General features: G+C 36.2%; 4 protein-coding genes across 4 annotated transcripts; 1 reads left to right on the top strand and 3 right to left on the bottom strand.

Annotated features, from left to right (window-relative positions):
• The first annotated feature begins 17,669 nt into the window (after nt 1–17,669).
• LOC149211777 (uncharacterized) lies at nt 17,670–22,099 on the top strand. The gene is made up of 4 exons (XM_089390473.1): nt 17,670–17,854; nt 17,963–18,110; nt 20,262–20,377; nt 21,077–22,099. Exons 1-4 carry the CDS (start codon nt 17,804–17,806, stop codon nt 21,527–21,529), a joined length of 768 nt encoding a protein of 255 aa, XP_089246599.1. The 5' UTR covers nt 17,670–17,803; the 3' UTR covers nt 21,530–22,099.
• A 10,501-nt stretch (nt 22,100–32,600) lies between these two features.
• Nucleotides 32,601–33,750, bottom strand: LOC149211776 (FRIGIDA-like protein 4a). Its single transcript, XM_089388477.1, has 4 exons — nt 33,642–33,750; nt 33,478–33,545; nt 33,297–33,368; nt 32,601–33,179 (listed from the first exon to the last, which is right to left on the bottom strand). Exons 1-4 carry the CDS (start codon nt 33,748–33,750, stop codon nt 32,601–32,603), a joined length of 828 nt encoding a protein of 275 aa, XP_089244603.1.
• A 9,325-nt stretch (nt 33,751–43,075) lies between these two features.
• Nucleotides 43,076–44,225, bottom strand: LOC149211775 (FRIGIDA-like protein 4b). The gene is made up of 4 exons (XM_089388476.1): nt 44,117–44,225; nt 43,932–44,020; nt 43,772–43,843; nt 43,076–43,654 (listed from the first exon to the last, which is right to left on the bottom strand). The coding sequence occupies exons 1-4, from the start codon at nt 44,223–44,225 to the stop codon at nt 43,076–43,078; spliced, it is 849 nt and encodes a 282-aa protein (XP_089244602.1).
• A 10,429-nt stretch (nt 44,226–54,654) lies between these two features.
• On the bottom strand, nt 54,655–55,804 carry LOC149211774 (FRIGIDA-like protein 4b). Its single transcript, XM_089388475.1, has 4 exons — nt 55,696–55,804; nt 55,532–55,599; nt 55,351–55,422; nt 54,655–55,233 (listed from the first exon to the last, which is right to left on the bottom strand). Exons 1-4 carry the CDS (start codon nt 55,802–55,804, stop codon nt 54,655–54,657), a joined length of 828 nt encoding a protein of 275 aa, XP_089244601.1.
• Nucleotides 55,805–60,948: the final 5,144 nt, after the last annotated feature.

The following is a 60,948-nucleotide window of genomic DNA, read 5'->3' as shown; positions in this document are numbered from 1 at the left end:
ATGGGTTTTTGAATGAATAGAGTAGCATTGTGTGTGTGTGTGTGTTTGTGTTTTTTTTTTGTGGTGAATCCCTCTGAGTCAAAGAGTAAGAATTTTGTATCATGTTTTTCATTTTGATGAATGCAAATCCCTTTTATGTGTGTTCAATACTTTGTTCTCTAAAACTTACGCTGTGTTAAAGATCGTGTGGCAGCATCAGAGTATTGTCTCTGTGTGCAGTTTATATTGTTTTTGGGATTTTGACATAAATATCCTCAACAAGCAAGAAGATCACAAGATGATATTAGTGTGATGATAATACAACTCAGACATTTTTGTTGGAAGTAGAATTAGGGTGGATGAGGTGAGGGATGACTGCCATCAAACGAAACTTCAAATAACAATTACCTGACCCAACTTGAGGGTTCGACTTTGTTGGACTTTGAAACGACGTCTCCGCCCTAAATTTTGATCAGCAAGTAGTGGGAAGCATAAATCCTCCATTATTTTATTTAAGATGACAAACATCTATATTCATTTTTGTACTGTAATACAACTTAACAGGTCCAATGATTCTTTCTTCACAATTCTTCTTTCTTTCAATTTCAATTATCATACTTGAATTGCCGATGCATTTGATATATACGTTCAACCTCGTAATGGTTATATCACCAAGCTATATGATGTCGATGTTCACAAGATTATAAACTTTGCCACAAATTACAGATCTTGATGGTTTAAGGAAAGAAGAAGTGAAGGTTACGGGCATTGATGGTAATTTAAAGAAAGGAGCAATGCAACAATTGGGTAATTTGTTAAATGGAGGAACAGATAAACTGTTATGGATTAAATCTGATTCACAATTTAAAAGCGCTAACAGGGCTAATTAAACATATCCCGTAGGAAGGAATGTCAAGAAAACCACCATTTACATCTTAAAGGAGGAATGAGTGAAAATATTTGTTAGTCGGTAAATGGAGGAAATTTATGACTGACAGAATTGTAATAGATATAAAACTCATCCACAATCGCACATAGTTGCTAATTGCATATATTCACCCAAGAAAATGGTTAAAACAATTCCGTCCAGGAATTTTGAAGAATATGATAATGTATAATTATGAAGAATGTGCGTACAATATTATTAAATTTTTATTTTTATTATTAAATTTTTATTTTTATTATTGATTAATAATAGAAATGTAGAAAGTTTTGAGATTCTTAAAATAAAGAAGAATTATGTATTATGAAATTAAATATCTATCTATATATATATATAAAAGTCAGTGGCACCCTAATACAAAAAGGACTAATTACCTGTTCTTTTAATAAATATAAATAAATCAGATAGTAAAAATGAATTGCAAATAAATATTTTAATTTACTTTTATTAATTTATATATTGAATAAGTTTTCTATTTAAAAAACTATAAAAGGCTATAGTTTGACGTTCCATTTAAATAGGTTAGCAAACTAGTTAGTTTCTCGATCAGGATTCCGATGGCGTGGACATTGGTTACGGAGGTTTAAACGAACTTTAACCTAGAGAGTCTAAACACACTTCGATTTAAGATCTTATGCATGAATTCGTTGAAAACATTAAATAAAGCTATTATGAAATAGTGTATTAAATAGAGTTGAAAAAAAATATTAGAATCAGTATAATCATATGAAAAATATGAATATGGTTGATAGAGGTAAGTTTTATGAATATGGTTGATAGAGGTAAGTTTTATAAATATCACTTGAAAAAATATTGTGATAAAAAAATATTTTACCAATGTACAAATTTATTTTATTAAAGTATGTATAAAAAGGTTATCGGTCAATTATCAAGATTTTGATGGGTAGACATTGGTTAGTGAGTTTTAAACGAACTTTAACATAGAGAGTCTAAAAACACTTCGATTTAAGATTTTAGGCATGAATTCATTGAAAACATTAAATAAAGCTATTACGAAGTAGTATATTAAATAAATTTAAAAGAATATTAGAATTAGTATAATTATATTAAAAATATTAATGTAATTGATACAGTCTGTTGGACACCTAATCCTCAATGGGTTAGTGTGGAAGCTGAATAGACAGAAGGAAGTCCAAGAGACTTTGGGATGTGAAACCCAACGGTTAAACCATGTACTATAAATGTATATGTTTTGTTAATAAAATTGTACTCTCATGTTTTATCTTTCCTATTTGTCTTTGCCATGTGTGTGTCTAACATGGTATCAGAGCATGCATATTCCTGCCCTGCCTAATTACTTTGAGCTATTTGTTTTATGGCCTTTCTGTGTAGAAAATAAACCATTCTGACAGGTCTGTGGATTCTCTATCTACCTCTCTACGCCTCTGCTTTATTTATGTAATAGAAACGTTGGTAATTTCATTACAGTTACTCTCTATGCACTTAAGAAATACCAACATTGACCCTTACCATACCTGCACTCCATACATTCTCTAATAGCGAATTTTTGTCCTCACTTTGAACCTGTTGATGCGTGAGCGCGTTTTCCTCCTCGAATCTATCGCGGGACTAATACTGGGCATCCAACACAGTCTACTAATTTCCAGAGGAGCGTTACCTACATAAATAATGTGAGTTGAATGAATTTTATAACAGAGAAGCAACCCAGATGTCGATATGAGAGGAAAATATTAGACGGTCGATAGCGGCTCTGAGTATGAACAGAGATTTGTTTCAAAAAAAAAAAAAAAAAAAAATGCATCATTGGAATAAAATAATGAGCAATTTCCGACTGAACAGCGTCGACTTGCTGCTGGGAAATCTGCTGCAACTGTGGTTGCGATACTATGTACATTTTTATGGCCTTGCAACCCCTGAATTTAAAGTCCCTATCAAGCTATAATGACACTACGATATAAGCCAAAAACCTGCGTAGTGCATTGAATGCTCTATCTCCTCACCGTTCACTATTTTCTGTGTTGAGGACTGTTGATATTCACCGAAGCAATCTTTGAAGGTTGTTTAGGTCAAGGGATAAGATTTTCAAGGATGTGAATGGAATAGTTTGATTTTCTTGATATAGAAAGAGATAGAATGCAATATTACTGATGATTGATTGTTCAATTTGTTTCTTAAGTTAGATATTGTCTCACAACAATGTATTCGAGTTTGAAATATACCTTGTTTATCACAAACCAAGCTTTGTTATAAATGTTATTTATAGCTATTGCTGCAATAGATACTGACACTGAGATGTTGGTGATTGACCTTGTGGAACTTGGAAATTCATGAGGTTCTTCCAAATCAAATATAGTTTCCTCGCTTGAAAAAGAACACAGCGACACCAAAGTGTTGATTGTCGCTGTCATTTGTATATTAATCTAGCATGAAAGCAAGAAGTTAATCATGCATTTTAATTTGCATATTAATCCATGGTGAAAATATGCAGTTAATATTGGCAACAATTCGTTACTATTTCATTTAATATGCTAAAAGGTATGCTTTCAGTAAATGGTGACATTCTTTTCTGGAAAAGCAATATCAGAATAAAAAAAATGTTCTCTTTAAAAAGGAAAAACTAGTGTCTGGAATGCTCACTATTAGACTGAGCAATGTCAAAAAGTTCTACATTGGTGGGGTTGCGCTTGATATCATCTTGAAAAAGCCTCATGTAATACTCCAAGTCCCATTTGTTTGTTAATCTCCTGCAAAGCTTCCTTTCCTTTCTCGAGTAATGGCACTTCAATGACAGGTTCTGACACGAAATTTGTCTTAAAATATAATAGCTTTGAGGGGTAAATACATTATATCATTTTATCATGGACCATTGCCACAAAGTCATCTAGCTGGCTTTGTTTCACTGTAGTGGCATTTATTTTTAGACATAACAAATACCACCTTGACCTTTCTATGCGAGTGAATTCATTCAATGTACAGAACTTGCATATTGATACAACGTTTGCTGACCCTGCAATAGTAAATGAAAGGCGAGGGCCTACTTCAACTAATATAGTTGATCCAGTCCTGCATTACTATGACCGCCTTGAGGGATTCTGCTCGAGCTTGTCTATTGAGGGAATGAGCATGGACTGAGGAAACATATCTGTCGAGGACGTAATCATACAAATCGATTTTCTAATAAAAAAAAGATGCATAGACTCCTGCATTTCTCGGAAGCAATTATTAAATATTTGTATAAAGTCTGCGGGAGAGGAAGATCCCATGGAAGCTGTAAAATCACTTCATGAATCCATACAACTTTTCATAGTCGATGATTGTGTCTATCTTCGACCCTAACAGATCTCAAGGCCAAAGGCAGAAATTTATGCGTTGTTTTGATAACTGTTATTTTGATATATATATATATATATATATATATATATATATATATATATATATATATATATATATATAGACACGTTGTTTTCATAACTATTGTTTTGACATATATATGTTGTTCAGTTTTGGCACACCACAACAAGCAATTTGCAGTTTATGAGATTATGTACATCTCTTTCTCTGGCGATATGTAATCCGACAATTGGAGCTGTTCCACATGCTATCATCAATGGTTACAAGAATGTATTAGCATTCGCTATTGAACTTGACTATTCTTTTCCACTGGCCGAGAAAGTGAAGAAGTATTTGAAGGACCCAAGCAAGTTTGCAGTTGCTACTGCCCCAGTTGTGGCATTGTATTTAAAACTCACTATAGTTTTTGTCTACGTATATGTGCATTGATTCCTTGATTTGACTGCTGCATAAGAGTTTGGTGGGCTGTATAAAGGCAATGTTTTTTTTGACAAATAAAAGTAATCTTTTGTGGAGAAAAGTTTAGTCGGTTGTATTGTCAGAACATAGTGCTGGTCATGACTAAACTATTATTATTATGTAATGGATTGTAATTGGTGCTTGCTGGTTGCACATTGATCATTTGATGCACATTTATAAAGGATATTGCTAGTGGGTATTACTTTTCTGCATTGAGTAGTAGTTGTGATAAATTTTTAAGGTGTAATTTTGACATTGAAGAAAAAATGGCCAGAATCAATGAAGTATTAGCATTCCTCAAAACTTTGATATTGTCTACTAATCATGACACATTAAAAGTAAGCAAATTTTCTCTCACGAACATTCAGGTCTCTCTACAAAATGCACAAGAGAAAATTGATTTTTTGCAGCTCAAATCTCAGCTACAACAAGAAGAATTAAAATAGAGGAGTCATTCTGAACCTGTTTATATTCACAAGACTGAAACAGAATCCCATAAAGCAGCAAGGTTACATGCAGATGCAAAATTTCAGCTTGCACTTCCCAAGCCCATCATCAGACCTTGGGAAGAGCTTGTCCACAACAAGCACAAAACTAGTGTTGGATATGACAAGGATATGTCCTTTCATATTCCAGACTACTCCAAGCCCATTCAGTTTCAGAGTGTTGGATTCATTCATGACAGTTCACCTCCATCTTTTCCTGATTCTGCCCCTCTTCCACGGCAGCCACAACAAATTGCGAAATGCCAACACTATGATCTAGTTGGCCATATGAAAGATCATTGTTTTGATCTTCATCCATGTAAGCACTGTCATAAAACCAGTCATTCTTCAAACAGATGCTTCAGAAACAAACCTCCTGCAAGAAAAAAGATTAATCTTGGATGGATCGCTTAAAGGCAATGGGCATCAATAGCCAAGAAGATATTCAAGTCACACGCCAGAACTTGTTCTAGAGTATTGAACAGTCTTGCAGTTGAGTTTTCTCCATCATCTCACCTTGTATCAGACAGGAGGGGAAATGATGGTCATCTACAAGCTTCAAATTCACATCAAGCGAGCCTGAGCCACAACCTGCCACACCAGTTTTAGAGTTGTAGCCAGAAACAAAGATGCCCCTGAGCATGCCTTCAGTTGGTAATCTGGGACACTTCCTCTAGCATAAGACTTCAGCTTCTTGCCAATTTTAGAAGAATTCCAAGAACAAAATTGAGAACACTTCCTCTAGCAGAAGACTTGAGCTTCTTGCCAGTTTCAGAAGAATTCCAAGAACAAAATTGAGAACACTTCCTCTAGCAGAAGACTCCATCTTCTCACCAGTTTTGGAAGAGTTCCAAGAATTGCATTAAGCATTCCAAAGTTGTTGGTCATCCTTAAACCATCACAGGTTGATACTTCCCTTTTCAGGTTGAAGTTCTCCCTTTTATGCGGGGTGAGACCTCCCTTTCATGGTTGAAGGTTTCACTCTTCAAAACAATAGGAGCACTTCCTCTAGAAGAATACTTCAGCTTCTTGCTAGTTTTGGAAGAGTTCCGGGAACTGCACTAAGCGTTCCAGTGTTGGTGGTCATCCTTAAACCACCGCCCTTTATACCAACATTTCATAGAGCACATTCAACCTAGTGTTGCTATGCGTTGTTGCACATTTTTTATTACATCTCTCTTCTTGGACTCATACATAACCCTTCAGATTAAGGGGGGCATGTTGGACACCTAATCCTTAATGGGTTAGTGTGGAAGCCGAATAGACAAGAGGAAGTATAAGAGACCTTGGGATGTGAAACCCGATGGTCAAACCATGTACTATAAATGTATATGTTTTGTTAATAAAATTGTACTCTCATGTTTTATCTTTCCTATTTGTCTTTTCCATGTATGTGTCTAACACAGTCGAAAGATTTATAAATATAATTAAAAAAAATTATTGCAATAGCAAGAATGTCTTAATAATACACACATTATTTACCTGATTAAGCATGTATAAAAAAGTTATAGGTCAACTTTAACTTAAGAAAAAAAAAGAATTACAGATCTTATTGGACCATTTTGCTAAATAAAATTTGTTTATATAAATGAATGCTATAAATAACAATAAGGAATTTATCATGGAAGAACTTATTAGAATTGGAATAATCTCAAATCTCTAAAAACTGGTGGGTGGGGAGTCACTTGGCACCAATCTAATTTTTTAATTTATTAAAAGTCAATGCAACCTAACAAACTCTGTAATATACTATAACCGTTCATAAACATTAAGGGTAAGCATATGTTGATCATATTCCTTTGAGAATCAATCTAGAGTCTCAATTAAAAAAAAAATCAATAAATCCTCATCTACATTAAATTAAAATAAAAAACCTTCAACAATAAAACATCAAAAATCTAAACACACTCAAATTTAAATTCTTAAGCATCAATAATTTATTACAATAATTAAAAATTATTAAATAATATTAATTAATTATTATCGTAATTAAAAAATTAGCCCTAATATAGACTATATATTTAATTGTTTTATTTATTGGTATAGTAAAATTATAATGTTATTTGTTTTATTACAAAATAAATTTTGAAATAATATTTTATTTTTATGTTCAATACGATAATTTTGAGGTTAATGTTAATTTTATTTTTTAATACAAATAGTATTACAATAAATTTATTATTTACTATATTTAATTGTTTTATTTATTGGTATAGTAAAATTATAATGTTATTTTTTTATTAGAAAATATATTTTGAAATAATATTTTATTTTTATGTTCAATACGATAATTTTGAGGTTAATGTTAATTTTATTTTTTAATACAAATAGTATTACAATAAATTTATTATTTACTTACTATCAGGGGTTTTTGAGGTTAATATTAATTTTATTTTTTAATACAAATATTATTACAATAAATTTATTATTTACTTACTATTAGTTTTAGTAGATTAATTTTTTAATTAATACTTATACTTAGTGATAATATACCATCTTTAATATAAAGATGGTATTATCTTTTAATATTATATATAAATACATTAAACTAATATATTAAAAATCTAAACACACTCAAATTTAAATTCTTAAACATCAATAATTTATTACAGTAATTGAAAATCATTAAATAATATTAATTAATTATTATCGTAATTAAAAAATTAACCTTAATATAGACTATATATTTAGTTGTTTTATTTATTCGTATAGTAAAATTATAATTCTATTTTTTTATAAGAAAATAAATTTTGAAATAATATTTTATTTTTATGTTCAATACCATAATTTTTGAGGTTAATATTAATTTTATTGTTTAATACAAATAGTATTACAATAAATTTATTATTTACTTACTATTAGTTTTACAATTAATTTTTCAATTAATACTTATACTTAGTAATAATATATAGTTTAATATAAAAATGGTATTATCTTTCAATATTATATATAAATACATTAAACTAATATTTACATTAAAAAATTAAAAAATAGTATGTATATAAGAGAGACACATTATTTCTGGTTTTAATAACTTTTAGTATGTTAATAGTAGGAGGGATTCCCCCAAATAAGCTATAATTTTACTCAATTTTACAAATTTAGTTTTACTTGCATGTTATGTGAGTGAATTTGACTATATTGAACTTGCATGTTATAGAAGTGAATTTGACTATATTGAGGTTGGATAGGGGGACTTAGTCTGTAATGGTTAACTATTTCAGCCATATAACCAATAAGTTGGTAGGGAAAGACTCCACTCTCCATGGTTAGATAAACCATTTTTATATCTGTAAGTATCATTTATCCTTTAGTTATGTTGGAAAGACTCATAGCGCATCCTTTGGGGGATAAAACCTGTTGGGTCACTATGTTATCGAGTTGTGATAATGTCTAAGGAAATAGGTGACTATTTGGACTTTGTAGAAGAAGTATTTGCAGTTTAAGGAGGTCTCAGTTGCGACCCCTTCAGTTTATTGTTTCTTCAGATAGTAGCTGGAACTTGAGTCATACAACTAATACAACTTTATGCCAACAAACTTGATCTTCACTTGGCAATTCCCCTCATGTATAGCGTCTTTAGTTTATTTTTTCTTTAAATAATAGCTGGAACTTGAGTCACACAACTAATATAACTTTATGCCAACAAACTTGATCTTCACTTGGAAATTCCTCTCATGCAAAGTGTCTTACCTTGTATAAGTTACACATGAGATTATTTTAACCTGATCCCCGACATTGTGGGATACTTATGGTTCTTGTGTCACTCTCGTTGGAAGGGAGTATTGGTGAAATTTTTATTAAGGATTAGTAAGAGGGATGGAAGTGTAGACACCTCTTGCTCAGTTGGTAGAGTGTGGCTATAAATTGTGTTTGGAACTTTTTTTCTAAAACTAGAGATTTTTGTAGCACTTTTGAGGGGTGTTTGCATCAATAGAAGCTTTCACTTTGTATATGTCAGCAGTTTTGGAACCAATTTAATTTAGTCAAGATGCCACGTTAACATGATAGAGTTTAGAGGGGATTCATACTATCATGAGAAGGCCTGAAGAGGACAATCTCGCAAGCACCAATATTTGCACTCCTGATCCTATCCAGGAAGAAATTTCTAGAGTTGAGAGTGAGGCTTCATCACATAGATCCCCCCTCTCTAAAACATAAGTGTTGGTGGAATATGTTGATTGTATCTTTGATACAAAGCACACCAAAGGGAGATTCAACTAGTACATGCAAACCATTGATTTATACTCGTAGATGAATTTTGTTTTGGGATGTATATTTTATACTGTTAGATGAAGTTTATTTTAGGATGCACACTAGTTAATAAACATGAGTATAGGGATGGTGCCCTTCTCTCTTTGGAATGCCTCCACAACCACCTGAATTCCATGGATCATAGATTAGATTGTTTACCTCCTATGGAAGCACTCCTAAGGAAAAGGCCAAACCACATATTCGTATTGTTGTGTCTAATTTTGAGCCTTCAGAATAACTTTTCATGTATTTTCTTTACATATTTTCTACTGTAATTCTCTTTAGATAGTACATCTCAGGATTGAACTACAATAATAATTATTTTTTTATCCTCCTTTTGCTTGCTAGCATCTTAGTCGTCTCTTAGGAGGACCCTTTTTTTTGTTATGGTTTGGACTCCCTAGCTAGAGTCTAACATTGACTATTGGTTTTATGATGTAATCTCCAATTTTTAGTTAATATAATATTCACCTTACAAAAAAACAAATTAAAAAAATAGTAACAATAAAGAAAATTAAAATAATTTAATTTACACTTTAATTTTACATCAACTTTATATAGAAATAAAGTAATTGAAAGTATAAATTTTTTTGCATTATCTGTAATTTCAATGTTCTATTTACATATAATATTTGAAACAAAAATATATTAATAACACAAATTATTTTAATGTCAGCAATAATGAAAATAAGTAGGCATATGGGGGGAGCAATGGAGTCTGCTACAGTAGGTTACGGTTAGGGTTTTCTTATTTGCTGCGGCTCTCAAACGGGCCGATGTTCTTCGCCGGGCTCACTCTCCGCTTTCTGTCGCTACTCGCTGCCCTCGGATAACCTGTCGCAGTCGTTGTGCGGAAGCATCTATTCTGAACTGGACTCTCGGGGTTCTATTTCACCCTGTCTCGTAACTGCTCCTCTAGTGGCGTACCTGCGGTCACTGTTGACTGGCTCGAAGGTGTATGCTTCCCGTTTCCTGCGGTTGACAAGAAGGGTTTCTCCATTCCTAGGCGCAGCTGTCACTATGGAGGATCTGGATTTCGTTGATTACTCCGATGACCCGTTGGAAGGGGTTTCCATCTGGCGTACCCCTTTTTCCACATTGACCTGCTTATTCAGCTCCGGTTTCTCTCTGGCTGAACCTTCCTAGCCTCCTGTGGTCCTACCAGACGATCCCCCAACCTGGCCAGCTCTCTCCACTCCGCCGTCTTCTCCGTCCTCACTAGGGTTTGTCTTTGTTTGTTTAAACCCTAACCTTAGTTTAGCCCCCCACTTCTCAGACTCAAATCCTAGTCATCCGCCTCCGAGTACCGAATTTGTTTTGCTCCGTACATTTTCACTTCTTAGGCCCCTCCATCAGGCAGTTACTCTGCTATCCCGCCACTAGCCGGACCCCTCCAATCGTCTGATCTTCCCCCCCACTCGCATAGCCACCTACCTTCCCACTCCTCTCTGGGTCCGTCTCTGAACAGGGTCTCCCTCCCGCCCCCCTCAGGGTACAAAAAAGAAGCAAAAGTGTTTTAAATCCAAGGCTGACGATATTTTTTGCGACTGGAAGAAGACATACAGTGGGGAGAAGCCATGGACTTTGTGGACAGAGTCCTTGTTGGTCGCATCAGAGGAAGAAATTACTCGGCCGTGAGACTAAAGACCTGGGCATCAGAAGTTTGGGGTCACCATCTGGTCGAAATCCCATTCGTGCAGACCTTTGTGAGGGGATGGTTCGCCCTCCGTTTCGCTCGTGCCGACCACACAAATTGGGTCCTACCCTCATACTGGCATTTCGAGCATGCCCCGGTTTTGCTGAAGCGTTGGACACCCCTCTTTGACCCCGAGACTGAACAGATCGGTATTGGACCTGTATGGATTCGACTGCCTAGCCTCCCTCTGCATTACTGGTCTGAAGATATCTTCAAACAGATTGGAAATGCCATCGGCACTTATATGGAATATGATAAATCATATCTGCAAACAGGTATGATGGCCTACGCTACAATTATGATTAATCTCAACGCCAGAAGAGGCCTATTGGAGTACATCACCATCCAATGGCGGGACACATCCCGCAAGCAAATTATTGATTATGAAGGCATTCCCTATCGCTGCTGCAGGTGTCACAAGGCTGGTCACCTCTTCAGGGACTGCCCCCTCCTCCACAAAAAAAGGGGCCCTGAGCAGATTGGAGATCTAGTTACGACGGTGGATGGACCATCACAACCCCTGGAAAAGGATGGAGAACCACCACAGCAGCCGACGAAGGGAGCACCGGGCATTCCAAGAGACGTTCAGGTCACTTCTGCCTCCAAGGCTGCTGATAAGCATCCTGCGGACCCCATTCCTGCCTCGCCTCCACAGCCCATCAGCTCTGGCACCACTCGAGAAGACGCCTCAACCACGGGTATGTTCTTCCCTTCTCCATCATCTACGTTTGTCATATCTCATATTTTTACATCGCACTCTTGCAATGGTATCTCTCCCCTCCCCTTTCCCCCAGGCTCTCTCCAGCTTCCTCCCCGCCCACAGGGCCTACCCCCTCCCTCCTCCCTCCTATGCTCGCTTCCCTTCCCCTCACACTCCCCCTCCCTCTGCACCCCCTCCCTGATATCCTCCCCCTCCCCTTCCCTCCCTTCCCCCCCTCCTCCCTCAATACCCCCCTCTCCCAGCCCTCCATCCCCCCTCCCTCTTCCCCTCGTTACCCTCTGCGGTACAGAGCTAAGGGGAAGGATGTCGACGCAATAGGCATTGAACCTTCTCATACTCCGACCTCTTCTAAATCGGCTAGAGGCCGCCCCTCCCAACTCACTAAGGCCAGACATACAGCGGGGGAGGAAGTCGCTCTAGGGCGACAACAAATGATTGACAGGGCCCTTAGAGCTAGAGGCGGCCCACAACCTACCCCTCCATGAAAGTCCTTTCCTTTAACTATCGAGGGGTTGCTAGTCCCCATAAAAAGGTAGCCCTTCGAAGGATGCTCACCTCGCATGCCCTGGATGTGATCTTTCTCCAGGAGACCCTCTGCCCAGCCGAATCCCTTATCCCCATTCTGCGCTCTTGGCTTCCGAACTGGACTTTCCATGCTTTGGATGCTTTTGGGAGATCCGGGGGTATTGCTATCGGCTTCTGCAACAAATCCTTGGTCCTTCGTAATTCCTTGGGAGGCAGAGGATTCATCGGTCTGGACTTGCTGGATCATGCTCTGAGCACCGAGGTTCAGATTATCAATGTTTACGACCCTTATGTGGACAGAGAACCATTTTGGAGAACCTTGTTGGCTTCTGAACTCTTCCGGGCGGACAATATCATACTGGGAGGAGATTTAAATTTCTCCCTGGGTCACTATGAATCCTGGGGACACTCGGCCTAAGCGGATAACCTGTCCGATTTGATTTCTCCCTTTCTCGAAGATCATCATTGGGTAGACATCCCTCCTGTCAGATTACATTATACCTGGTCCAATAATAGATGTGGTGATCAGGGCCTGGCTAGAAGACTTAAAAAATTCCTCATCAAAGAGGCCTTCCTCACTCTCCTCCCTCGCATTAGACAATGGGTAGGATCCGGGGGATTATCTGACCACAGATCGATCTTCCTCGAAATCTCTGAGAAGAACCCGAGGATTAAAAGCCCCTTTAAATTCAACGCGTCTTGGCTAGAGAATCCCATCTATCACCAGCTCGTATCAGAGTATTGGAGATCGAATCCTATCATGGAAGAGGAGGAGCATACTACTGGTTTCATAAGGAAATTATCCATGCTCAAAAGCCTCTCCAGGAAATGGGCACACTTGAAGCGGATTAATGATGATAGGATTCTGAAGGAGGCCAAACAAGCCATAGCATCATTCGAGGAATCTTCTGATGGCTCCTTCACAGCACCGGGGAACAAGGATCTATATTCTACTCTTATTTCCAGGCGCACACAAATCCTAAGGAAAGAGAAGAGAGCTGGCGCCTTAGGAGTAGAGCCATATGGCTGTCTGAGGGAGACAATAACACCAAATTCTTCCACAAATTTGCTAATGGCAGAAAAGCCATTAACACCATCTAGGAACTCCAAAATGATCAGGGACAGAGGATATCTAATCAGCAGGGTCTGGCTAGACTTGCAATCGAACATTTCAAATCCATTTACAAGGCTCCCGGTATCGCAAACATACTTGATATAATGAGGACTGTTGAACACTTCCCCAGATTTGTGGAACAAGAGGATTCAGAGAACCTGACGATGGCTATATCGAAGGAGGAGCTAGAGGCCACCATCAAATGGTTCAAAAAAGACAAGAGCCCTGGACCGGATGGGTGGACCATCGAATTCTTTATAGCATTTTTTGACATTCTGGGAGATGATCTTCTCATAATCGTGGAGGACAGTAGGAGGAATGGTAGAATTCATGCAGCCATCAAGTCCACTTTCATTGCCCTGATTCCGAAATCTGATTCTCCTACCTCCTTTAACGATTTTCATCCCATCTCTCTCTGCAACGTCCTATATAAAATTATAGCCAAAATTATAGCAAATCGCCTGAAGCCTATACTATCTGATCATATAGCTCCCGAACAATTTTCCTTTCTTCAACATCGACAGATACACGAAGCAATAGCCACTACACAGGAGATCCTCCACACTCTGAAAACTAAGAAACAGAAAGGTATGATCCTCAAGGTAGACCTCTCTAAGGCATTTGATAGGGCAAATTGGCTCTACATCAGATTAATCCTCGCTCATCTTGGCTTCCCTTTTGCCTACATCAAATGGATTATGAGCTGTATCAAAGATGTTTCCTATAGTGTACTCCTTAACGGGGAAGCTAACCCATTCTTCCTATCAGAAAGGGGTCTCAGACAGGGCTGTCCCCTCTCCCCGCTACTCTTCCTCCTCATTATGGAAGGTCTGAGCAGAGCCATCAATGCGGCAAAGGACAGACATCAGCTCACTGGTATCAAGATCTCGAATAATTTTTTTCTGACTCATCTTCTCTTTGTTGATGATGTTCTGATCTTTTTGAATGGAAGTATCAGAGATTCTTCAATTATGTGCAATATATTCAAGCTCTTTCAACAGGCTACGGGTATGATGATAAATGAATATAAATCCTCCATCACCATTATTGGTTGCTCACAGCATGAGGCGATTTATACCACCCAACGTTTCCCCTTTACTTCCCTTAATTTGGATGATGGGCTTAAATATTTGGGCTTCCGTTTAAAGCCCTCGGGTATAGGATTGCAGACTGGACATGGCTCATTGCAAAAGTGGAGAAAAGATTACATATCTGGTACCACAAATATCTATCTAGGGCTGGCAGACTAACTCTCATCAAAGCGGTTATCGAGGCCAAAAGGAATACTTAACAGATTACAAAACACTTGCTGCAGATTCTTATGGAAAGGGAACCAACCTCGAAAAACCTTTGCTTGGGTAAATTGGGATCGCATTGCTATCCCTAAACGCTAGGGTGGATGGGGCATAAAAAGGCTTGACATATTCTCGAAAGCTTTGGCCGCCAAGCTAGGCTGGCATCTTCTCAGCTCTAATAGTCTATGGACCCGGGTGGCACTAGAAAAATACATATGGCCTTCAACTATGGTGGACTGGCTCAGACAGAATCACCCCCCTGCTAGTAATATCTCCAATATATGGAAGGCTATGATGAATGCTCTCCCCATACCGCGTCTTGGTATTACCTGGAGAATTAAGGAAGGAAACGATGTACGCATTGGAAGAGGCCCTTGGGTAGGATGTGTAAATTCTCATAGGTTACCTACTGATTTAATTAGCTACCTGAATGACAGAGGCATCATATACATCAAACATATCGGAGATCATCTCAATACCTCTATCTTTCAACAAGCTTGGAAATCAACCTCTGATCTGAACATTCCTGCACATTGGAGACAAGACTGGCAGCTTTACATTGATGCCCTCACACAGGCCCACATTCGCTTAACAGAGGATCCTGATGAAATCATATGGGGCCTTGCCAAGTCTGGTCTTTACTCCCCAAAATAAGGATACATCAGTCTTATGGAACCTCATAAACCTCAATCTATTGATCCCTCTTTGAAATCCTTCTGGAAACTCAAGGCAACACCTCGCACCCGTCTGTTAATGTGGAACATTCTCTTTGAAAAAATCCCAACGAGTGCCAACCTGATGAAGAGATCTTTCCATGGCCCCTTTCGTTGTCATCTATGTCGTATGGCTGATGAGAACAACGATCATCTCTTCCTGCATTGCCCGTCATCTTTAGAGTTATGGAATGGTTTATCTGTACACTACCCTTCCTTACTCCCCTGGCGAGGTAACAATATCCAAGAGGCTTGGAACTCATGGTGCCTTTCTCATAAAGGCAAAGCCTTGAATTTGCCTCTCCTTGTCACCTGGGCCATTTGGATAGCCAGGAACCAATCCATTTTCAATCTCAGAGAATTGCACTGGCCATCCATCATTCAGCACATAATCGCTGATTATGATCTCCTTCCAGAAGAGGACCCTGTTGCCCCTTAGCGCATCATTTCCCCGGAAATTATTGACAAATCTGAACCATGGGCATACTTTGATGGCTGTGCCTAGGAAGCTGGATGTGGAGGGGGACTGATTTTACACCTGAATCATAATCACAGCTTCAAAATACAGGCTAACTTGGGGATGGGCACGAACAACTTTGCCGAACTCTCCTCTGCAAAACACCTCATACTTTTTTCATTATCTCATCATTGCGCTCATCTGTAGTTATTTGGTGATTCAAAAATCGTTTTCAATTGGCTGAACAATACATCTCAATGCAATGCATATACTCTTAGACATATTCTGAAGGAAGCGCACAGGTTGATAAACATTTTTTACTCTTTTTTCTGTCGTCATATCTACAGGGAACAAAATGCGGAGGCTGACCAACTTTCAAAAGAGGCAACGCATCTTCAGAACAATGTCTGGCTGATACAGGAAGAGATTGATGGTACCCACGATCAATATTACCACAGACCGTTTATAGAACAGGGATATAATTGAGCTCTAAGCTCAGGTTTTTGTTTGGGTTAATTATATAAATATGTATTAGTTTTTTTATCAGTCGACTGTTAAAACAGTTTCATATGCAGACAATCTTAGCACTCTCAATGTACAGAGGACAATATATAATTTTTGTGCTTCTCTTTTCCCTCTAACTGTAGAGGGTAGTTATGATTAACACTGAATACAGACTCCCTGCGAGGAGATCTACCACTCTGCAGTCAAATTTTTGTAATCAGACCTATATGTCTCCTGATAAGGCAAGTAAAGCCTCCATATGCATATGCCTCGGCATCTACAAAATGTAATTTCTTAAGTTAATAGAAATTACGACTTTTTCCAAGGGAAAAAAATAAAATAAAATAAGTAGACATATAATTTATTTAATGCTTAATCTGTAATTGATATATAACATCTTTAAAATATTAATAGCATTTTTGTTTATTTAATGTGGGTTACAAATCAAACATTTGGATATGCATTTTGAGTAAAATATTTTAATATCAAATATATAGAGACAGAGAGCAACATAGTTTTTATTTCATTAATAGGTATTTTCTAATTCAAGGAATGAGAGAAAGTAGAAAATGAGGGGGAAATACATTAACTTTTTAATGTGGAAAATGTAAATCATAAATAAAATATTCAATGTCAATATGTTATATAAAACAAGTAAAAAGACAAAATTATTATAGTTAAAAATTTTTATTAATGTGTTGCTCAAAACCAACATGAATCTATCATTAAGGAGGTTTGCATGTTTAAGGATTTGATCTTTCTCTAGATTTGATAGATGTAGAGTTAAGATGGAGCTATGTTGGTAATTTAATAATTAAATTTATATATTTCATTTTTGTCAATCTGATCAAAACATTAATTTAAAAAATATAAATATATATTTAAGCAGATATGTATGTCTATTTAGAATTGGAAGTTTACCATTTTCATTTATTTAGGTGGAAAAATTAGATAGTGGATGAAAATTTAACCCCATAAAATATCTACGGAATATTTACGCCGTAAGGCGTTTCCCTCTGGGAAGAACTCCCTTATATGCCATCGTGTCCTATTTTCGACCTTTGATCTGATGTGTTAGACGATTGAAAGAAATTATGCCGTTGGATCAGATCAGTATAGTTGAAATTTTAATCGGCGCTGGTTCAACTCCCTGCCCGCTGGAAACCCTTTGCAGAGTAGTGATGGCTTCGCTGGAGTTTCGATTTCCTTGGCATCTTCTTTTTTAGTGATGTCCTCCCGCCGCGGAATGCCAGCTACATCGCCGGAGGGTTGTTGTCACCTATGGTCTGTAATTATGATGTATCGCCGGAGGGCTGTTGTCACCTATGGTCTGTAATTATGATGTACCAGAGATCTGTGATCTAATGCCCAATTCGGTATGGCGCATTCAATCTCTCAATTTATGCAGCGTCTGCCCCGATATTGAGCCAACATCACTAGAATTTCAGGACCTTCTAATTCACTGCGTTGGGTATTTGTTCTAGGTCTGTAACTATTCTTTGTTTTCTCCTGAGGGTTCACGTCAGCGGTTTGATGCTACCATACCTGAAGCAAAGAATGAAAGGGCATACAAACCCCAGGAAGCGCTGCAAATTAACGTCATCGTGGGACGCCCTTCCATCACAGTTTCAGGTTAGTTTTCTATTTTCAAATATCTTGATCTGTAACCAGTTTTTTTCTAGATCCACTTGTTAGCATTTAGAGCACTAGGTTTCCACTACCCTGGCATTCAAGCTTTCATGAAATATGTTTAAAGGGTTTTGTATCCTTCTGGGAAATGGAGAAACCGGTTTGCGTGTAGGTCCAACCAACACTGATATTTACTGGGAAAGATTTTGGTATTAGAAGTGCGACAGAGAGCTCCACCTCTGGTTCAGACAATAGTCAGTCTACGTCTTCCAATATAAAGCCCAAGGAAGAGGGCTCTCGCACTGGCTCACCACCATGGCAACAACGAAAAGAATGCCAACTACATGTTCGAACTTGGAGAGAATTTTACGCCTCGATGTAAGAACACATCTTTCATCACGGTTTTGCTCGTTTGTGATGGGATTTTCCTTTTGGAGTCTTAGATCTAAACGAGGGTTATGTTGCTGATATTAAAATGTAGTTTATAAATAGCCTTTTGACCTGATCTACTCTACTAATCTGGCAAAAATATCTTGTTGTTTTTTTGAAAAAATACTTAGTAAAATGGGTGAAGTTAGGCATTTAGGACTCCAGATTTCTTGTTATTATTATATCTCAACCTAGGTAACATATATAATTCGTGATCAAAATAAAAACAACAAAATCTGGAAATCTTACCCATTTAACTCAGCCACCACTAAAGTTCCTGGGGTGAGTTCGATTCCCAAGCTCATGTACTGTTCTTGGCTTAATGGCTATCTGTAATTTGTAGGAAGAGATTGTAATAAATTGATACAATTATTAAAAATATTGATTTAAAATTTGACTGTCATTTGGCGTATGCATCTATACTGTATACTGCTACTAATTTTTATTTTTTCCATACGGAAATATTTAGTAGGAGCCAATTAGCCTTGGCCCATGTAATTTCACTTGAGCCAATTAGCCTTGGCCCATGTAATTTCACTTGATTTCCTTCCCACGAGATATCATGGTTTATGAAAATAGCTTAAGAAATTTCTCTGGCAGGTTGACTAATAATAGTTCTGCAGGTAACTATTTGACTTATCCAATGAGGTTGCAGGAGCTCCTCAGTCTCTTATGCCTTCCCAAAGTACAAATTCAACACAGAATGAATTTTCGGGAGGGATTGGGACGGGTAACTCTGTTCTCACCTTTGTTGTAGTTTCATTTGGATAAGAAGTTTTATTAGTATACGAGGTGTTCTGGCCCTATAAAGTCAACCAACATCTTGCAGTTGGATATATGGATTCTTGGTACAAGAAATCCAGAACCCATCTCCTCATTTTTTCTCATAGGTTTACGTTTTCATTTTTCTTCTACCCTATGTGTGGATTTTACTCAAAATCCATTGACTGACTATCATAACTATGAATTTCCCGGTGTAAGAAGTTCATAACCCATGGGCATTAGGCCTATTTGAATGATTTTCAATCCCATCTTGATTTAGTTGGCAATTTTTACTTGATTTAGTTGGCAATTTTTACTTCCTTGGCTGCGAGTTAACATCATTTACCCATTACCCATCTGGGCCATTTCTAACTACGTTTCGTGGTGTGAGAAGTTCATAACAACCTATTGGCATTAAGACTTCTTGAATGATATATTATCCCATTTGCATTTAGACAACTGTTTCACTTCCTTGCCAGGCGAGTTACCATCATCTATTCATGATCATACTTAATAAACCCAATTTTATAGACATGATGGATTGGAGGATTTTGAATTTTTGTAATAATCCAAATATTTTACTGCCTCCTTTATGGGATTTGGGTATGGAATCACAAGAAATATGAACTATACTATTTTTTGAGTGCTTTGTTCATGGGTTTTTACCATTGATTTAGACCTAGAAATTGAGCAGACAATTCCACTAAAATTTGCTGCCCTGTTTTTGGGTTTATTACCGGGAATATGAAATCCACTCACGACATTTCCATCTTTCTGTACCATTAAAAATCGAAGAGCCAGTTTGTTTTTTTGTTTTTGGCTTCTTTCTTTTATGTTTTTACTGTGAAACTCCCCTACTAATCTACTCTAGCGAAGGCCTTTTGTCTGATCCACTTAGACACCCCTTGTATTTAAGAGTGCTGAAGGTAGTTAAGGTTTAATACATGTGCTTGTTTGTTGCAGATGTCAGTGAATCTCTTCTTTATGAAGAGAAATGGCATGCATGTGCTGGTCCACTTGTTACTTTGCCTCGTATTGGGGAGAGAGCTTTTCACTTTCCTCAAGGCCACATAGAGCAGGTATGGTGAAATTAATGGAAATGTTGATATGTGTTTCAGGGCAACAACTCAAATTGCATAGGGTTTTGAAAATCTATTGCCAAGGATCTTTCAAAATATAAACAATCTAATCATATTTATTGATTGTGTACACCATAATAGGTTATGCATCAACAAACCAAGGGGTTGATAAGCATATGCCACTGTATAATTACGCTTAAAAGGGTTTAAAATGATATATTGAACGATAAATGGACTGCTGCAATGTTTTAATTTTGATGATAAAATGTAAAATATTTTAATTTCAATTACATATATATTATATATCATTTAACTTTAATATAAATATTTATGGTTAAAATATTTATTTCATTTTATATATATACAATTTAAATTATGAAAATCAACACGTTCTATTTTTCACTCTAAAGAAGTTTGCAGGTCAAAAAATTTGAGATCCTTTTCCAGTGAAAAAAAATTGATCTTTCTCGTTAGATCAATACATCTTCAATGAGACACCTATGGCATGAAGCTAGAGCTGAGCTATCGCATGAAGCGGCTCTATACATATTGTCTGGCAGAAGTTAGGAATCTGATGAAATTTGATTAATTGGTTTTCATATTGTCTGGCAGAAGTTAGGAATATCATCTTTTTGTATATAGCCGCCCCCCTGGTGAAATTCTGACTTCTGCTCCATGTTTCATTGCCTGGTCGAGCAGATTGTCAAGCATATTCAGGAAGCCCCCTTTCTGCACTATGTATTTGACAGAAATTCTCCTTCAGCAAGTTTGAAGAAACAAAGGGATTATGCGGATATGTTTGGAAAGGTAGACAGTTGGGCTAAGACCAGAAATTCTCTGAGAGATATATCTCCTGATGCAGTTATTCTTGTACAAAAGTTGGATCAAGATATCTCTCCTGAAAGTGAAGAACATGTGCTCTGCAATGGGAATGGAAGGCAGAGTTCAGATCAGCAGGGCCGCACAGCTGTTTGGGGTTTGGTCATTCAAGGTAGAAGTGTTGGAGTGAGTGCTTGTTATATTTTGAAGACAACGCAGATTGTTTCAACCATTGGATATTGCACCAGTTTCTGTTTGACAAGAGCAAAGTGCTTTGGTCCAACTCTCCATATCCATTTCCAAGAATCTTGGCTTCTCTCGTCTGCACCATAAGATTTCTCAATACCGATTATTTTTCCATTCATTGAGACATTCACTACAGTTGTCTAGTGCATATATCAATTATCATTGTAATCATAGCTAAGGTCTTACATCATTTACATGGGGAAATTCCAAATTGTGAAACCCTAATGAAAACAAGTACACTATACATTGAGTCTTAGCCTGGTCTACTGTAGTAAACAGACGTAATTCCTTTTTCGTTTCATTAATTAATTCATAATACTGATTCATTCAAATTGGTATTTTGATTGGCTTCCTGTGTTAATTCTCGCTAACTGTGTAATGGTGGGAATTTAGGTGCAACTCTACCCAAAGAAATAGAATAAACCCATTATTTAATCCGTGTTCAAAAGCCCATCTTGAACAGAGACAGACAGAGACAGACAGTAAGTACGTTGTGGCTTTAACATTTCGGTTATGGACCTTCAAATTCTGATTGTAAGCATGTCATGTAATTGGATGTGATGGTGGAGATGCAAATTGCTTGTGAAGTAATGAAGTCTTTATCTTTGAGTGAAATGATAATCCTACTTTCTGTAATCACAAAGTATCGTTGTGATATGATTAATACTCATTGATGTACAAAAATAAAATAAAGTTCATCTTTTATGTCATATGATGATGCTTATTGATGTATTAAGTTGATCATGCTGGAAGTGATCTTCACCTTTTATCATAATTCAAAATTGTCCCATAATTCAAAATTGTTCAAAATTACCCCACGTCTCTGTGGAGATTTTAGGTTCTTTAAAATACAAAATTTAAAAGTTAGTCTCATCTTTGTGTGATATGATAATGCTACTTTTGGTAATCACATAAAAATATCGTTGTTGCAATATGATTACTACTCATTGATGTACAAAACTAAAATAAAGTTGATTTTTAATGTGATATGATAATACTTATTGATGTATTAAGTTGATGATGTTGGAAGTGATCTTCACCTTTTATCATAATTCAGAAGTGTTCAAAATTGTCCCACGTCTATCAAAAGTGTTCAAAATTGTCCCGCGTCTATGTAGAGATTTTAGAGGCTTTAAATTACAAAATTTAAAAGGTTCCCAAATTTTAGAACTGTTGGGGTGTATTTCGTTGGAAATGTAATTTTTCAAAACTATGCTGTTGTAATGTTGTAGTCATTTATTTTAATACTTATTCTATATAAAAATAATATGTATCCTATGTAACAAATTGTCCCCCTCTATGTAGAGATTTTAGAGTCTTTAAATTACAAAATTTAAAAGGTTTAAAAGGTTCCCAAATTGTGTAATTTAAAAGGTTCCCAAATTTGAGAAATGTTGGGCTACTCTAAAATTACAAAATTGGAAAGTTCCCAAATTTGAGAAATGTTGGAACTCTAAAATTACAAAATTTAAAAGGTTCCCAAATTTGAGAAATGTTGGGTTGACTCTAAGACTACAAAATTTAAAAGGGTCCCAAATTTGAGAAATGTTGGACGTATTTTGTTGGAAACATAATTTTTCATAATTATATTGTTGTAGTTATTTCTTTTAATACTTATTCTATATAAAATATGTCTATTCTATTTTAGTACTTATTCTATATAAAATATGTCTCTTAATGCTTATTCTATATAAAATATTTCTCTTATGTAACAAAAGAAAAATTCTATTCTATTTTAAATTTTTTCTATATAAAATATGTCTCTAAAAAGTTTCAAAAGAAAAGAACAAAAGAAAAAGTTTTTTTCTTTTAGGTTTTCAAATATTTGAGAAATCTTCGGCCTATTTTTCTTGGAAATGTGATTAGTTTTGGTCCTCAAATTTGAGAAATGTTCGGTGTATTTTTGTTGGAAATATGATTAGTTTTCAACAACCCTCCAAGAGAACCTTGAAATTTTTGGAGCACCTACACCAGGCCAAGCCACCAACCCTGCCAGGTTCTCCTCAGACAGTTTACCAGCCTTGCCAGGTTCTCAAGTTCTCTTCAAAGAGTTCAATAGTCTCTACTCAAAGAGTTAACAGTCTCAAGCCCTACCAGGTTCCACTCAAAGAGTTTACCAGCCTTGCCAGGTTCTCAGGTTCTCTTCAAAGAGTTCAATAATCTCTACTCAAAGTTTAACAGTCTCAAGCCCTGCGAGGTTCTCACGGTCTCTTCAAAGTGTTCAATAGTCTCTATTTAAAGAGTTTAACAGTCTCAAGGAGCTTAAGGAAGAATCTAAGTTTTCTGTTAAGTAAAAGCAGGTTGCTGCCTTAGTAGGTCAGTCGCAGTATCAAAACGTCACTAAAACTGATCCTTGCGATTGTTGCAACTATTGCGACTAATGCAACTCACAGGTCGCAGAGGTCACGAGTCGAACTTTCCATCTTCGTAAACTTGACCTTCTGAGTTGCAGAGGTCGCAAAGGTTGCAAGATTGCGCCACGCCTCGCCGAGCATAAACATGACTATGCGACTTGCAAGGTTGCACTGTTCACTCAGGGATTGGTATGTGACCATGCGAATGTTGCGACAGGGGCAGGAAGAATCTCGTATTTACTCTTAGGACGACAATAATTGATCTTTGTAGATTCTCTAGACTATTGATTTAGTTGGCAATTTTTACTTCCTTGGCTGCGAGTTACCATCATTTACCCATTACCCATCTGGGCCATCTCTAACTACGTTTCGTGGTGTGAGAAGTTCATAACAACCTATTGGCATTAAGACTTCTTGAATGATATATTATCCCATTTGAATTTATACAACTGTTTCACTTCCTTGCCAGGCGAGTTACCATCATCTATTCATGATCATACTCAATAAACCCAATTTTATAGACATGATGGATTGGAGGATTTTGAATTTTTGTAATAATCCAAATATTTTACTGCCTCCTTTATGGGATTTGAGTATGGAATTACAATAAATATGAACTATACTATTTTTTGAGTGCTTTGTTCATGGGCTTTTACAATTGATTTAGACCTAGAAATTGAGGAGACAATTCCACTAAAATTTGCTGCCCTGTTTTTGGGTTTATTACCGGGAATATGAAATCCACTCACGACATTTCAATCGTTCTGTACCATTAAAAATCGAAGAGCCAATTTGTTTGTTTGTTTTTGGCGTCTTTCTTTTATGTTTTTACTGTGAAACTCCCCTACTAATCTACTCTAGCGAAGGCCTTTTGTCTGATCCACTTAGACACCCCTTGTATTTAAGAGTGCTGAAGGTAGTTAAGGTTTAATACATGTGCTTGTTTGTTGCAGATGTCAGTGAATCTCTTCTTTATGAAGAGATATGGCATGCATGTGCTGGTCCACTTGTTACTTTGCCTCGTATTGGGGAGAGAGCTTTTCACTTTCCTCAAGGCCACATAGAGCAGGTATGGTGAAATTAATGGAAATGTTGATATGTGTTTCAGGGCAACAACTCAAATTGCATAGGGTTTTGAAAATCTATTGCCAATGGATCTTTCAAAATATAAACAATCTAATCATATTTATTGATTGTGTACACCATAATAGGTTATGCATCAACAAACCAAGGGGTTGATAAGCATATGCCACTGTATAATTATGCCGTAAGGCGTTTCCCTCTGGGAAGAACTCCCTTATATGCCACCGTGTCCTATTTTCAACCATTGATCTGATGTGTTAGACGATTAAAAGAGATTGTGCCGTTCGATCAGATCATTATAGTTGGAATTTTAATCAGCGCTGGTTGAAATCCCTGTTTATCTCATGCTGGAGAGATTACCCGCTCGAAACCCTTCGCAGACAGTAGTGATGGCTTCGCTGGAGTTTCGATTTCCTTGGCATCTTCTGATTTTTCTATAGTTATCTGTAGACAAATTTCCTGGCTGCCTGCTCAGTTTGAAAATCCCAATTTAGTGCGGATAGACCGCTTCAATTTTCTGTTCGAGTGCAAAGATCTCCGGGCCCTGAGCGGAATTTTGGATTCCCTCATATCTGAGGGTTTTGTTTTGCCATTCAGTACCCGCAAACAACTTTGCTCTCAGCTGCTCCGTCGAGCCCTTAACGCCAATTCCGTTGTCGAGGCCCAGAGTTTGGTGGATTACACCAAATGCATTGTAGATTTCAGTTTTCATGCCCTCAGGGAAGCAATGTTCGAATTAGGGTTTGGCAAATCCTCGAATGAGAAGATGCTTTATGTTGTGGAGGAGAAGATTTTCAGCTCCATTTTCGATCAAGATCGTCTTTTAGAGGTATTTAATTTACCTCATTTAAGGTTTAGGATTGAATTTTAAAGTTTAGTAGAGATCGACCAGGTTCGTGATTCATATCTTAGAATTTAAACTGCAACGATAGGTTGGGGTTCATGATTTCGGTTTTAAGGATCCATTAACATTGTGTTTAGAGTATAAATGATGTATTTTAAACTGCATATCTGACTTAGGAGTCTAGAGCTTAGACTTGAGAACGCCAACAACAAACGACTCTGTTCTAGAGTGCAGGTTTTAGATTTTATAATTCGAAGGTAGCCGATTGTTAACGTTTAGGATTTATTATTAAAAATGGGGGTTTAGGGTTTAGCGTTTAACGTTTATGTTCAGAAGTTAATGGTTATTAAATTTTGGTGATTTTTAGTATGTGCTGGAGAAAGAGGCAAAGGAGGAGGAGGAAGCTTTGATGAAGTCTAGACTAGCAATTTATCTTGGAAATGGATTGCAATCTAAAGATTCAGAGACCAGTTTGTTGGCACTTAAATTGGCATGCTCCTGCTGCTTCAATTCCAGACTCATTTTTTTCAGGCTTCTACCTATATTTGAGACGACACTCTATCATGAGGATTGTTCCATGCGTGAATACGTGCTGGCATGTCTGATGGATTTGATCTTTATCCACCATTCAACTATTCATTTACAAACTGTCTTCCATTTTATTTCCCCCTTCCTGTATGCTCCAACACCTACCCTTCAGCTTGCGGCTGTTATTGGTTGCGGTAAGTTCTGTTCATCTGTGTCTAGAATACATTTGTTTTGATGCCACATTTGGTGTGGGACTGGCTCTCTTTCCCAAGGGTAATAATCAAATTGTAAATCTCTCCTTGCAGAAAGTTTAAAGCCCTGGTTGCCCTTGTGTTGCACACAGATAGGGCACTCCTTAGACAATTTAATTACCTGCACCAACAAAATTCACAGAAATGGCAGCCAGAATCAGTTATATATGTTCTTTCAAAAATATATGGATTTAATAATGCAAATGAGTTCTTGGTTTATCTCACCTTTGGCACACATTTGAAACAAAATAAGTGGCTACATGCTAATTGCTTCGGCTCCACAACGGCATCTGCACATAGATTTATGGGTAGAAGTTTCAGATTTTGTTTTCTGTTGTTAGAATACAGATAAATCATTGAAATAACAATTTAAAAAAAACGAATATTCTAAGTACCCAGGCATATAGAACAAGTAAGTTCCTTATCGATAGCATATTTTGATGATGCTTGTGTTAAAACTTTGGAAATAGTGGGCATGTTCCCCATTGTTTTCTTTGTAGTATATAATACTGTTTTAATACCATTGGATCCATTAAGATTTGAAAATGGACTCTCTGGAAGGTTATGTCCATAACTGTTGCAAGGAAAGAAACTCACTGATCATTACCTTTTTATAATAATCACCAAAACAAAACAAAGTAGCTTCTATTCAACTACTTCCAGGAACCCATTATTGACAACTTGTTTTCTAAGTAAATCTTTGTCATGTTCTTTATTTTACAGAACTGCAGACTGTGGATGATGGTCTCTACTTTTCTTGATCATCATTGTCCCGCTTAGGCTTATCTTCGTTATTCTCCAGTACCTCAAGCAGGTTCCCAAGATGATCGGTTGAAGGAAACTTGTTGAGATCTGCATAAGCGGATGAATGAAATTACTTAAATGCAAAGTGACAATCTCTAGAGAACAGATTAGAAAGTTATCCATATATCAGGAAATTAACAGCTTGACATATCCATCCCCAATAAGATTTTGTATGAATGACTTAAATTTTACTCTCGATGGAAGCATTGAAGCACTTGTGGCCAGTGGAATGTGTGTCCATGGAGGGTAAGATTTTAGTAACCGTTACCAAACTATTGTGAAATGTATTCTAGAATATCTAGTAAGGATTTGTGACATTGTCTTTTCTAGTGATGGTCACAAATCATGACCACAACAATGCAATTCAGTCAGATCTTTGAGGACCAATGTTCACAATCTATGTTAAACACCATCTGTACAAATCAAAAATAAATGCCCAAAAGGGTTTAAAATGATATATTGAACGATAAATGGACTGCTACAACGTTTTAATTTTGATGGTAAAATGTTAAATATTTTAATTTCAAACATATATATTATATATCATTTAACTTTTTTATAAATTTTTATGGTTAAAATATTTATTTCATTTTATATATACTTTTTTTTGACATTCAAAGATACAATTTAAATTATGAAAATCAACACGTTCTATTTTTCACTCTAAAGAAGTTTGCAGGTGAAAAAATTTGAGATCCTTTTCCAGTGAAAAAAATTGATCTTTCTCGTTAGATCGCGTACTTAAAATGGATCTATACAATTTGATTTTTCTTGACTTAGGTTAGATCCGTACTTAAAATAAATCTATGTTAATTTTACAGATCAAATATATTTTTAATAATATAGTAATATTAAAAAAATTCTATCCTCAACTTAATCTAAATCACTACAGCAAATTAACAATCCACTATCGTAAAAAATGTTAACCACATATTTTCAACCCAACCTAACTCAACTCAACTCAAATTTCAACAGAACGAGCAACTTAGGTTCATGGATGGGCGTTCAGATCTCTCAAATGCAGCACATTTCGAGGCTAGGTCAGTTACGGTTCTGAAACCATGAGGAAATTTTTCACGTACTAAAACATGCGAATCTCTAATTGACTCCAAGTCATTCTCCTGAAATTTGAGATTGACCTATTTATACAGAGAAAAAATAATAATATCCGTCGGTCCATGGGAGTCAGAATTTAATGGCCATAATAGGTCGATCGGAGTCAAAAATTTTAATAGGAGCATCACTCTGAATTCCCTCCCTTTTATCTCACAAATAAAAAAAGACTTGTAAATAAAGTATTTAAGTGGTAGCAACCAAGTATACTGATGGATGCCACAACCAAGTATACTGATAAAATCCTTGATGTATCTCGGGGCACTCCTCAAACAATTTAATTACCTGCACCAACAGAATTCATAGAAATGGCAGCCTGAATCAGTTATATATGTTCTTTCAAAAATATATTGATTTAATAATGAAAATGAGTGCTTGGTTTATCTAACCTTTGGCACACATTTGAAACAAAATAAGTGGCTACACGCTAATTGCTTCGGTTCCACAACGACATCTGCACATAGATTTATGGGTAGAAGTTTCAGATTTTGTTGTCTGTTGTTAGAATACAGATAAATCATTGAAATAACAATGTAAAAAAAAACGATTATTCTAAGTACCCAGGCATATAGAACAAGTAAGTTCCTTATCGATAGCAGATGTTGATGATGCTTGTGTTAAAACTTTGGAAATAGTGGGCATGTTCCCCATTGTTTTCTATGTACTATATAATATTGTTTTAATATCATTGGATCCATTAAGATTTGAAAATGGACTCTGTGGAAGGTTATGTCCATAACTGCTGCAAGGAAAGAAACTCACTGATCATTACCTTTTTATAATAATCACCAAAACAAAACAAAGTAGCTTCTATTCAACTACTTCCAGGAACCCATTAGTGATAACTTGTTTTCTAAGTAAAATCTTTGTCATGTTCTTTATTTTACAGAACTGCAGACTGTGGATGAGGGTCTCTACCTTTCTTGATCATCATTGTCCCACTTAGGTTCATCTTCGTTATTCTCCAGTACCTCAAGTAGGTACCCAAGCTGATCGGTTGAAGGAAACTTGTTGAGATCTGCATAAGAGGATGAATGAAATTACTTAAATGCAAAGTGACAGTCTCTAGAGAACATGTCTTGAATAAGTGGGTATCCTAGGTTTACCTTTTGATGCCTTGGATTCTATTTCAAACTGTGGGAATCCATTACTGAATCTATTCTCGAGGGGGTGAGAAACAATAATAGGTAGTGATGTTGTAGGTACATTTGGGTAAATATCGATTTCTTTCTTTACACCAGCTCTTTCCTTAGGAAAATAAATTTCATTTATAATCAAGCCTTCATAAAACTAGCTGCTATCATATTTCAGGTATCTGGCTCCAGAACATTTCATGTATGGCAAGGTTAATGAGAAGATGGACGTGTATTCCTTTGGAGTAGTTCTTCTAGAGCTAATAACAGGAAGAAAACCAATCAATGACAAGAATCCTAAAGGCCAAGAAAGCTTGGTTATGTGGGTAGGGCTCTAGTGTCCTTGCTTGTTTTGTATTTGATAATTTTGGATTCTTTTGGTTTCTTTGTCTTGGTTCAGAATCTTAATCTCTTGTAAATTTCAAAATTTAGGCAAGGCTGCTTGTTTTGTATTTGATAATTTTGGATTCTTTTGGTTTCTTTGTCTTGGTTCAGAATCCTAATCTCTTGTAAATTTCAAAATTTAGGCAAGGCCATTACTGGCAGCTGGCTCTGTAAAAGAACTTGTAGATCCACTTTTCTAAGATGCTTATGACATGAGGAAGATGAAGAGAATGGTCATTGGTGCAGCATGTTGTCTAAGACAAGGAGCTTAGTTTCGACCTCGAATGAACAAAGTAATTACTCTTATTCTCATTAGTTGCATATGTATGTTTCAGTTTCTGATCTTATGTCAAATTTAGTTGCTTGAAGACATTTCCTTTCCTGTGAGGAGTTAGTGCTAGAATTGTTTTTTCCCATAAGGAAGAATGGCACATGAAATATCGAGTTGATATCCTTATGTCATAGAGTAAAGGGTGTTTAGACCTAGTGTTTAGGGTTGTAATCTAAACATTTGTTTAGTAGTTCAATTTGTAAAATCATCACCCTTAAACAGGTTAGCCCTAAATGCTGATGGTGGATTATGGCAAAATATTCAAAGCCTCAATTGCCAATAATCTATTTTTCCATTAATGAAATATAATATTCTTTGAATATTAGCAAAATAGATTACATCATATCTCAAACCAAAGCTTCAGTATGCAAATTACCCCTCCCTGAATAGGCAAGAAGAGCCAGCATATCTGCTTTCGCTCCAATATCAAGAGAGTATATAGCTTTCCTGAGAATCACTATCCTAGCTGAAATCTAGATTGAAAGATTTGAATTGAAAGCTTTGGTTTCCCCAAATAAAGTGGCTTACCTTTGCATTAAACTGACTTTGTGAAATTTCAAACAATGGATAAATGTTAATGTAAGAACGTGAACTTATTCTTCCTCATTGTTTGTCTGTAACTTATTATTGCATACTTTGAAATTACTACGAGGAGAAGGAGATGACCTACCTTATTGGACCAAGAGGTAATTGACAATGTCCATGGAATTAGATGAATTGATTGAGGATGAATCTGGAGAAAACTCTGGGAGTTGTGACATCCAAACTCATCTATCACTTGCAATGCTTGGAGTTAATGATGGTTTGGTATCAAACAGTTGTCCAGATCAAAGTGTAAATCTTGTACATGAGAGCAGAACATTGGAAGATTATTTCTATGGACAGTATAGCCGTTCAACAAGCTTTGATTGATTTAAATCTACTTCTCTGAGCTTCATAATTTTTCTTACTCCTTGCTTCTCTAAAAGCTTAAATATTTTATACTTGGTGTATTGCTGTGAGCCAATGCCACTACTTAGCTATGTTCAATTTCAATCACTCTCCATATTGGCTGAAGCTGTGTCTGAAGTTGAGTGGAGTCCATGTAAAGTCCCTTGCCAATTCCTTGTATAAATGTGAAAGCCATTAGTGGTCACTCGTTTTCGTGACCCACTGGTGCTCACTAGAGCTGAAAATTTTTCTTGTCCTTGCCTTTGGAGCAATTGTATGTATGTGGAAGGAAAGGCAATTATGATATCGCTATTGATATGCCAAACCATTGTTATGTACTTTTTTAGGTTTGACGATGTGTAACTTATGGTTTAGCTTGGTACATTCTCTTGTATACTAGTTTACTTTGAATTTGTCAATATCATAAGCCCAATAACGATTTAAGTGTATGTATGCATGGTAGAACTGCATTGCGGTTGAACTTTTTCTAAAATTAAGTTGTATTTAAAGAAATATGGTGTCTAGAAAGCATAGAACTCCAAACATCAAATCTCTTTGCTCCTTTTAGGCTTGAACCAACATCTCTTCTAGAGAAATTCAACAATTCTAATTTAATAATCCTATCGGCCTCTCTTTGTACCTTTTGAGACAATTGCTAGTTCTAGATGGGACATATAACTCCAATGTGCTTTGTCCTTGTTACAGAGAACACAAAAATATTAATGCAGGGTATAACAACTATACCACTAGCACTACAAATCATTTCTGCTCAAAAAGGGGGATTTAAATCATGCAACAGCTTAAGAGGGGCAGGGTTCAGTTTCAAAAATAGCCTTACAATTGGACTAATCAAAATAAAATCTGATTCGCTTCATAGGCGTAGAGTAAACAGGTACCAATGAGGTAACATGCAAGTGGACAATTAAATCATATTCAGCACAAGACCAGCCCTTGGCATACAATGCAATTGAAAGTCTTGTGTTATGAGCTCCGAACAAGATCACAAATGATATATTATTCACCAAATTTTAATCTTCCACAAAGAGACAGATTGATCCTCTCTAATTTGTCAAACAAATAAAAAAATACCAAAAGTATGCATGGAATCATCTTTGAACTGTAAACACTATAGTATATAGTAACCTAGGAAAGTGATGAAGCACTCAATACCATACAAAAATAAAATTCCTTAATAGAAGATTCCTTAATAGAAGAAAACACCACTGAAAATTGTTAAAAGCTGCCAAATGAACTTTTCCAATCTTTTAGATTTACAGAAACAAAGTAAAAAAACCTCTTCAAAGCTAAGTGCTTACTACCAGCCACATCCAATAGAAAAGGTTTTATGGGGCCTGATAAGATCAGAACTTTCTTGACCACGATAAGATAAGCACCATACCTACCTAATGTATAAAAGAAGACTGATAAGTTGGAGGAGGGGCAGGCAGTCTACTGCCAAAGTGATGGTTGCTGTAGTTAGTAGAGGAATTGTAAGAATCGGAACCCAATAACGAAGGCCCCATGTTATCTGATGGATACATATATGGCCTTGAGAGCGAGACTGGAGTCCTATTTCCAACACCATAGCCTGCTCCATATAATCCTTGGTTTGATCTGTCATATGCATTTTGGCACTGTAGGTTGTAGGATGTAACACCTGGAGCTGCACCAGAATATTGTACTCTATCCAAAGACCTATAAAAGCTTCTGTCTACACCATTGGAAGAATCATAAAGAGTCGGAGTTCTTTCATCTGCACTTAACGAAGGCATATATACACCAGCATTTCCTCCATTGGCACGAGGACGCTTAGGTTGAGACTTAACAGCACCTGCAGCCCTCTTTCTGTAAGCCTTAGCTTTCTCTAGCTGAGCTACACGCTTTTGAAGAGGATCTGGTGAGAGCTGCGATTCAAGTTTGTGCTCCTTAATGCACTTTATAACAGCTCTGTAAGCAGAAAGCTCTTTTGTATTTACTTCATTCTGTAGTAGCAAATAAAAATATCGGTCAAAAAAGGAACTTCCGATATAACCAACAATACTAAGCCAAAATGATCATCACATAACAAGACATTTTGTATAACAGTAATACAATCGTACTTGTGCAATACTAGAGTTATTCCCGCTTTTTAAACTTGCCTGAGAAGCTTTCTTAGCATCTTTCAGATATTCCTTCAACAAAGGAACAGGTGCAAACTTCTCTGTTAGCCCAAATGCATGAGCAAAGTTGATTGCCTCAATTTGTTTTCAACAAAGGAACAGGTGAAAACTTCTCTGTCACCCCAAATGCATGAGCAAAGTTGACTGCCTCAATTTGTTTTCCACTATTGACCAGGGTTTCTATAACATCTGCATGAAATTGTCACAAAATTTTCAGTTAATCTGAATATTTCACAAACATTTGAAATACCAAAAGACAGTTTACTGTGAAAGAAAAAACAATACAGACAACTTCAACGGATTTGTCAATAAAGATAACAGCTATGCCAGCTTGAGACCATTTTCGTAAGTAAACAATTCCCCACTCATGAAAGGCCTTATGACACTTTACCATAGTGATTAGTTTTGGTCCTCAAATTTGAGAAATGTTCGGTGTATTTTTGTTGGAAATATGATTAGTTTTCAACAACCCTCCAAGAGAACCTTGAAATTTTTTGAAATTTTTGGAGCACCTACACCAGGCCAAGCCACCAACCCTGCCAGGTTCTCCTCAGAGAGTTTACCAGCCTTGCCATGTTCTCAAGTTCTCTTCAAAGAGTTCAATAGTCTCTACTCAAAGAGTTAACAATCTCAAGCCCTACCAGGTTCCACTCAAAGAGTTTACCATCCTTGCCAGGTTCTCAGGTTCTCTTCAAAGAGTTCAATAGTCTCTACTCAAAGTTTAACAGTCTCAAGCCCTGCCAGGTTCTCACGGTCTCTTCAAAGTGTTCAATAGTCTCTACTCAAAGAGTTTAACAGTCTCAAGGAGCTTAAGGAAGAATCTAAGTTTTCTATTAAGTAAAAGCAGGTTGCTTCCTTAGTAGGTCAGTCGCAGTATCAGAACGTCACTAAAACTGATCCTTGCGATTGTTGCAACTATTGCGACTAATGCAACTCACAGGTCGCAGAGGTCACGAGTCGAACTTTCCATCTTCGTAAACTCGACCTTCTGAGTTGCAGTGGTCGCAAAGGTTGCAAGATTGCGCCACGCATCGCCGAGCATAAACATGACTATGCGACTTCCAAGGTTGCACTGTTCACTCAGGGATTGGTATGTGACCATGCAACTGTTGTGACAGGGGCAGGAAGAATCTCGTATTTACTCTTAGGACGACAATAATTGATGACAATAATTGATCTTTGTAGATTCTCTAGACTATTGATTTAGTTGGCAATTTTTACTTCCTTGGCTGTGAGTTACCATCATTTACCCATTACCCATCTGGGCCATCTCTAACTACGTTTTGTGGTGTGAGAAGTTCATAACAACCTATTGGCATTAAGACTTCTTGAATGATATATTATCCCATTTGCATTTAGACAACTGTTTCACTTCCTCGCCAAGCGATTTACCATCATCTATTCATGATCATACTCAATAAACCCAATTTTATAGACATGATGGATTGGAGGATTTTGAATTTTTGTAATAATCCAAATATTTTACTGCCTCCTTTATGGGATTTGAGTATGGAATCACAAGAAATATGAACTATACTATTTTTTGAGTGCTTTGTTCATGGGTTTTTACCATTGATTTAGACCTAGAAATTGAGCAGACAATTCCACTAAAATTTGCTGCCCTGTTTTTGGGTTTATTACCGGGAATATGAAATCCACTCACGACATTTCCATCTTTCTGTACCATTAAAAATCGAAGAGCCAGTTTGTTTGTTTGTTTTTGGCGTCTTTCTTTTATGTTTTTACTGTGAAACTCCCCTACTAATCTACTCTAGCGAAGGCCTTTTGTCTGATCCACTTAGACACCCCTTGTATTTAAGAGTGCTGAAGGTAATTAAGGTTTAATACATGTGCTTGTTTGTTGCAGATGTCAGTGAATCTCTTTTTTATGAAGAGATATGGCATGCATGTTCTGGTCCACTTGTTACTTTGCCTCGTATTGGGGAGAGAGCTTTTCACTTTCCTCAAGGCCACATAGAGCAGGTATGGTGAAATTAATGGAAATGTTGATATGTGTTTCAGGGCAACAACTCAAATTGCATAGGGTTTTGAAAATCTATTGCCAATGGATCTTTCAAAATATAAACAATCTAATCATATTTGTTGATTGTGTACACCATAATAGGTTATGCATCAACAAACCAAGGGGTTGATAAGCATATGCCACTGTATAATTATGCCGTAAGGTGTTTCCCTCTGGGAAGAACTCCCTTATATGCCACCGTGTCCTATTTTCAACCATTGATCTGATGTGTTCGACGATTAAAAGAGATTGTGTCGTTCGATCAGATCATTATAGTTGGAATTTTAATCAGCGCTGGTTGAAATCCCTATTTATCTCATGCTGGAGAGATTACCCGCTCGAAACCCTTCGCAAACAGTAGTGATGGCTTCGTTGGAGTTTCGATTTCCTTGGCATCTTCTGATTTTTCTATAGTTATCTGTAGACAAATTTCCTGGCTGCCTGCTCAGTTTGAAAATCCCAATTTAATGCGGATAGACCGCTTCAATTTTCTGTTCGAGTGCAAAGATCTGCGGGCCCTGAGCGGAATTTTGGATTCCCTCATATCTGAGGGTTTTGTTTTTCCATTCAGTACCCGCAAACAAATTTTCTCTCAGCTGCTCCGTCGAGCCCTTAACGCCAATTCCATTGTCGAGGCCCAGAGTTTGGTGGATTACACTAAATGCATTGTAGATTTCAGTTTTCATGCCCTCAGGGAAGCAATGTTTGAATTAGGGTTTGGCAAATCCTCAAATGAGAAGATGCTTTATGTTGTGGAGGAGAAGATTTGCAGCTCCATTTTCGATCAAGATCGTCTTTTAGAGGTATTTAATTTACCTCATTTAAGGTTTAGGATTGAATTTTAAAGTTCAGTAGAGATCGACCAGGTTCGTGATTCATATCTTAGAATTTAAACTGCAACGATAGGTTGGGGTTCATGATTTCGGTTTTAAGGATCCATTAACATTGTGCTTAGAGTATAAATGATGTATTTTAAACTGCATATCTGACTTAGGAGTCTAGGGTTTAGACTTGAGAACGTCAACAACAAACGACTCTGTTCTAGAGTGCAGGTTTTAGATTTTATAATTCGAAGGTAGCCGATTGTTAAAGTTTAGGATTTATTATTAAAAATGGGGGTTTAGGGTTTAGCGTTTAACTTTTATGTTCAGAAGTTAATGGTTCTTTCATTTTGGTGATTTTTAGTATGTGCTGGAGAAAGAGGCAAAGGAGGAGGAGGAAGCTTTGATGAAGTCTAGACTAGCAATTTATCTTGGAAATGGATTGCAATCTAAAGATTCAGAGACCAGGTTGTTGGCACTTAAATTGGCATGCTCCTGCTGCTTCAATTCCAGACTCATTTTTTTCAGGCTTCTACCTATATTTGAGACGACACTCTATCATGAGGATTGTTCCATGCGTGAATACGTGCTGGCATGTCTGATGGATTTGATCTTTATCCACCATTCAACTATTCGTTTACAAACTGTCTTCCATTTTATTTCCCCCTTCCTGTATGCTCCAACACCTACCCTTCAGCTTGCGGCTGTTATTGGTTGCGGTAAGTTCTGTTCATCTGTGTCTAGAATACATTTGTTTTGATGCCACATTTGGTGTGGGACTGGCTCTCTTTCCCAAGGGTAATAATCAAATTGTAAATCTCTCCTTGCAGAAAGTTTAAAGCCCTGGTTGCCCTTGTGTTGCACACAGATAGGGCACTCCTTAGACAATTTAATTACCTGCACCAACAAAATTCACAGAAATGGCAGCCTGAATCAGTTATATATGTTCATTCAAAAATATATGGATTTAATAAGGCAAATGAGTGCTTGCTTTATCTCCCCTTTAGCACACATTTGAAACAAAATAAGTGGCTACATGCTAATTGCTTTGGCTCCACAACGACATCTGCACATAGATTTATGGGTAGAAGTTTCAGATTTTTATGTCTGTTGTTAGAATACAGATAAATCATTGAAATAACAATTTAAAAAAAACGAATATTCTAAGTACCGAGGCATATAGAACAAGTAAGTTCCTTATCGATAGCAGATTTTGATGATGCTTGTGTTAAAACTTTGGAAATAGTGGGCATGTTCCCCATTGTTTTCTCTGTAGTATATAATACTTTTTTAATACCATTGGATCCATTAAGATTTGAAAATGGACTCTCTGGAAGGTTATGTCCATAGCTGTTGCAAGGAAAGAAACTCACTGATCATTACCTTTTTATAATAATCACCAAAACAAAATAAAGTAGCTTCTATTCAACTACTTCCAGGAACGCATTATTGACAACTTGTTTTCTAAGTAAATCTTTGTCATCTTCTTTATTTTACAGAACTGCAGACTGTGGATGATGGTCTCTACTTTTCTTGATCATCATTGTCCCGCTTAGGCTTATCTTCGTTATTCTCCAGTACCTCAAGCAGGTACCCAAGATGATCGGTTGAAGGAAACTTGTTGAGATCTGCATAAGAGGATGAATGAAATTACTTAAATGCAAAGTGACAGTCTCTAGAGAACAGATTGGAAAGTTATCCATATATCAGGAAATTAACAGCTTGACATATCCATCCCCAATAAGATTTTGTATGAATGAGTTAAATTTTACTCTCGATGGAAACACTGAAGCACTTGTGGCCAGTGGAATGTGTGTCCATGGAGGGTAAGATTTTAGTAACCGTTACCAAACTATTGTGAAATGTATTCCAGAATATCTAGTAAGGATTTGTGAGATTGTCTTTTCTAGTGATGGTCACAAATCATGACCACAACAATGCAATTCAGTCAGATCTTTGAGGACCAATGTTCACAATCTATGTGAAACGCCATCTGTACAAATCAAAAATAAATGCCCAAAAGGGTTTAAAATGATATATTGAATGATAAATGGACTGCTGCAACATTTTAATTTTGATGATAAAATGTAAAATATTTTAATTTCAATTACATATATATTATATATCATTTAACTTTTTTATAAATTTTTATGGTTAAAATATTTATTTCATTTTATATATACTTTTTTTTGACATTCAAAGATACAATTTAAATTATGAAAATCAACACATTCTATTTTTCACTCTAAAGAAGTTTGTAGGTGAAAAAAATTGAGATCCTTTTCCAGTGAAAAAAATTGATCTTTCTCGTTAGATCGCGTACTTAAAATGGATCTATACAATTTGATTTTTCTTGACTTAGGTTAGATCCGTACTTAAAATAAATCTATGTTAATTTTACAGATCAAATATATTTTTAATAATATAGTAATATTAAAAAATTTCTATCCTCAACTTAATCTAAATCACTACAGCAAATTAACAATCCACTATCGTAAAAAATGTTAACCACATAATTTCAACTCAACCTAACTCAACTCAACTCAAATTTCAATAGAACGAGCAACTTAGGTTCATGGATGGGCGTTCAGATCTCTTAAATGCAGCACATTTCGAGGCTAGGTCAGTTACCGTTCTGAAACCATGAGGAAATTTTTCACGTACTAAAACATGCGAATCTCTAATTGACTCCAAGTCATTCTCCTGAAATTTGAGATTGACCTATTTATACAGAGAAAAAATAATAATATCCGTCGGTCCATGGGAGTCAGAATTTAATGGCCATAATAGGTCGATCGGAGTCAAAAATTTTAATAGGAGCATCACTCTGAATTCCCTCCCTTTTATCTCACAAATAAAAAAAGACTTGTAAATAAAGTATTTAAGTGGTAGCAACCAAGTATACTGATGGATGCCACAACCAAGTATACTGATAAAATCCTTGATGTATCTCGGGGCACTCCTCAGACAATTTAATTACCTGCACCAACAGAATTCATAGAAATGGCAGCCTGAATCAGTTATATATGTTCTTTCAAAAATATATTGATTTAATAATGAAAATGAGTGCTTGGTTTATCTCACCTTTGGCACACATTTGAAACAAAATAAGTGGCTACACGCTAATTGCTTCGGTTCCACAACGGCATCTGCACATAGATTTATGGGTAGAAGTTTCAGATTTTGTTGTCTATTGTTAGAATACAGATAAATCATTGAAATAACAATGTAAAAAAAACGATTATTCTAAGTACCCAGGCATATAGAACAAGTAAGTTCCTTATCAATAGCAGATGTTGATGATGCTTGTGTTAAAACTTTGGAAATAGTGGGCATGTTCCCCATTGTTTTCTATGTAGTATATAATATTGTTTTAATATCATTGGATCCATTAAGATTTGAAAATGGACTCTCTGGAAGGTTATGTCCATAGCTGTTGCAAGGAAAGAAACTCACTGATCATTACCTTTTTATAATAATCACCAAAACAAAACAAAGTAGCTTCTATTCAACTACTTCCAGGAACCCATTAGTGATAACTTGTTTTCTAAGTAAAACCTTTGTCATGTTCTTTATTTTACAGAACTGCAGACTGTGGATGAGGGTCTCTACCTTTCTTGATCATCATTGTCCCCCTTAGGTTCATCTTCGTTATTCTCCAGTACCTCAAGAAGTTACCCAAGTTGATCGGTTGAAGGAAACTTGTTGAGATCTGCATAAGAGGATGAATGAAATTACTTAAATGCAAAGTGACAGTCTCTAGAGAACATGTCTTGAATAAGTGGGTATCCTAGGTTTACCTTTTGATGCCTTGGATTCTATTTCAAACTGTGGGAATCCATTAGTGAATCTATTCTCGAGGGGGTGAGAAACAATAATAGGTAGTGATGTTGTAGGTACATTTGGGTAAATATCCATTTCTTTCTTTACACCAGCTCTTTCCTTAGGAAAATAAATTTCATTTATAATCAAGCCTTCATAAAACTAGCTGCTATCATATTTCAGGTATCTGGCTCGAGAACATTTCATGTATGGCAAGGTTAATGAGAAGATGGACGTGTATTCCTTTGGAGTAGTTCTTCTAGAGCTAATAACAGGAAGAAAACCAATCAATGACAAGAATCCTAAAGGCCAAGAAAGCTTGGTTATGTGGGTAGGGCTCTAGTGTCCTTGCTTGTTTTGTATTTGATAATTTTGGATTCTTTTGGTTTCTTTGTCTTGGTTCAGAATCTTAATCTCTTGTAAATTTCAAAATTTAGGCAAGGTTGCTTGTTTTGTATTTGATAATTTTGGATTCTTTTGGTTTCTTTGTCTTGGTTCAGAATCTTAATCTCTTGTAAATTTCAAAATTTAGGCAAGGCCATTACTGGCAGCTGGCTCTGTAAAAGAACTTGTAGATCCACCTTTCGAAGATGCTTATGACATGAGGAAGATGAAGAGAATGGTCATTGGTGCAACATGTTGTCTAAGGCAGGGAGCTTAGTTTCGACCTCGAATGAACAAAGTAATTACTCTTATTCTCATTAGTTGCATATTTATGTTTTAGTTTCTGATCTTATGTCAAATTTAGTTGTTTGAAGACATTTGCTTTCCTGTGAGGAGTTAGTGCTAGAATTGTTTTTTCCCATAACGAAGAATGGCACATGAAATATCGAGTTGATATCCTTCTGTCATAGAGTAAAGGGTGTTTAGACCTAGTGTTTAGGGTTGTAATCTAAACATTTGTTTAGTAGTTCAATTTGTAAAATCATCACCCTTAAACAGGTTAGCCCTAAATGCTGATGGTGGATTATGGCAAAATATTCAAAGCCTCAATTGGCAATAATATCTTTTTCCATTAATGAAATATAATATTCTTTGAATATTAGCAAAAGAGATTACATCATATCTCAAACCAAAGCTTCAGTATGCAAATTACCCCTCCCTGAATAGGCAAGAAGAGCCAGCATATCTGCTTTCGCTCCAATATCAAGAGAGTATATAGCTTTCCTGAGAATCACTATCCTAGCTGAAATCTAGATTGCAAGATTTGAATTGAAAGCTGTGGTTTCCCCAAATAAAGTGGCTTACCTTTGCATTAAACTGACTTTGTGAAATTTCAAACAATGGATAAATGTTAATGTAAGAACGTGAACTTATTCTTCCTCATTGTTTGTCTATAACTTATTATTGCAGACTTTGAAATTACTACGAGGAGAAGGAGATGACCTACCTTATTGGACCAAGAGGTAATTGACAATGTCCATGGAATTAGATGAATTGATTGAGGATGAATCTGGAGAAAACTCTGAGAGTTGTGACATCCAAACTCATCTATCACTTGCAATGCTTGGAGTTAATGATGGTTTGGTATCATACAGTTGTCCAGATCAAAGTGTAAATCTTGTACCTGAGAGCAGAACATTGGAAGATTATTTCTATGGACAGTATAGCCGTTCAACAAGCTTTGATTGATTTAAATCTACTTCTCTGAGCTTCATAATTTTTCTTACTCCTTGCTTCTCTAAAAGCTTAAATATTATATACTTGGTGTATTACTGTGAGCCAATGCCACTACTTAGCTATGTTCAATTTCAATCACTCTCCATATTGGCTGAAGCTGTGTCTGAAGTTGAGTGGAGTCCATGTAAAGTCCCTTGCCAATTCCTTGTATAAATGTGAAAGCCATTAGTGGTCACTCGTTTTCGTGACCCACTAGTGCTCACTAGAGCTGAAAAATTTTCTTGTCCTTGCCTTTGGAGCAATTGTATGTATGTGGAAGGAAAGGCAATTATGATATCGCTATTGATATGCCAAACCATTGTTATGTACTTTTTTAGGTTTGACGATGTGTAACTTATGGTTTAGCTTGGTACATTCTCTTGTATACTAGTTTACCTTGAATTTGTCAATATCATAAGCCCAATAACGATTTAAGTGTATGTCTGCATGGCAGAACTGCATTGCGGTTGAACTTTTTCTAAAATTAAGTTGTATTTAAAGAAATATGGTGTCTAGAAAGCATAGAACTCCAAACATCAAATCTCTTTGCTCCTTGTAGGCTTGAACCAACATCTCTTCTAGAGAAATTCAACAATTCTAATTTAATAATCCTATCGGCCTCTCTTTGTACCTTTTGAGACAATTTCTAGTTCTAGATGGGACATATAACTCCAATGTGCTTTGTCCTTGTTACAGAGAACACAAAAATATTAATGCAGGGTATAAAAACTATACCACTAGCACTACAAATCATTTCTGCTCAAAAAGGGGGATTTAAGTCATGCAACAGCTTAAGAGGGGCAGGGTTCAGTTTCAAAAATAGCCTTACAATTGGACTAATCAAAATAAAATCTGATTCGCTTCATAGGCGTAGAGTAAACAGGTACGAATGAGGTAACGTGCAAGTGGACAATTAAATCATATTCAGCACAATACTAGCCCTTGGCATACAATGCAATTGAAAGTCTTGTGTTATGAGCTCCGAACAAGATCACAAATGATATATTATTCACCAAATTTTAATCTTCCACAAAGAGACAGATTGATCCTCTCTAATTTGTCAAACAAATAAAAAAATACCAAAAGTATGCATGGAATCATCTTTGAACTGTAAACACTATAGTATATAGTAACCTGGGAAAGTGATGAAGCACTCAATACCATACAAAAATAAAATTCCTTAATAGAAGATTCCTTAATAGAAGAGAACACCACTGAAAATTGTGAAAAGCTGCCAAATGAACTTTTCCAATCTTTTAGATTTACAGAAACAAAGTAAAAAAACCTCTTCAAAGCTAAGTGCTTACTACCAGCCACATCCAATAGAAAAGGTTTTATGGGGCCTGATAAGATCAGAACTTGCTTGACCACGGTAAGATAAGCACCGTACCTACCTAATGTATAAAAGAAGATTGATAAGTTGGAGGAGGGGCAGGCAGTCTACTGCCAAAGTGATGGTTGTTGTAGTTAGTAGAGTAATTGTAAGAATCAGAACCCAACAACGAAGGCCCCATGTTATCTGATGGATACATATATGGCCTTGAGAGCGAGACTGGAGTCCTATTTCCAACACCATAGCCTGCTCCATATAATCCTTGGTTTGATCTGTCATATGCATTTTGGCCCTGTAGGTTGTAGGATGTAACACCTGGAGCTGCACCAGAATATTGTACTCTATCCAAAGACCTATAAAAGCTTCTGTCTACACCATTGGAAGAAGCATAAAGAGTCGGAGTTCTTTCATCTGCACTTAACGGAGGCATATATACACCAGCATTTCCTCCATTGGCACGAGGACGCTTAGGTTGAGACTTAACAGCACCTGCAGCCCTTTTTCTGTCAGCCTTAGCTTTCTCTAGCTGAGCTACACGCTTTTGAAGAGGATCTGGTGAGAACTGCGATTCAAGTTTGTGCTCCTTAATGCACTTTATAACAGCTCTGTAAGCAGAAAGCTCTTTTGTATTTACTTCATTCTGTAGCAGCAAATAAAAATATCGGTCAAAAAAGGAACTTCCGATATAACCAACAATACTAAGCCAAAATGATCATCACATAACAAGACATTTTGTATAACAGTAATACAATCGTACTTGTGCAATAGTAGAGTTATTCCCGCTTTTTAAACTTGCCTGAGAAGCTTTCTTAGCATCTTTCAGATATTCCTTCAACAAAGGAACAGGTGCAAACTTCTCTGTTAGCCCAAATGCATGAGCAAAGTTGACTGCCTCAATTTGTTTTCAACAAAGGAACAGGTGAAAACTTCTCTGTCACTCCAAATGCATGAGCAAAGTTGACTGCCTCAATTTGTTTTCCACTATTGACCAGGGTTTCTATAACATCTGCATGAAATTGTCACAAAATTTTCAGTTAATCTGAATATGTCACAAACATTTGAAATACCAAAAGACAGTTTACTGTGAAAGGAAAAACAATACAGACAACTTCAACGGATTTGTCAATAAAGATAACAGCTATGCCAGCTTGAGACCATTTTCGTAAGTAAACAGTTCCCCACTCATGAAAGGCCTTATGACACTTTACCATAGCTGATCATCTTCAGGTGCCTTTATTAATATCAAAAAAATAACTTACATACAACTTTCTACCTCATAAAAAGATATCTACCTAGTAGAGGCCACTCAGTGTCTGCCTTGCATATGAAATGTTGAGATCTAAAGAAGAGACTACCAACCCCATCAACTTAGAAACCCGTTCACTGGACTAAACAAAAAATGTTGGGAAGGTTTACTACAACCAGGATTACCAACATTTATCTTCAACTCAATCAGCCACAACCAAGTATACTGATAAAATCCACCAGTCCCTCAAAAAAACCAAGCTAGCCATGAATGCCAGAAAAACAACAAAAAGCCTATCTACCAAAATGGATGGAAATTTTGCCAGCCTAGCCACTGAGGCTAACATTACAGAACACCAGCCAACCAAGCTTGCATTTTTGATTCAAGTCCAAGGGAACGACAGAGTTCAGGTTTCTGCCTGCACCGTGCAAATGCAAGAACAAGCTTGCATAAGTCATCTTTATCAAACTCTGACGCAATTCCAAAAGTAGCTAGAAGTTGCAAGAAGGCCTGGGCCTCCAACGAATTGCCATTGGCAACAACTCCTTCAAGGTTTATCTTCGACTTTAAAAGGTTCCCAAATTGTGTAATTTAAAAGGTTCCCAAATTTGAGAAATGTTGGGCTACTCTAAAATTACAAAATTGGAAAGTTCCCAAATTTGAGAAATGTTGGAACTCTAAAATTACAAAATTTAAAAGGTTCCCAAATTTGAGAAATGTTGGGTTGACTCTAAGACTACAAAATTTAAAAGGGTCCCAAATTTGAGAAATGTTGGACGTATTTTGTTAGAAACATAATTTTTCATAATTATATTGTTGTAGTTATTTCTTTTAATACTTATTCTATATAAAATATGTCTATTCTATTTTAGTACTTATTCTATATAAAATATGTCTCTTAATGCTTATTCTATATAAAATATTTCTCTTATGTAACAAAAGAAAAATTCTATTCTATTTTAAATTTTTTCTATATAAAATATGTCTCTAAAAAGTTTCAAAACAAAAGAACAAAAGAAAAAGTTTTTTTCTTTTAGGTTTTCAAATATTTGAGAAATCTTGGGCCTATTTTTGTTGGAAATGTGATTAGTTTTGGTCCTCAAATTTGAGAAATGTTCGGTGTATTTTTGTTGGAAATATGATTAGTTTTCAACAACCCTCCAAGAGAACCTTGAAATTTTTTGAAATTTTTGGAGCACCTACACCAGGCCAAGCCACCAACCCTGCCAGGTTCTCCTCAGAGAGTTTACCAGCCTTGCCAGGTTCTCAAGTTCTCTTCAAAGAGTTCAATAGTCTCTACTCAAAGAGTTAACAGTCTCAAGCCCTACCAGGTTCCACTCAAAGAGTTTACCAGCCTTGCCAGGTTCTTAGGTTCTCTTCAAAGAGTTCAATAGTCTCTACTCAAAGTTTAACAGTCTCAAGCCCTGCGAGGTTCTCACGGTCTCTTCAAAGTGTTCAATAGTCTCTACTCAAAGAGTTTAACAGTCTCAAGGAGATTAAGGAAGAATCTAAGTTTTCTGTTAAGTAAAAGCAGGTTGCTGCCTTAGTAGGTCAGTCGCAGTATCAGAATGTCACTAAAACTGATCCTTGCGATTGTTGCAACTATTGCGACTAATGCAACTCACAGGTCGCAGAGGTCACGAGTCGAACTTTCCATCTTCGTAAACTTGACCTTCTGAGTTGCAGAGGTCGCAAAGGTTGCAAGATTGCGCCACGCCTCGCCGAGCATAAACATGACTATGCGACTTGCAAGGTTGCACTGTTCACTCAGGGATTGGTATGTGACCATGCGAATGTTGCGACAGGGGCAGGAAGAATCTCGTATTTACTCTTAGGACGACAATAATTGATCTTTGTAGATTCTCTAGACTATTGATTTAGTTGGCAATTTTTACTTCCTTGGCTGCGAGTTACCATCATTTACCCATTACCCATCTGGGCCATCTCTAACTACGTTTCGTGGTGTGAGAAGTTCATAACAACCTATTGGCATTAAGACTTCTTGAATGATATATTATCCCATTTGAATTTATACAACTGTTTCACTTCCTTGCCAGGCGAGTTACCATCATCTATTCATGATCATACTCAATAAACCCAATTTTATAGACATGATGGATTGGAGGATTTTGAATTTTTGTAATAATCCAAATATTTTACTGCCTCCTTTATGGGATATGAGTATGGAATCACAATAAATATGAACTATACTATTTTTTGAGTGCTTTGTTCATGGGCTTTTACAATTGATTTAGACCTAGAAATTGAGCAGACAATTCCACTAAAATTTGCTGCCCTGTTTTTGGGTTTATTACCGGGAATATGAAATCCACTCACGACATTTCAATCTTTCTATACCATTAAAAATCGAAGAGCCAGTTTGTTTGTTTGTTTTTGGCGTCTTTGTTTTATGTTTTTACTGTGAAACTCCCCTACTAATCTACTCTAGCGAAGGCCTTTTTTCTGATCCACTTAGACACCCCTTGTATTTAAGAGTGCTGAAGGTAGTTAAGGTTTAATACATGTGCTTGTTTGTTTCAGATGTCAGTGAATCTCTTCTTTATGAAGAGATATGGCATGCATGTGCTGGTCCACTTGTTACTTTGCCTCGTATTGGGGAGAGAGCTTTTCAATTTCCTTAAGGCCACATAGAGCAGGTATGGTGAAATTAATGGAAATGTTGATATGTGTTTCAGGGCAACAACTCAAATTGCATAGGGTTTTGAAAATCTATTGCCAATGGATCTTTCAAAATATAAACAATCTAATCATATTTATTGATTGTGTACACCATAATAGGTTATGCATCAACAAACCAAGGGGTTGATAAGCATATGCCACTGTATAATTATGCCGTATGGTGTTTCCCTCTGGGAAGAACTCCCTTATATGCCACCGTGTCCTATTTTCAACCATTGATCTGATGTGTTAGACGATTAAAAGAGATTGTGCCGTTCGATCAGATCATTATAGTTGGAATTTTAATCAGCGCTGGTTGAAATCCCTGTTTATCTCATGCTGGAGAGATTACCCGCTCGAAACCCTTCGCAGACAGTAGTGATGGCTTCACTGGAGTTTCGATTTCCTTGGCATCTTCTGATTTTTCTATAGTTATCTGTAGACAAATTTCCTGGCTGCCTGCTCAGTTTGAAAATCCCAATTTAATGCGGATAGACCGCTTCAATTTTCTGTTCGAGTGCAAAGATCTGCGGGCCCTGAGCGGAATTTTGGATTCCCTCATATCTGAGGGTTTTGTTTTGCCATTCAGTACCCGCAAACAACTTTGCTCTCAGCTGCTCCGTCGAGCCCTTAACGCCAATTCCGTTGTCGAGGCCCAGAGTTTGGTGGATTACACCAAATGCATTGTAGATTTCAGTTTTCATGCCCTCAGGGAAGCAATGTTCGAATTAGGGTTTGGCAAATCCTCGAATGAGAAGATGCTTTATGTTGTGGAGGAGAAGATTTTCAGCTCCATTTTCGATCAAGATCGTCTTTTAGAGGTATTTAATTTACCTCATTTAAGGTTTAGGATTGAATTTTAAAGTTTAGTAGAGATCGACCAGGTTCGTGATTCATATCTTAGAATTTAAACTGCAACGATAGGTTGGGGTTCATGATTTCGGTTTTAAGGATCCATTAACATTGTGTTTAGAGTATAAATGATGTATTTTAAACTGCATATCTGACTTAGGAGTCTAGGGCTTAGACTGGAGAACGCCAACAACAAACGACTCTGTTCTAGAGTGCAGGTTTTAGATTTTATAATTCGAAGGTAGCCGATTGTTAACGTTTAGGATTTATTATTAAAAATGGGGGTTTAGGGTTTAGCGTTTAACGTTTATGTTCAGAAGTTAATGGTTATTTCATTTTGGTGATTTTTAGTATGTGCTGGAGAAAGAGGCAAAGGAGGAGGAGGAAGCTTTGATGAAGTCTAGACTAGCAATTTATCTTGGAAATGGATTGATATCTAAAGATTCAGAGACCAGGTTGTTGGCACTTAAATTGGCATGCTCCTGCTGCTTCAATTCCAGACTCATTTTTTTCAGGCTTCTACCTATATTTGAGACGACACTCTATCATGAGGATTGTTCCATGCGTGAATACGTGCTGGCATGTCTGATGGATTTGATCTTTATCCACCATTCAACTATTCGTTTACAAACTGTCTTCCATTTTATTTCCCCCTTCCTGTATGCTCCAACACCTACCCTTCAGCTTGCGGCTGTTATTGGTTGCGGTAAGTTCTGTTCATCTGTGTCTAGAATACATTTGTTTTGATGCCACATTTGGTGTGGGACTGGCTCTCTTTCCCAAGGGTAATAATCAAATTGTAAATCTCTCCTTGCAGAAAGTTTAAAGCCCTGGTTGCCCTTGTGTTGCACACAGATAGGGCACTCCTTAGACAATTTAATTACCTGCACCAACAAAATTCACAGAAATGGCAGCAAGAATCAGTTATATATGTTCTTTCAAAAATATATGGATTTAATAATGCAAATGAGTTCTTGGTTTATCTCACCTTTGGCACACATTTGAAACAAAATAAGTGGCTACATGCTAATTGCTTCGGCTCCACAACGGCATCTGCACATAGATTTATGGGTAGAAGTTTCAGATTTTGTTTTCTGTTGTTAGAATACAGATAAATCATTGAAATAACAATTTAAAAAAAACGAATATTCTAAGTACCCAGGCATATAGAACAAGTAAGTTCCTTATCGATAGCATATTTTGATGATGCTTGTGTTAAAACTTTGGAAATAGTGGGCATGTTCCCCATTGTTTTCTTTGTAGTATATAATACTGTTTTAATACCATTGGATCCATTAAGATTTGAAAATGGACTCTCTGGAAGGTTATGTCCATAACTGTTGCAAGGAAAGAAACTCACTGATCATTACCTTTTTATAATAATCACCAAAACAAAACAAAGTAGCTTCTATTCAACTACTTCCAGGAACCCATTATTGACAGCTTGTTTTCTAAGTAAATCTTTGTCATGTTCTTTATTTTACAGAACTGCAGACTGTGGATGATGGTCTCTACTTTTCTTGATCATCATTGTCCCGCTTAGGCTTATCTTCGTTATTCTCCAGTACCTCAAGCAGGTACCCAAGATGATCGGTTGAAGGAAACTTGTTGAGATCTGCATAAGCGGATGAATGAAATTACTTAAATGCAAAGTGACAGTCTCTAGAGAACAGATTAGAAAGTTATCCATATATCAGGAAATTAACAGCTTGACATATCCATCCCCAATAAGATTTTGTATGAATGAGTTAAATTTTACTCTCGATGGAAACACTGAAGCACTTGTGGCCAGTGGAATGTGTGTCCATGGAGGGTAAGATTTTAGTAACCGTTACCAAACTATTGTGAAATGTATTCCAGAATATCTAGTAAGGATTTGTGAGATTGTCTTTTCTAGTGATGGTCACAAATCATGACCACAACAATGCAATTCAGTCAGATCTTTGAGGACCAATGTTCACAATCTATGTGAAACACCATCTGTACAAATCAAAAATAAATGCCCAAAAGGGTTTAAAATGATATATTGAACGATAAATGGACTGCTGCAACGTTTTAATTTTGATGATAAAATGTAAAATATTTTAATTTCAATTACATATATATTATATATCATTTAACTTTTTTATAAATTTTTATGGTTAAAATATTTATTTCATTTTATATATACTTTTTTTTGACATTCAAAGATACAATTTAAATTATGAAAATCAACACGTTCTATTTTTCACTCTAAAGAAGTTTGCAGGTGAAAAAATTTGAGATCCTTTTCCAGTGAAAAAAATTGATCTTTCTCGTTAGATCGCGTACTTAAAATGGATCTATACAATTTGATTTTTCTTGACTTAGGTTAGATCCGTACTTAAAATAAATCTATGTTAATTTTACAGATCAAATATATTTTTAATAATATAGTAATATTAAAAAAATTCTATCCTCAACTTAATCTAAATCACTACAGCAAATTAACAATCCACTATCGTAAAAAATGTTAACCACATAATTTCAACCCAACCTAACTCAACTCAACTCAAATTTCAATACAACGAGCAACTTAGGTTCATGGATGGGCGTTCAGATCTCTCAAATGCAGCACATTTCGAGGCTAGGTCAGTTACCGTTCTGAAACCATGAGGAAATTTTTCACGTACTAAAACATGCGAATCTCTAATTGACTCCAAGTCATTCTCCTGAAATTTGAGATTGACATATTTATACAGAGAAAAAATAATAATATCCGTCGGTCCATGGGAATCAGAATTTAATGGCCATAATAGGTTGATCGGAGTCAAAAATTTTAATAGGAGCATCACTCTGAATTCCCTCCCTTTTATCTCACAAATAAAAAAAGACTTGTAAATAAAGTATTTAAGTGGTAGCAACCAAGTATACTGATGGATGCCACAACCAAGTATACTGATAAAATCCTTGATGTATCTCGGGGCACTCCTCAGACAATTTAATTACCTGCACCAACAGAATTCATAGAAATGGCAGCCTGAATCAGTTATATATGTTCTTTCAAAAATATATTGATTTAATAATGAAAATGAGTGCTTGGTTTATCTAACCTTTGGCACACATTTGAAACAAAATAAGTGGCTACACGCTAATTGCTTCGGTTCCACAACGACATCTACACATAGATTTATGGGTAGAAGTTTCAGATTTTGTTGTCTGTTGTTAGAATACAGATAAATCATTGAAATAACAATGTAAAAAAAAACGATTATTCTAAGTACCCAGGCATATAGAACAAGTAAGTTCCTTATCGATAGCAGATGTTGATGATGCTTGTGTTAAAACTTTGGAAATAGTGGGCATGTTCCCCATTGTTTTCTATGTACTATATAATATTGTTTTAATATCATTGGATCCATTAAGATTTGAAAATGGACTCTCTGGAAGGTTATGTCCATAGCTGTTGCAAGGAAAGAAACTCACTGATCATTACCTTTTTATAATAATCACCAAAACAAAACAAAGTAGCTTCTATTCAACTACTTCCAGGAACCCATTAGTGATAACTTGTTTTCTAAGTAAAATCTTTGTCATGTTCTTTATTTTACAGAACTGCAGACTGTGGATGAGGGTCTCTACCTTTCTTGATCATCATTGTCCCGCTTAGGTTCATCTTCGTTATTCTCCAGTACCTCAAGCAGGTACCCAAGCTGATCGGTTGAAGGAAACTTGTTGAGATCTGCATAAGAGGATGAATGAAATTACTTAAATGCAAAGTGACAGTCTCTAGAGAACATGTCTTGAATAAGTGGGTATCCTAGGTTTACCTTTTGATGCCTTGGATTCTATTTCAAACTGTGGGAATCCATTAGTGAATCTATTCTCGAGGGGGTGAGAAACAATAATAGGTAGTGATGTTGTAGGTACATTTGGGTAAATATCGATTTCTTTCTTTACACCAGCTCTTTCCTTAGGAAAATAAATTTCATTTATAATCAAGCCTTCATAAAACTAGCTGCTATCATATTTCAGGTATCTGGCTCCAGAACATTTCATGTATGGCAAGGTTAATGAGAAGATGGACGTGTATTCCTTTGGAGTAGTTCTTCTAGAGCTAATAACAGGAAGAAAACCAATCAATGACAAGAATCCTAAAGGCCAAGAAAGCTTGGTTATGTGGGTAGGGCTCTAGTGTCCTTGCTTGTTTTGTATTTGATAATTTTGGATTCTTTTGGTTTCTTTGTCTTGGTTCAGAATCTTAATCTCTTGTAAATTTCAAAATTTAGGCAAGGCTGCTTGTTTTGTATTTGATAATTTTGGATTCTTTTGGTTTCTTTGTCTTGGTTCAGAATCCTAATCTCTTGTAAATTTCAAAATTTAGGCAAGGCCATTACTGGCAGCTGGCTCTGTAAAAGAACTTGTAGATCCACTTTTCGAAGATGCTTATGACATGAGGAAGATGAAGAGAATGGTCATTGGTGCAGCATGTTGTCTAAGACAGGGAGCTTAGTTTCGACCTCGAATGAACAAAGTAATTACTCTTATTCTCATTAGTTGCATATGTATGTTTCAGTTTCTGATCTTATGTCAAATTTAGTTGCTTGAAGACATTTCCTTTCCTTTGAGGAGTTAGTGCTAGAATTGTTTTTTCCCATAAGGAAGAATGGCACATGAAATATCGAGTTCATATCCTTATGTCATAGAGTAAAGGGTGTTTAGACCTAGTGTTTAGGGTTGTAATCTAAACATTTGTTTAGTAGTTCAATTTGTAAAATCATCACCCTTAAACAGGTTAGCCCTAAATGCTGATGGTGGATTATGGCAAAATATTCAAAGCCTCAATTGCCAATAATCTATTTTTCCATTAATGAAATATAATATTCTTTGAATATTAGCAAAATAGATTACATCATATCTCAAACCAAAGCTTCAGTATGCAAATTACCCCTCCCTGAATAGGCAAGAAGAGCCAGCATATCTGCTTTCGCTCCAATATCAAGAGAGTATATAGCTTTCCTGAGAATCACTATCCTAGCTGAAATCTAGATTGCAAGATTTGAATTGAAAGCTTTGGTTTCCCCAAATAAAGTGGCTTACCTTTGCATTAAACTGACTTTGTGAAATTTCAAACAATGGATAAAGGTTAATGTAAGAACGTGAACTTATTCTTCCTCATTGTTTGTCTGTAACTTATTATTGCAGACTTTGAAATTACTACGAGGAGAAGGAGATGACCTACCTTATTGGACCAAGAGGTAATTGAAAATGTCCATGGAATTAGATGAATTGATTGAGGATGAATCTGGAGAAAACTCTGGGAGTTGTGACATCCAAACTCATCTATCACTTGCAATGCTTGGAGTTAATGATGGTTTGGTATCAAACAGTTGTCCAGATCAAAGTGTAAATCTTGTACATGAGAGCAGAACATTGGAAGATTATTTCTATGGACAGTAGAGCCGTTCAACAAGCTTTGATCGATTTAAATCTACTTCTCTGAGCTTCATAATTTTTCTTACTCCTTGCTTCTCTAAAAGCTTAAATATTTTATACTTGGTGTATTGCTGTGAGCCAATGCCACTACTTAGCTATGTTCAATTTCAATCACTCTCCATATTGGCTGAAGCTGTGTCTGAAGTTGAGTGGAGTCCATGTAAAGTCCCTTGCCAATTCCTTGTATAAATGTGAAAGCCATTAGTGGTCACTCGTTTTCGTGACCCACTGGTGCTCACTAGAGCTGAAAATTTTTCTTGTCCTTGCCTTTGGAGCAATTGTATGTATGTGGAAGGAAAGGCAATTATGATATCGCTATTGATATGCCAAACCATTGTTATGTACTTTTTTAGGTTTGACGATGTGTAACTTATGGTTTAGCTTGGTACATTCTCTTGTATACTAGTTTACTTTGAATTTGTCAATATCATAAGCCCAATAACGATTTAAGTGTATGTATGCATGGTAGAACTGCATTGCGGTTGAACTTTTTCTAAAATTAAGTTGTATTTAAAGAAATATGGTGTCTAGAAAGCATAGAACTCCAAACATCAAATCTCTTTTCTCCTTTTAGGCTTGAACCAACATCTCTTCTAGAGAAATTCAACAATTCTAATTTGATAATCCTATCGGCCTCTCTTTGTACCTTTTGAGACAATTGCTAGTTCTAGATGGGACATATAACTCCAATGTGCTTTGTCCTTGTTACAGAGAACACAAAAATATTAATGCAGGGTATAAAAACTATACCACTAGCACTACAAATCATTTCTGCTCAAAAAGGGGGATTTAAATCATGCAAGAGCTTAAGAGGGGCAGGGTTCAGTTTCAAAAATAGCCTTACAATTGGACTAATCAAAATAAAATCTGATTCGCTTCATAGGCGTAGAGTAAACAGGTACCAATGAGGTAACGTGCAAGTGGACAATTAAATCATATTCATCACAAGACCAGCCCTTGGCATACAATGCAATTGAAAGTCTTGTGTTATGAGCTCCGAACAAGATCACAAATGATATATTATTCACCAAATTTTAATCTTCCACAAAGAGACAGATTGATCCTCTCTAATTTGTCAAACAAATAAAAAAATACCAAAAGTATGCATGGAATCATCTTTGAACTGTAAACACTATAGTATATAGTAACCTAGGAAAGTGATGAAGCACTCAATACCATACAAAAATAAAATTCCTTAATAGAAGATTCCTTAATAGAAGAAAACACCACTGAAAATTGTGAAAAGCTGCCAAATGAACTTTTCCAATCTTTTAGATTTACAGAAACAAAGTAAAAAAACCTCTTCAAAGCTAAGTGCTTACTACCAGCCACATCCAATAGAAAAGGTTTTATGGGGCCTGATAAGATCAGAACTTGCTTGACCACGGTAAGATAAGCACCGTACCTACCTAATGTATAAAAGAAGACTGATAAGTTGGAGGAGGGGCAGGCAGTCTACTGCCAAAGTGATGGTTGCTGTAGTTAGTAGAGGAATTGTAAGAATCGGAACCCAATAACGAAGGCCCCATGTTATCTGATGGATACATATATGGCCTTGAGAGCGAGACTGGAGTCCTATTTCCAACACCATAGCCTGCTCCATATAATCCTTGGTTTGATCTGTCATATGCATTTTGGCACTCTAGGTTGTAGGATGTAACACCTGGAGCTGCACCAGAATATTGTACTCTATCCAAAGACCTATAAAAGCTTCTGTCTACACCATTGGAAGAATCATAAAGAGTCGGAGTTCTTTCATCTGCACTTAACGGAGGCATATATACACCAGCATTTCCTCCATTGGCACGAGGACGCTTAGGTTGAGACTTAACAGCACCTGCAACCCTCTTTCTGTCAGCCTTAGCTTTCTCTAGCTGAGCTACACGCTTTTGAAGAGGATCTGGTGAGAGCTGCGATTCAAGTTTGTGCTCCTTAATGCACTTTATAACAGCTCTGTAAGAAGAAAGCTCTTTTGTATTTACTTCATTCTCTAGCAGCAAATAAAAATATCGGTCAAAAAAGGAACTTCCGATATAACCAACAATACTAAGCCAAAATGATCATCACATAACAAGACATTTTGTATAACAGTAATACAATCGTACTTGTGCAATACTAGAGTTATTCCCGCTTTTTAAACTTGCCTGAGAAGCTTTCTTAGCATCTTTCAGATATTCCTTCAACAAAGGAACAGGTGCAAACTTCTCTGTTAGCCCAAATGCATGAGCAAAGTTGATTGCCTCAATTTGTTTTCAACAAAGGAACAGGTGAAAACTTCTCTGTCACCCCAAATGCATGAGCAAAGTTGACTGCCTCAATTTGTTTTCCACTATTGACCAGGGTTTCTATAACATCTGCATGAAATTGTCACAAAATTTTCAGTTAATCTGAATATGTCACAAACATTTGAAATACCAAAAGACAGTTTACTGTGAAAGAAAAAACAATACAGACAACTTCAACAGATTTGTCAATAAAGATAACAGCTATGCCAGCTTGAGACCATTTTCGTAAGTAAACAATTCCCCACTCATGAAAGGCCTTATGACACTTTACCATAGCTGATCATCTTCAGGTGCCTTTATTAATATCAAAAAAATAACTTACATACAAATTTCTACCTCATAAAAAGATGTCTACCTAGTAGAGGCCACTCAGTGTCTGCCTTGCATATGAAATGTTGAGATCTAAAGAAAAGACTACCAACCCCGTCAACTTAGAAACCCGTTCACAAGACTAAAAAAAAAATGTTGGGAAGGTTTACTACAGCCAGGATTACCAACATTTATCTTCAACTCAATCAGCCACAACCAAGTATACTGATAAAATCCACCAGTCCCTCAAAAAAACCAAGCTAGCCATGAATGCCAGAAAAACAACAAAAAGCCTATCTACCAAAATGGATGGAAATTTTGCCAGCCTAGCCACTGAGGCTAACATTACAGAACACCAGCCAACCAAGCTGGCATTTTTGATTCAAGTCCAAGGGAACGACAGAGTTCAGGTGTCTGCCTGCACCGTGCAAATGCAAGAACAAGCTTGCATAAGTCATCTTTATCAAACTCTGACGCAATTCCAAAAGTAGCTAGAAGTTGCAAGAAGGCCTGGGCCTCCAACGAATTGCCATTGGCAACATCTCCTTCAAGGTTTATCTTCGACTTCCATTCATGTGCAATACTTTTGGCTTGCTCCTTTATATTTAAGGGCAGAACTGGATGTTCAACACCCAAAATAGGATCTGCCAAAACAGGTACAAGAGATTCCAGTAATAATGTACAGGCCCGGTGTAGAGCCGGGAGCCCAGACTCTTTCTTGTCACTTGACTTTTGTTCAAGAGAATAAAACCCCTCTAAGGACTCCAACACTAACCGTGGTGGGTCAGTTGCAGAGTATAATGCAGAGGGAACCTAATTGCAAAGCCCTATTTCCAATTGCAAAAGTAATTAAGAATGGGAAGAAAGGATTTAGGGATTATAATATCTGAAAATTCCTATTTTTTAAAGTATTATAAAATGAGTTTAGATATTTATATAACAATAATAAGTGGAAATCAGAAAAATAAAAAGAAAAGAAAAGAAATTGATTGGAGATAAACTTTTTATAATTTTGTAAATGTTATTGGGTTCCAATGCTCAAACAAAATATTTATAAAAGGTAATTCACTGGTTTGTGGATGAAGCAAGCATTTGGAGGCTGATTCGTGAAGTCTGACAATAAAAGAGGTGAAATTAGAATGAGTAATGATAAGACAGACATCCTTGTATAGAAATTGCAATGAGGTTCTTCTTAAAGGTGACTTAACTGTATCACATTGATTTTGACATGACAACATCAGCAAAATGATATAAAAGTCGTTGCAACTAGTACATCTGTGTTTGATTGTGAAGGATTTAAGGAGAAGTAATGTTGTTTTTTCTGATCCTAGCAAGGATTAGCAAATATACTATTTATTGGTCCCTGTGGTATACATTGTTTGGACCTTGTTTTCTCCCTTAATTGTAAGTGCATAAAAATATTAGATTCATAGGACAGGGTACCATTAATCATGTGATCCAATGATCTTGGACGTTTTTTATTGAATTCTTCAAAACTTATTTCCATTTGATCTTCCAAAATGTGAAGATAGTTTTATTGGTTGGAACAATGCTACAACTTACAAGTTATAATAACAGAGATTTTGTTCTGCATAATGCTTTCCACCTTGCAATATTTTTGTGGATATGGTTAAGCAATATTCTCTTCGAGTAAAGAATAAATTATTGTGTGTAGAGTCATCGGGTTTACTATAGTAATGATTGTAACATTTTGTAGTCTTTTGTTTGTTGTTATGTGGTTTAGTGGTTGAGACAGTGCATTACCATGTTAATGACCCAAAGTCAAACTTAGAGATCAGAGCCCTCAATTATAAGTTGGTTGAATTTTATGAGATTTATATGCAATATTAATTCAATAATTAAAAAAAAATATAGACTTAAGCACCCTAAATAAACTTCAATTTATACATCTTTAGAATCTCATTTATGCTACATATCTGCATCTTATGTACATTTTCCCATTCCCAAGTCGGAATTGTTCCTCAATTTATGCCTTATGGCGTTTCCTTTGCAACATTTGGTGCAAATGCTAGTTATAGTAATATGCATAAATAAATGACTCAAATTAGTTTCAGAATTAGTTATGGTTTTTTGAAAAATCTATTTGAAAATTTTAATTAAAGTAAATTTCCACTGTCACCATATACCCAACTTTTTACCAAATGGCTACATCAACTTAGCTGCATCCAAATTTGGTCAATTTTGTAGTATCTAAAAAACTGTAAGAAACCCATTTTGCTTATAAAAAAAAGCCATTCATTATCAAATTGTTTCAAGGTTTAATGGTTTTTCATTTGTTGACTAATGTTTTTCTTTTGCAATTCATTGGCAGGGAACTACGAAGGCGCGGTGGAGTTGATTCTTCTTCGTGGTGGAGTTGATTCTTCTTCGCGTATGGCCTGTAGGGTTTTCTTAATATCTGATGTCGGTAGTTGTGCGGCAATTATCTAGTTTGATTTTGGTGAGGGAATTTTGATTAATATCGTAATGAAACAATTCATATCGTTCTCAGGTTATAACGAGGGATGTTGGTATAGTTATCTGATGGAGATAATCATTTCCACTGTCGTGCCATCTTCACTTCCTTAGTCAACACTACCTACGCCTGCACCGCTTCAGCTTCTCAAATTCGTAAGAGTGACACCATCTAGACTCATCAAAACCCGAAGAAACAAAAGAAATACTTTTAATTTTTGTAACCAACTCAGTTTTTTCTTTTTTCTTTTTTTTTTTTTTGGTATAAATAGAGATGCTTAGCTAGACACAGACATCCCATTCTCTGTTTTTGATATGTGTTTGTAATTTTGCAATTGTATCTGTTGTTGATTTTGTTATTGTTTTGTTCTCTAACCTTCAAATGGTATAAGAGATAAGGTTCAGAGAATTTATGAATCCATTCTTTCCTGAGGTTGAACAGAGTTGTTGTGCAATGCACTTGTGGTCGTGGTTGTGGCACGTGTTATCTGCTCCTGTGGATTAAATTCATTATCCCTGTTCATGGAAAGTGGGAAGGTCACTGATATCCTTATGTGTTTGCATAACATCGTTTAATTGGACGCCATTAGTCAACTCATCATACAAAATTTTATTGCCTTCGTCTTTAAGGATAACATATATTATGGGGAACGGATTGTGAATTTGCATACTGATCCCCAAAAGAGGAAGTTTTGTTTTCTTCTTCGCTCGAAAAGTTTTTGCTCTTAATATTTGGATGAGGTCTAGCTTCTACAAATCTTATCCCTTTTACTCTTTTATTTCCTCGTTCAAAGATTCCTACCGCATGATTTTGAGAGTACTTCAAAGAAGATCTATTGTGGTAAAGCCCTGCAAGGAGTGTGGTCTGTGCAATGTGTAAAGGTCTTGTGCGTTGAACATGGAAAACCAAGAGTGGATTTTGGTATGTTACAGAGTGTTATGCTAAAAATCATAATTTCTCTATAATGGTTGGTCTATTAATTTTAATTTTTTTAGTTAATTTTTGTATAATTGGTGGTGTATTATTTTTATTTTTTAGTTTGGTATAAGTAGATTTCAGCGGTTTATAAGCGATGATTTAGAATACCAACATTGTTGATGTATGGAGTTAGAGTTTTTTAACATAATTTACCCACATGTAGTTATCCAAATTATATTCCAGATTACTCATTAACCATTTGATAGAATCTTCATCATTACATAGTAACTTTAGTAATAGAATAGTAAATTACATAATCACTAACAACGACTGTTGTAGCATATTAACATAAAATTTCTGATATAACCTTGCATTAATTCTATGATTCTTTTAACTCAGTTAGTTAATCATATTCTTAATAATATAAACATCACATCATGCAAGGAATCATCGTCATAAAACCGACACAATAAACCATCATATCATTGAACATCAATATACCCTAGAAACCCCGTAATGTGAAAACTAGAAAACACTTATTTTTATTATTAAACGCTCGAGAGTGTATTCAGTGCTTACTCAGTGGTTATAAGGGAGTCCATCCCTTGACCATTGTTATAGAATATTCTAAAGAATATCATCTCAAAAACAACATAACTTGTTTATAAGCTATTACAATCATCATGACATCATTTACCCACAAACCCTTGACCATTATGCCTTTAGGGCCTAGTTTTTTCCATCAATGGATTATCCTACAACCGAAATTCCTTCAATCTTGCATAGACCACTAAATTATTTCCCACCATAACAGTAACTCAATAGATCTTTATATGTCACAACCTTTTCGTGCAACTGTTATTTCCAACAACCCTTGATATCAAGATTAAATATATTATTAATCAAACCGATTCATAAATATATACTAGTGGTGATTCACTATCTATTCATGTATGTTCATGAAATGCAAACAAAATATCACGACATGCTTCCTTTAACACTGCATATAAATCAGTTACAAGTGTATAACTGTAAATGTATTTTTATAAACAAATACTACATTAACTATTATTCCCCTCACATAAGGCCACATTCTTGCAAGACAAATCACTACAATTGTCTAGACATTCCTTTAAAGGAAACTAACACATCATTTATGATCTTCATGCACATGAATTACATAAAATTTCTCAAAAGAACTAACTCTTCAACTATTACTTTTGGTGCATGTAAATACGTAAATAAATCTAACACATTGAATGTTGTTCTTATGCATGCAAGTGCATATGCTTTCCAAAGAATGCTTAACACAATAGAGCACGCAACACATGTTTCCTTTTCCAGGAAATCTAGTTGATCTAGGTGGATATTGGTGGCCACCCCCTATTCCACCTAGACCCCCAGTCAGTTTCATCTACTTCCTTATTTATTTCAGCATTTACTATTTTTAGTAGTTTTTCGCGTCCTAAACTTTTGGAGCAGTTTTAAACCCTTAAACGATGTTTTTTGGGGTCCGTTGTAGGCCCACATCCATATGCAAGGGTCTGTAATGAAACTTGTAGTACCTGGAAAGAAATTTCCAACAAAGTACATACGCACCAAACGGAGATAATATGACCAAGTTACGACCCGTAAAAGTTAGCTACCCAACCATCCCCAACAGGGCCCACAAACTCTTGGCGTTACATCCCCTAGGCTTAAAGTTTTGGTTGTTT

The sequence above is a fragment of the Pinus tabuliformis genome, chromosome 1_1 (genome assembly GCF_031772625.1).
Source record: "Pinus tabuliformis cultivar Carrire ecotype Pingquan chromosome 1_1, CPIR1, whole genome shotgun sequence".
NCBI lineage: Eukaryota > Viridiplantae > Streptophyta > Pinopsida > Pinales > Pinaceae > Pinus > Pinus tabuliformis.
The sequence above is the reverse complement of the archived record's forward strand: the minus strand, read 5'-3'. Positions and strand labels throughout refer to the sequence as shown.

Coding starts and splice junctions, on each gene's coding strand:
- LOC149211774 (XM_089388475.1), bottom strand. CDS start 55,804: ATGGTAAAGTGTCATAAGGCCTTTCATGAGTGGGGAATTGTTTACTTA. Junction 55,600..55,695: donor CAAATCTGTTGAAGTTGTCT/GTATTGTTTTTT, acceptor AATTTCATGCAG/ATGTTATAGAAACCCTGGTC. Junction 55,234..55,350: donor ATAACTCTAGTATTGCACAA/GTACGATTGTAT, acceptor TTGCTGCTAGAG/AATGAAGTAAATACAAAAGA.
- LOC149211777 (XM_089390473.1), top strand. CDS start 17,804: ATGGTCTGTAATTATGATGTACCAGAGATCTGTGATCTAATGCCCAAT. Junction 18,111..20,261: donor CCCTTCCATCACAGTTTCAG/GTTAGTTTTCTA, acceptor TGTTTGTTGCAG/ATGTCAGTGAATCTCTTCTT. Junction 20,378..21,076: donor CTCAAGGCCACATAGAGCAG/GTATGGTGAAAT, acceptor CTGGTCGAGCAG/ATTGTCAAGCATATTCAGGA.
- LOC149211776 (XM_089388477.1), bottom strand. CDS start 33,750: ATGGTAAAGTGTCATAAGGCCTTTCATGAGTGGGGAATTGTTTACTTA. Junction 33,546..33,641: donor CAAATCCGTTGAAGTTGTCT/GTATTGTTTTTT, acceptor AATTTCATGCAG/ATGTTATAGAAACCCTGGTC. Junction 33,369..33,477: donor ACTTTGCTCATGCATTTGGG/GTGACAGAGAAG, acceptor CCTTTGTTGAAG/GAATATCTGAAAGATGCTAA.
- LOC149211775 (XM_089388476.1), bottom strand. CDS start 44,225: ATGGTAAAGTGTCATAAGGCCTTTCATGAGTGGGGAACTGTTTACTTA. Junction 43,844..43,931: donor TGACAGAGAAGTTTTCACCT/GTTCCTTTGTTG, acceptor CCTTTGTTGAAG/GAATATCTGAAAGATGCTAA. Junction 43,655..43,771: donor ATAACTCTACTATTGCACAA/GTACGATTGTAT, acceptor TTGCTGCTACAG/AATGAAGTAAATACAAAAGA.